Below are 68,895 nucleotides of genomic sequence, written 5' to 3' on the forward strand. Positions count from 1 at the left end.
ACCAGTCTCTGTCTGCAGTTTGTCCCACTGGTCTGCACCCAATGGCTCTTCCAAAGTCCTTCTGACTGTAGCTGTCTAGTGGGTTTCCTCTCCTGACAATTCAGATCTTAGCTGCACAGATAGGACAGTAGAGGGGAGAGAAAGAGGTAGGGAACTGTTAGGTATTAAAGGTGAAACCGCAGCCCCGATGTAAGTGCGGCTGTGCGCGGGCCACTGAGGGAGGTTTGAGGGCAGGCACGCGTTTTGGGGCTGGCACCTTTGGCCTGGGAGCAGGGGCTTGACGTTTACAGCTTGGAGCATGAACTTCTGGGTCAGTAGAAGACTCTTCCAGGTGAGTGCAGGGCACGTTTCATTCCAGGTGTGCAGATACAGAAAAAAAAGAAATTTCAGCCCTGGGTACAAGTTGAGTCTTAACACATATTGCAGTGAAACAAGCTGGGGTTCCTTCCCAGGGCCTCGAATGAGCTGTTTGCTTTGTCCTCTCCCTCCCCTTGCTGTCTCGAAGCCCCGGAACGGGGCTGCACCGCAGACCTTCACGTGCTGTGCATTTTTGGCAGATGCTGGTATGCTGAAAGTAGCTCCCTTTGCTCCTTCAGGGGTTTCTCCGCTATGTGAAGCTTTGCTGGGGAGCAAAGAACATCAGTGGTATCTTTACTGAGAAGAAAACACGTAGAGTGGTGTGGTGGGTTGACCCTGGCTGAGGGCCAGGTGCCCACCAGAGCCGCTCTATCACTCCCCTCTTTCATTAGACAGGGGAGAAAAGGTATAACAGAAAGCTTGTGGGTCGAGATAAGGACAGGGAGAGCTCATTGTCTAATTATCATCACGAGCAAAACAGACCGAACTTAGAGAGGGGATTCATCTTATTTATTACTAAGCAAAACAGAGTAGAGGAATGAGAAATAAAACCAAATCTTAAAAACACCTCCCCCCACCCCTCCCATCTTCCCGGGCTCAACTTCACTCCCGGCTTCAACCTCCACCCCCCTCAGCGGCACAGGGGGATGGGGAGTGGGGGTTACGGTCAGTTCATCACGCGGTGTTTCTGCCCCTTCTTCATCCTCAGGGGGAGGACTCCTCTCATCGTTCCCCTGCTCCAACATGGAGTCTCTCTCACGGGAGACAGTCCTTCATGAACTGCTCCAGCATGGGTCTCTCCCACGGGGTGCAGACCTTCAGGAGCAAACTGCTCCAGCGTGGGTCCCCCACGGGGTCACAAGTCCTGCCAGCAAACCTGCTCTGGCGTGGGCTCCTCTCTCCATGGGGCCACAGGTCCTGCCAGGAGCTTGCTCCAGCGCGGGCTTCCCATGGGGTCAGAGCCCCCTTCAGGTACCTCCACCTGCTCAGGCGTGGGGTCCTCCACGGGCTGCAGGTGGAATCTCTACACCCCCTCATCCTTCCTCCATGGGCTGCAGGGGGACAGCCTGCTTCACCATGGTCTTCACCAGGGGCTGCAGGGGGATCTCTGCTCCGGCGCCTGGAGCACCTCCTGCCCCTCCTTCTGCACTGACCTTGGTGTCTGCAGATGTTCTTACATCTTCTCACTCCTCTCTCTTGTTGCAAAAGCTCTCTCTAACTGTTTTTTTCCTTCTTAAATATGTTATCACAGAGGCGCTGATTGGCTTGGCCTTGGCCAGCGGCGGGTCCGTCTTGGAGCCGGCTGGCATTGGCTCTGTCAGACACAGGGGAAGCTTCTAGCAGCTTCTCAGAGAAGCCACCCCTGTAGCCCCCCCCCGCTACCAAAACCTTGCCACGCAAAACCAACACAATTGGTTTGTATTTTTAAAGGCAACAGTCTCACAATAAATTGGGATTGATTATATAGAATCATAGAATGGTTTGGATTGGAAGGGACCTCAAAGATCATCTAGTTCCAACCCCCCTGCTGCGGGCAGGGACACCCTCCACTAGACCACGTTGCCCAAAGCCTCATCCAGCCTGGTTTTAAACACTTCCAGGGATGGGGCCTCCACAACCTCTCTGGGCAACCTGTTCCGGTACCTCACCACTCTAATAGTAAAGAATTTCTTTCTAACATCTAATCTAAATCGACCTTCCTTCAGCTTAAACCCATTACCCCTTGTCCTGTCACTACACTCCCTGGTCAACAGTCCCTCACCATCTTTCCTGTAGCCCCTTCAGGTACTGGTAAGACGCAATTAGATCTCCCCGGAGCCACCTTTTCTCCAGGCTGAACAACCCCAACTCTCTCAGCCTGTCCTCATAGCAGAGGTGCTCCAGCCCTCCAAGCAGCTTTGTGGCCTCCTCTGGACTCGCTCCAACAGCTCATTTATGAGGTGTGTATTCTGATAGCATGGGTTTGGATCAAGCAAGCCTGGGGATAAAGAGGTTTTGGTGCTGGATCAGGTTTGGGGTTTTTTTTGTGTTCTGATATTAGCTTGCACCCCACAGAGAAAATACACTGGCTCTGTGTCATTACTTTAATTGGGCTGATCCTCTGCAGATGCCATCTGCGGGCTGATGGGAGGTGTGGAAGGGGCTGGTGCTTCCACCCTCTGCTCACACACAATGAGCACGCAGGACACGAGAGGCCGCTGGTGCTGCGGGCTGGCTTTCGGCACCACATCTTCCCCCGGAGTCTTTTACAGAACTTGCAGACCATTAAAAAGCCACATCAAACAGCATTTCTTCCATTTAAGCTTCATGACAGAAGCCAGTCCGTGGTGTTGAAACCCAGCTGGGAACTGCTGGGATATAATGGAAAGAGTTCATTAGAGGAGTCCCCAGCTACCGGCGACTTTCAGGCTTTTCAGATGATAGAAATTCAGCAGGAAACCTAGGTGATGGCATTTGATTGCCGTGCTTCAGGATAGTGTGGCTGATGTAACCACTTACTCAACCAAAGCCAAGCAAACTTGGTATTTTTGAGAGAAGCAGGCTGCGCAGTGTTTTTTTTTTCTTTAACCAAATCACGTTATCAGTCCAGCTCTTTGAATCACCCAGAGACTAACCTTAAAAGAAAACAGCCAATGACCTTAATTTATTTACTTTCACGCAACTTCTATACACAAGGGTGGGGAAATATAGATTTTATTTAAGCAGGCACAGAAAACAGTGTCCTTTTTTTCCTCAAATAACTTTTAAAACCAGAACTGCAATGGATTTGGGGTTTTTCTTGAGGGAACTCTAGGCACCCTGTGCACGTGTCTGCGCAGTGCCGCCGTAGGGATGTGTCCCGAGAGGCTTCCCAGTGCCCAGATTCAGCTCCAGCTCCCTTCATGCTTAGCTCATGAAGCTAAAATTTTGCCTCTCGGTCCTTTCCAGATCCCTTTCTACAAAAAAGTGAAGCTGAAATCTTTGTTTCCTGATGCTTACAGTAGAGAAAAGGCTGATAACTGAGTTTTAAAAGTAGGGCAGTGAGAAATACATGGAGAGGCGACAAGAGGCATGGCAACGGTCTCCCGCTGAAAGAGGAGAGTCAGGCATTCAATTACTTGTGTTGTATGTGTGGTCCGGAGAGCCAACTTTCCTTTTCCCCTCCTTGTATATCACCTTCACAAGCAGGGAGATGCCAAGCAGTTTAACTTTCCCAGTGTATTCAGCGACGCTAAAGGAAGCGAGGTGAAAACTCTGCCTGTGTCAGCGTTCCCGGAAACCTGCCCCCACCGTGCCTCAATGTAGGGGACCTAAGGCAGCCCAGGGAAACCTGCAGACAATGCCTGCTTTGTCTATCTCCCTTCTCCTCAGGCGCCATGAGATGCTGAGTCCAAACATTTAACCACAAAATGCATTAATTACCATCCAGCTCCCTGGGGTAAGGACCATATGCCAGTAAAAAAAAAAAAAAAAAAAAAAAAAAAAAAAAGTATGCTATTGCATGGCAAGTACGTCAATTGTTAAATGACTCCGAGCTGCAATTACTGACACTAAAAGCTCTTGATTAACATTTCCTAGAAACATTCAGTCCCCCAACTTCTGTGCTTGCGGCAGTGTTCACTTGGACCATGCAAAAAAGGAGCGACCCAGAAAGTGTGGGATGAAGTCAACTTCCCACATAATGATACGGGCTGTGTCCTCTGCTCCTGTAATTCTGCCTCATCCCACAGCAGAGGGCTGTTTTCCACTGTATTTTTTACCAGTGTCAGATGTTAACTCTGGGTCCGGTTCCACACAGTGCTGCATGTCCTCAGCTGCTCACTTCAGCGCCCTGTGGGACCAGCTCCGTGAGCCTGTGGTTAATCCTAAAATTTGGCATCTGCCTTGGATGAAAATGAGCCATCTAGGGACAGCTGGCTGGGAGATACAGCAAACTGCAAACAGTCTGACACAAGCAGAAGTTTGATTTCCCCCGCACTCTTTGTAAATCTGGCGGGCTAACACCCTCAGATCAGCTTCAAAAAAACAAACACTGCTCAACAGAGGGGTAATAAAATATGGATGAGCAATATCAGCATAAAAAATATAGTCCATCCTAGCTGGCAGGTGATGGATGGAGCCCATCCAATCTCGCTCGGTGTCTGGAAGGGAGGCTTCAGGAACCTGGAGCTTACGGGGTTACTCTGCTAAAGGGGCACCATCACAGCAGAGCATCTGGGACACGCAGTCTCTAGGCCTGCGGTCACTGCTCTTCCACTTCAAGTCTCCAGGGAAGGACTTTGCAGCATCCCAGCCTGCAGACAAACCCAGGAACCCAAATTAGCATTGGAATGGGAATGCTGGTATTTTTAAACCAGGGTGTGTCATTTCTGCTTTTCTTTTAATAGGTGTCCGTGGGCAGGTTCTGCTCACAGCTTCATCCACCATTGCTTTAAAGAGCTGTAGCAAACCCGACTGCCCAGCCGGACTCTTGCTTCCAGCTACAGTGGGCACTGGATGGTCCAGTGAGCTGCATTCTGCTCTCCAAACCTTCCTCAGCACCCTTTCATCTCAAAGCAGTTTAATTAAGCTTAAAAGCCAGGGATGTTCATGCGGTCCTGCTGAACTGCAACACGACCTGCGTGCTGAGCTCCTCCAGTGCCTGAAAACCTCCCCTTAGAAATAAGGAGCCATTTTTGAACCCTGGGGTCAACACAGCAGGGAATTCCACCGGCTGAACATGCCCAGCAAGGGCTGGGGCAGGAGAGCGCTTGCTTTGATATCTTTAACACCTGATGCCTCCAATTTCAAAAGCACTTGGAAAGTTTGAGATGGAAAATTGCTGCATAAAGGCCAAAAGTGCTAGAGAGGTGAAACAATAATATGCTGTTTTGCTGCTCTGCCAAATGGAAATAAGCCGTCTCAATATGGCATAAAATAATACAGAGGGAGTGACCTACTGATCTAAGCATAGGTGGGGGGGCCAGAATCGCTTTGTTCTGACTCCCTGACTCAGTGCAAATTTAGCTTTGAATAAGTCACTTAACTTTTCTGACTCATTCCTCACAGCTGTAAAAGGTGGGTAATACTCACTTCCCTATGGATTGTTAGGAGGACTAGTTATTTATTTTGTAAAGCTTGGACAAATTAATTCTAAGTATTATTGGGAAAAAACCTCTTCCAGAATAACATAAGCAGCAATTACAGAGCTAGGAAATAATCGAGAGCTTTCAACATTCAAAACCATTCTGAGCATCGTTAGAGAAAGGTTTCATTTGAATGAGATGAGGGGTTTGGTAGGAGGCAGCTGGAAACCAGGAAAATGTTATCTAAAAGTAAAATAACTGAAAAGATATTAAGCAACAGACAAGGCTGGTGCAGCTGGATATAAATTAAATAAGCTAGCTATTAGCTGCTCTGCAATATAACAGCATGCGAACTCTTTTGTTAGAGAAGAAATTCAGTGGTGGTGAGGAAAACATGGCCCCGGCAGCTCCTTTGTACAGCTGGTAAAACAAAAAAGGATAGAGCGCCTCACAGACCTCAAATTTGTTGCTTTACACCCACCTTTAGCGGCTCTGTGGGAGAGCTATTTCTTTGTATTAAAAACACCACCTTTTCAAAAGTAGGTGGTTCTTTGCTTTGGGGAGGCTTAGAAAGCATTTCAAGTTTTAAAATACCCTGTGATTTTGAAACTTTCGGCAGAGGATGATGGTGAAGCACAGAGAGGAAGGCTGATGCTCGTGGAAGGTCTGTGTAAGAATCCCATTTAAGGGAAATGTTTTTCCTCCCATCTATCCCACCCACGTCCTAATGACGGTGTCCTTTGTGGTACATGCTGCAATTAATCTAAGGGTGGTTCCTGGACAGGGCTGAACCACACGGTCCTGCCTTGCTCCCAGATTTGGTTGCAATGACACACCGATGTCCAATTTTGACTGTCCCACCCATGAATCAGCGAGATTCTTTGGACTCTCGGTAACACAAACAAAACTCAATCTTCCACCAACTCCCAGAGAGTCCACTGAGCTGAGGAGGGCTGTATAGAAACTGTAGGAATGGGAATGAAAAGGACTTTGTCACGTCGGTTGCTCAGCCTTATCAGCACCGGGAGAGGGGCTGACAGCAGTTTTTCCTGCTCTAGATGAACAATTCAAGGACATTCAAAGATGAAATTTGCTTAAAGACATCCGGTTATGCAGAACTGAGGGCAGTAAAATGCCTGGAGAGATACAAGGTTTTGTTATTACCAGTGAACGCTCCGTTGGTAACCATTTCATCCGGAGCCATTTCTGGCTGCGTGGATGTATTTGGGTACAAATTACAGGGAGGCTCATCCCAGCACCGGGTCACAGACAGCATTAAAGCAGAAGAGGTGGAGAGCTACGTCTGCAAGTCTCCAAGTCATTCAATGCCACCTCGGGGTATCCCTCAGCCCCAGTGCGTCCTACCTTGGGAACGGCTCTGCCGAGACGTTCAGGTGCGGCTCTGACTATTAAAGAGTCTGAGCTCCTGAAAAACGGAAGGACCGGGAGCAAGGGCGGGTGCTGCCAAAGCATAAAAGCCGCTCTGTTCACAACGGCTTGGACTCCACAGGCATGAAGTCGCATGGGGAAAATGTGATCGCATGCTGTGTGCTGTCTTGTGCTATTTTGGTGAAAAGACTGGGAAAAGGGCAAACGGTTTAATTTCATTCCCATGTTTCACCCAATTCTCCTGTGCATTTTTCTGTCCAGCTCCTCAGTCCCTGACCTTAATAGCGAGGGAAAAACTAGGCTGGAAACACTCCTCCCTGCCTCCCAAAATAGATTTTCCCCCAGCCAGGAAAGCAGCTATTTCTGCTGTTCTGGCCCAGAGGCCTGCGGTGTGGTGGGTCCCCATGAGGGGGAAGTTTCGAGTTTTGAAGCTTTTCCCCACAATGGAGGCAGGCTGCAACTCCGGGGCTGAGGCGATGGCGGGGAGGGGGACGGGACACATACGACACACACACCCGACCCCCCTCCCTGGGCCTCGCAGCGCCCACAGGGCTGCGGCCTCCGCCAAGGCCGGGCCCAAGCAGGCCGCTCCCAGACGTTAGGTCATCGGGCACCGCACCAGGAGCGGGCAGCTCCCGCCGCCGCCGCCCTCCCCCCGGGATGTCCCCCGCCGCCGCGGGAGTGCTCCTCCACGGCCCCGGCGGTGTTCCCCGGCCCTGCCCGCCGGGACCACCCCACCCCACCCCACCCCCCCCCCCCGCCTCAGGCGACACCGCGCCCCGGGCCCCGCCATGGAAACCGTTGCCCCCCTCAGCGCCGGCCCCGCCCCTTCGGCGCCGGCCCCGCCCCCCGCCCGGCCCCAGCGGGCGCCTGAGCCGCTGGGGCGGGGCCGGCCGCAGTCGCGAGCAGGGCGGGCGAGGCGAACGGTGTGGCGTCACCGTCCCGGCTGGCAGCGGTGGGCGAAGGCTGAAGCATGGCGTTGTCCGTGCCGGTGAACGGGCTGAAGGAGGGCGATAAGGAGCCCGTCATCGAGCTTTTCGTCAAGGTAAGGCGGCGGCGGGGTGAGTCCCGTCCCGTCCGGTCCGGTCCCGTCTCGGCGCCGAGCGCGCCTCTCCCCTCAGAGCGCGCCTCTCCGACCGTTGGGCGCCCCCTCCCCCAACCGCCGTTTTCCCGCCCGCTGCCGCCCGGGGGGCTCCAAGTTTCCCTCAGCAACTTGCTCGGGACCGCTCCTCCCCGGCGGACTGAGGGAGGGGGGGGGCGTTTCTGTCCCCCCCTTACCCCCCCCCCGGCCTACTGTCGGGGCTCCCCCCCCCGCCGTGCTGGGCGCGGGGAACCCCTTTCAGCCCCCTCCCAACCTCCCGGGGCGGCGGGAGCGCCGGGCTCTCCTCAGGGCGGGCGGCTCCGGGCCGGGCTGCAGGCAACGCCCCGTCGTTCGCCGCGGTGCGGGGCTGCCGCGCACAAAAGGGCCCTTCGGCGGGGAGAAGAGGGTGTGTGCCCGGTCGGGGAGGGAGTGCGGGGAGCCGGGGCTGAGTCAGTGTGTACAGATGGAGCGAGTGATAATGTGAACCGCAAATAAGTCACTTTTGAAAAGTGTGGCTGCGTGCGTTTGCTGGAAAATTCTTTCCCGAGAGCAAATGGTGCAGCTGGTGCATAGCAGGACTGAGGGCATCGGTAGCAGAGAGGAGTAACTTGCTCTGTGCACCATCACCCTCACGATTCAGCTCTCTGCTTTGTGTGCCCAAGAGTGGCGTGAAAGTAGTAAAAATACGAGTTACTTTTCACTCATTCCCCTGCCTGAGAAGTCTACTGTCGTGGCAGAAACCAAACATGTAAAAGTATCACCATTATTTTTTTTTTTTTTTCCTAACTAGAAGAATGAGCATGTGTCGTACTGCCCTTATCTGGCAAAGATACTGTATGGTATCTCCACATGTTTTGCATTCACGTATTGCAGTATGATGCAATATTTTGCATCCTCCAGGGCTCTCGTGATGCAGCACCTTCCTTTTCCTTCATATCAAAAGTGCAGAGAGTAAATGGTGCAAATCTTTTCTTTCTGTCCTTAAACTTACTTTGAAGAAAGCCTCTGTGGAAACAAAGTATTTTAATTCTTCAGATGAAGTTTCTTTTATTGCAGAGAGAAAATAATGGAAAGCCTTCATCTGAGATCTTGGCTTAGTATAAAAGCCAAGGTGACAAACATGAAAATTTCCAGCAGACTAGGTAGAGCTTTGCAAATAAGCTATTAAATATAGATTTTTGTTTATTAAATGATACTATAAAAATATTGCATTTTCCCCATTTTGGACTTTTTAGTAGCCTCGAGAGGCAGTAACGGGACCCAGGGAAAGTATTGCAGTGGAGGATTCCAGACCTGGTTTTAGTCAGAATATTTAGGTTCTTAGCGTAGGGGTTAGAAATTACTAGTACAGCAATTAAGTTACAGGTTACTTTGAATTATTTATAGCAGTACTTCTTCAAGATAACATGCCAGCTTATCTTCATCTGTCCTAAAGTTCATTGGCTGTTTGTTTTTTTTTTTTTTTTTTAAATATTTTTAAACAAATTAGAGCAGTGATTGATGGCAGAAGGATTTGGGGACAGGGGAAGTAAGCTTTGTGGGTCTGTTTAAAGAGGATATTTTGTGCATGAGGAGTAGCATGGAGGGTGTAAAATTAGTTGTGATAAAGATGTATTGATTCTGATTAAATCACTATCAGACAAATAAAGGTGTTAGACTAGATGAAAGGGGAAAAGCAGGGAATTTTCCTGTCCCTCTCAATTGAAACTTCTTTATTGGCATGGATTTAAGAAGGCTATATTTGGGATTATCACTGAGTAGTATCTCCCTCAAGGAAGCCTTTTCCCAGTGTTATGAATGACTGCTGCAAGCTATATACTGTCTGCCTTTAAGATAGAGTTCAGGTTAAAAAAAGAAGTTATTCTTGTCTGCCTTTATGATCTTCAGGTAAAGGTTATTTCCCTGTAAAATCCTGCAGAGGAAGGACAGACCAAAATAGTTGTTTCACCTGAGTGTTGCTGCCTGTCTCACACTTTATTGAAGCTGTTAAGTAGTATTGGAACAGTGTTTTTGTAAAGGTAATAGAAGTCTTGTTTGCTACCTGTCTCGTTAAGATGGTCACTTCATAAAATGCGAGCAGAATATTTATGGTTATTCAAGAAAAGTAATCATGTCTATCTAGAAGAGTACTTAATTTTGATTTATTAATTTCTTTTTCCCCCTGTAAAAGGGAATCTCAGTTTCTGCTTTTGTCTGTTGCACAGTTTTCACCTGGTTATGGGTGCAATCTAGAAAAAGTCCGTAGTTACCTGAGTGAATGTTAGAACAAGATTTCACAATGTAGTTAATCACGTTTCAAACATTACGCGGGGTCTTGGTTCTACCTGTGCGCTGTTAGTTAGCGAAGCTCTTAAGGTAGAGGTAGTGGAAAGACTTCTTGACCAAAAAAGAAAGCTCTGCCAAATGCCTGCGGCTGAAGGGCGGTGACTGTATGACCTGCATACAAAGGATTGTAGCAGCCAGACTAAGATGAAACAAAGGTATGGATTAAAGCTTGAGAAACAAACCTGTGAAGCAGGAGAAACTGTTTGGCTTCATGCCCAAAATGTTGGATTTGAATCTTATTAAATTGTGATCAGTAACAAACTAGGATGGGCACAGCATAGGGAGGAGTGCATACATGGTTAGGTTTCAGTTATGAATAACTATATAGGGCTGTTTGTCACCAGTAAATTGCTTTGATTTTTTCAAGAAGACAGTGTATCTGTCTGCTGTAACTTGTATTTTCATAGTCTGTGATAATGTATGGGCAGAATTAGAATACTTAGGTAAGAAAATGGGTTACAGTGCTGGAACTGAGGTGAATAATCTGTTTCTTGGTCTCATATAATGAGTAGCTTCAGCAGCTTTTTCATTACAGTGCTGGTGGGCTGCCTGTGGTCTCTTTTAAACTAAGTGTAAATATTTTTCAAGTCTTTTCTCTGAGAGCTTATTAGGAGAAACTAGCAATGTATCTGATTTCGTTTAGTTTCCTCATATGTTCGCATGTTTTATTAATGAGGGAGGCCCACTGCCATTGTTTAACGAGTATTTTGATATGCCCTAGTGGCATTTTAGAGTAGTGAAGACTGCATTGTGATGAACATGCACGCAGAAACTCAAGCGTTGTGATCTAAATACAACTTGTATAGGCCACTTGTAATAACTGCAATTTAGTTGATCGTGTGTGGATTTTTATTGTAAATAAAAAGTGTGGTGGATTGACTCGGTCAAATAGAACCACTCATCTGTGGAAACCACAGGACAGAGCTTAACAAAATTATTTGTCCAGTTTCTTGAAGACAGTCTGCAAAGAAGGCGAGGATGGAAGCTGCCCAAAGCTCAGCCCGTGGTATTCTAGAGGGCTGCTGTTGATTGCATGTTTCTTGTAATAGCGAGGTGAAGACACACATGATCAACTAGTTTGATGTTAAAGAAAAAAAACAAACTCAGCAAACAAGAAATTCATAGTTGTGTATCTGCTGGCATGAGACGGGTTATAGTAGATGTAGTTAACATTAAGGAAGGTGCTCTCCTCTTCAACTGTGTGACATGTGTATACTTGCAAATTAATTAGACCTTGGATTTCTGGCAGCTTTCAAATAAGATGTCATTGCGAAATTGGGCACCTGTTTTGGAAATCAGATAGTGTCTACTATCTGTTTACCTGTGAATTGTGCTGTCAGTAGAAAAAAAAAAACCCCTGTGATTTCACATTTATTAAATACCCTACTCTAAAACACTCCCAGTGATTGTAACAGAAGCTTGTCTACATTTTTGTGTATCTGAATTAAACAGAAATTTGGCAGGTGAACTGTTTATTCTCCGGGATCTAGGTCCATTTTGTTCAGTTAAATGTTGGAGCCCGTGGCAGGAAGGGGCTGTGTGCATCTGCATCTCTAGTAGCAGACTCGATATTAGCTCAGGGCTGGGTGAGAGGAGTGTGGTTTGTCTGAATTGCACACGTTCAGGTCTGCCTTTGTCTTACGGTTGCTTGTTGCCTGTATCCTTATGTAAGCTCTGACATATCATTCTGAAGTAGTATAGCTGCTGTATATTGGTTTATAACAACCAATCCCATGATCTTGTTTGTCATTGTTGGATTTTTTAATTTTATTTTGGTAACTACAATATAGCAGTAAAAAAACCCCACATTGCTATAAGGAAATAACATGACTAGAGACTTCCAACATTGCTTCTCAGAGATAGTCTTGTCAGGGGCAAGCTTGTCAGTTGATAATCTTATTAGATAAGTCTCCTTATGTGCCACATCACCCTTTGGAGGTTTTGATGTAATAACCTCAGCACCTGAGAACTTTCTCAGTCCGCCGTTGACACGTGTTTGGTATAGATAGCAATTATTTCATGTGTGGCTTATTTCTTATGAGCAAATACTGGAGTATTGTAAGAGATCCCTTTATAAACTGAAGTGTAACCATCTTGGCGTATCCTGTGCTTAGTTGTTATAAATCAGGCCCTTTCCTTCTTTGGCCAGCAAACTATATTCCTTCAAATTCTGCTTCAGAAAGTTCTCACAGCTAGAAGCCTCCTTGGTTTTTTTAATTTGAATCTGGTTGCTAATACAGAAACTGGTGCACTTGATACAATATTGTTTAAAAATACAGAGGAGGTCTCAAGTGTAAATGTTACTTTTTTTGCAAAACATTGGAAAGTAAGCTTAACAACTCCTAGCAATCATTTTCAAAGAGATTACACAGATGGGTTAGCTTTTCTTCTCTCAGAAATTGCTTCTGAATACACTTCAGCAGTAATGGTTTTGTTCACTGGCACCTATCCTCCCCTTTCCAATGATTAACGTCTAGGCAGCGCAGTTAGATTGTCAAGAGAACTTGTGTTTTACTTTGCAATTGAAATATGTCTAACACTCATGCACTTTTCCTCCTTTCCCCATAAAGTGGTCCGAGAACTGGCCAAGTTCCTGAATTTCAACTCCTTGCCCTTCACAGCCCGCTAGCCTGCCAGCTGGGATTGTACGGTCATCTGCAGCGATGCTTCTGCATCATTTGCTCCGTGGTGTACACAAGTGCTGTATGCCATAGATGCATTCTTTGACCATAGAAACTACTATAAAAGACAAATCTGTCCTCAGTTTTCCCAGATGGGAAATGTCTCAGGCTGTGCATTGAAGGCTTGAAGAGCAAAAAAGCAGCCTGTGTATCAGAGCATATATTGTGGGACACACTTCAGGGTCTGGAACCTATGGAAAGTCAAGGATAAATGCACATCAAGGGTCTGAACCTTGTTCCTGGTCCTTTTGTATGTCAGACTGTGATTATGTGTGTGTGCAGTAAGGAATTCACGGAGCAGGGAAGAGTGTACTTAACACCAAAGTTCTTGTGAAAATATTTGAAGAGAATGAGAATCCTCTTGAAAGATATGTCTTGTCTGCACATAAAGATAATTGATTGTTGAGAAATGCCATGTAGATATGAGGAATGTTTGTGTAAACTCAGTTTCACTCTTGGGAAGTGAGTGGGAGGGTCTGGTAATCTTTCAGTGGGCAGCACTGTGACAGTATTAGCATCCTAAGAAGTTAGTAATCATTACCCTCACAGCCTGAAGTGACTCAGTGTCACTGTCTAGTCTTTCACTGGTTATCCTGACATAATCTTGTGGAAGGAAACAGTGAGAAAAGAGGGAGTTCTTTATTTGAAGAGTATTACTGTCTGTCTTAATGTGAATGGGGTGAGCAGACGAGTAGTCAGTTCCGTAGCTGAACTTGTAGATTTTTGAAGGCTGTGTTGTCTCTTACAAAAACCTGTGTTTGGAAGAGTCTAGTTGGGGAATTCATTGAACTTCTAGCTAAATAGTATTCTGTGTACTTTGGAAAATGACTTTTGTACTCTGAGATTGCAACTTTGTTTTTTAAAAGTGTACATTAGTTAAAAGGGACAAAAAAAGCCCTGGGCTGTTGTTATTTTCTCACCAGTCAGAGCATGTTCAGATTCTCTTTTAAATGAGACATTTATTGTGATATGACTAACCCAAGGCCTACACACTTTTGTAACAGTGCCTACATCACTTCCAAGTTCTGGCTGGGCTGGATGTACCACTTGGAAATCCACAAACACTACTTTTAAGACTGGATAACTGTGCTTGGCAGTAATGAGATTTGTTGTCTTTTTTTTGGTAGATGTTCTCTTTTACTCTGCAACTGATAATCATCTGAGTGGTGCAATTCTATAAAACCTTAACTGGACAGGAGGAGGGAAACTAAGGTGGCAAGTAAGGTAGTTTTGTCTGCCAGTGTAGACAGTTTGTCTAAGGCAACAAACTTTAAGATGGTGATTGGTTGCAAGTTGACCGTCCATGGAAAATTTGTTTACATCTGTACTTGTTATCCATCTAATGTGATTTTTTATCTTCAAAGTTCTTTGTAAATAACCCATAATGAACAACTTATTGTCCTAATCAAGTTTGTTTTCTTGCACGTTGGAATGATATAGTTTCACTCTTAAAATAGATACTAGGTACTCACTCTGTGCTCATTCGTTGTATTAAGAGTTTGTGAACATTTTAACAGTGAAAACACTCAAACCCAAAATCATTATGTTGCCTTGATATGAGTTTAAACAGAGTTTTGACTTCAGGAGCTTTAAATCCTTTGTTTATATTTTTTTTTCCCTAAAAAAGATAATGGTTGGGGTTTTTTTAAAACTTTTTTTGAGGTGTTTTTTTTTAATTCGGGTCAAACATGTATTTGCGGTACAATCTGATTTTTAGGGCTCTGAATTCTGTTTGTTTATGCTGAAGTGAAAAACATAAGCTAAACTGTTATTAATTACAAATGTCTTTGTGTGCAAGTTCTCTGAGAGTTCAAACTTATTCCTTGTATTGTTGGCTAGACAAAGGGCAAGGAGCTTTACGCGAGGAAAGGAAATTACTTAGTTCTGTACACTGAATATCCATATTAGGTATAAACTAAATATAGGAGTGTAATCCAGGAGTGAAGTCATATCTGTATATTTTCATGAGAAGAACTAATGAGATCAGTCAGTGCTACTGGATCAGCTTCAGAGTTTTTTTGGCTCTGTTAAAGCATTACTATTTTGGCTAGAGTTTGATGGTCTGTACTTTGGAGAGCTGCTTTTTCTTAAAGAAAGGAAATAGTTTTTTACATGGTTTCGTCTAAAAATAAAATCAAAGCAAGAGTAAGTATACTTCTGTAGTCTTTCAAAATGATGTATTAGCTGCCCTAGTGAGACATGCTGTACTGGAGCTTAACGAGATAAGGCAAAATGTCCCAAAGGAGGAAGTTCTACTCTGCAACTGAAGAGCTTGGATACCATCTCCCAAGGGATGTGGAATACAATCGTAGAGGTGCCTTTTAGTGACGAAGTTGCACGTTGCTTGTATTGGAACCAGAAGCAACAGAGCAAGCCTGCGAAACCTTTGTGCTCTAAAATAAAAATTCCAGTGCCATTTTCAGTCTAAGATAATGTTTTTCCTTGCTAGAGCTTTTGAATATGCAGTTAGCAAGGGGTACAGAGTTCCAAACTGCAGCTCTTTCAGTGAGTTTTGAGAATTTGAGCAATTTCTTTGTTCACTGGCACGTTCTTCTGTGGATATTGCTGTTTACATTCGGATTTGGAGGCAGTTGTGGGTTTAGCTGTATTCCTTATTTTATGAGAATTTTGAAGCTCCCAGGTGATTGCTTTTGGCTAGCATCTTGACATGAAACTCATTTGGGCGTTTGGCAGTGGCTTTCCTGTTCCTGGTAGGGCTCAGTCTACGTCAGCCTGGCAACTTGAATGATCTGGCTGTGGGTGGAGAAGGAGCAGCGCACAGGGTGAAGCTGGGGCAGCTCTTCAGTGTTCGTGCCTGCTGATCTGTCCAACTCATTGCTCATTTTAGCCCTGTAAATTAGGTTATAAAATACCATAAACTGAGTCCTTTGTTTTTCTGTCCTGCAGAAGTGATGCATCTTCAAAGGTTTATTTGAGGAACTTTTTAAATGCCAAAGATAAAAAAATTTTACTGGGTCTTCTGAGCCCCAGTGACAAGGTTTGCAGTTCTGAAGTTGTATAGATGCTTCGTTATTTGGTGAGGAGGTTCTGGAAATAGGTTTCTTGGGCTGTGGCCAAAGCACACATTGTACTATGTTAACAAATTTAATAAGTGGGGGGGGAAAGAAACATTGTCATATACAATGCCTATTCCAAGTTTATATGCCAGGTACCCAAAGGCAAGTTTTAAGCACTACAAAAGAAACCCTTAGCATTGTACAGTAAATTACCTACTTCCTTTCCTACTAGAGTGTTGCAAGAATGTGTCAAGCTGTTACAAATTTTAGTCAGTTTGGTCCTGTTATCTGATGGAGGTTTGTTACCACTAAATCACTTTAAGGGTATTGTGACTGGAGTAAGAGGGACAGAAGAAACGAGATGCCAGGCTTCTGCCATTAATGAATAACTTCAATTTTCTTATGTCAGGCTAGGAGGCGATCATGTGTGTGGCTATCTACAATAATCCCAAGGTTTTGTATTCATAGCATTAAACTAGTTTCTTCACTGAAGAAAATAGAGGTTAGTATTTAATGCAGATTTCGATTCTGACTCTTCATCTGATTCTCCCAAAGGGTGAACATGGGATAATTTATTTTCTCTAAAGAACCAGAAGTGCTTAATTAATTTCTACTGAATTGTGAAGTTACTTTAATGCATCATGAAGATCCCATGGCTTTTTCCAAAAGCTTTACATTGAGAATTAGGTATCAATGAACAGGAGTTGCAGGAAAGTGTACAAGACAAGTCTGCTAATTATTTTGTTAGGAATAACATCACAAGGCTAAAAATAGCATCATCCTAAAATGGCCAGTTGATGTTACAGTCAAATGTCTAACACAGTGGTGTCTTATCGGAAGGGTAATGACTTAAGAGGCTACTTGAATGGGTTGATAAACAGTCCTTTCCCTGGTTTAATAGTCACGTCTCAAGTAAATGCAGGAAGTTCAGTTACTTTTTTTTTTTTAAGCCTTTTGGCTTTAGAGGAATTTCAGCTGATGTGGAAGATGGATTGATTATAAATTAAGCAAAGATGATATAGCTTGTCAAGAGGCAGTGGTAACCAAGGTTGCTTTTTCCCTTAGGTGAGTTAGATGTCAGTCACCATATAGAAAATATATACTAATCATCATAAGCGTTTTGTATTTGCAGTTAATTCCAGGTATGGGCTCTGGCCTTATTCTTTTTGTTTTCTGTTTTTCTTATGTTCTTCTTAAAGGACTAGTTATTTTAGTTAGCAGTGATTACCTAAATTGTTCTATAGAACTAAAATGGGGGTGGTGGGGGTGGTTGTGATTTGAGAGTTTAAGTCTAACATGATACAGTGTCACCAAGCTTTTTAAAGTTCCCTTATAAAGGTCAAATAAAGGGGTTACATTGATTAGCGTAGTTCATATGAAGAATGAAGAGAAGACTGTGGTATAGGTGTTGTAAGCTTAATTTGGTGCTTTCTGAGGTCAGCTGTCTTCAGTTTGGAAATGAATGTATGCTCATTTCCTGGAAGTTATTTTCTTATTTTTGTGGCACATAATGAGATCTGTGCTTATCTTGTCACTTCCTGTATGGGGGGGGGGGGGGGGGGGGGAATTACCTTCTGAGTTCAAAAGCAGTTGAAAGTTGTTGGGGAAACTTACAGTGGAGGTTAGTTAATAAAGACACTAGAGATCAAGATTATGTAGAAGAGGCATGATGCAGTGATAGTGCCCTTCTTGCACTGCCCATAGTGCTGTAGGCTCATCTACTGACAACATGAGGAACAAAGGTGAATTTGAAGTAATAGCGATATAAGGCGTCAAACTGCTGACCTTTGAGGTGATGAGAAGGATGTTGGATGTTTTATTTAGAATCTGCTCAGCGCTGTGAAATAATTCTAGGAGTTAGCTTGTCAGAGACATTTAATAGTGTGAATAAATCTTCTTAATGGTTGTTACAAGCTTATTTTGTTCTTAGACTGAATCTTTAGTGACTTTTAAACTTATGTTAGCAGTAAATGAGTAAGGTAGGTTTCAAAATACAGTAGACAGCTTTGTTAAAAAGCTGTACTGTGGTATGAGCTGGAATACACAGAACCTGTGCCTTGATACTTAAGACAGCAAGAGCCTGAAGGTGTCTTGAGACTTGCCTTTGTTCCTTTCTCTTTTTAAGAAGTTGACATGCATCTTTAAATTGGCAACAGTGGTTGTTTGGTTTTGGTTTTTTTTAAAAAATCTATTAAGGAGAGGACACCACACAGAAACAAAAGCTCTCAGGTGTAAGTCGGGGCACTAGCTATATCCACTGTCCTACAGAGGTGAGATAAAAAGTGAACCAACAAGCGGAAGTGTCCCTTTTGTCTTGTCATCCCTTGGATTAAATCTGGTTGAACCAGATTTAGCTAGCATCTGAGTTCAGGGCTTGACTAGCTTGTTCCTGACCTGTTCCTCCCATAAAGACACAAACCAACTCCCTTCTCAAACTAACAAATGTGAGAAGGCGAGAATGAATTGAACATCGTGTATTGTAGACAACACCGTTTCAGTCCTGATCTTTGCAACTTGCTACTTTGTCACCTGTTTTCTTCTTTTGAAAGACTTTTCATTAATATTTGAGGCATTAGGACCCTTTAAGACATGGTTTGGCTTTCAGAGTCAATGCTTACATATAACATCCCTGAAGCTCATCCATTTGCTGGCTGAACAGCACACAAAACAATCGGTGTAGTGGCACCATAAGGAGGAGGCCTTTGGTGTTACGTCAAATACTGCAATAGTCCTTTCATGGACTTAATTCTTTACATCTTATCTGAAAACACTGCCCAGTAAACAGCATGGAATTCTGTTTATTCAGCTTGGCAAGATAAAGGTCTGAGCAGATGCTGCAAGGATTTAGACTGATATTACCAGACCATTTTCAGTATTCATGTGTGGAACATTGAACCACTCCTTCCTGTATTCTTTCATCTTGGGAGTTTTGAGTTGCTGCATGTCTTTCACTTGAATCACTTTGTTAGTTTACCTTAAACCATTTCCTCTCAAAACAGTAATCCATTCAGGATTATTACTAATTTACTCATGAACAGCTAACTGTTCATGAAACATGCAAGAGTGATTGTTACCTGCTGTTTTGAGGTGATCGGTGTGCATCATGCTGTTTTTCTCATGTAGTTTTCCCAGCAGATTTTTTTTTTGTTAGAACTGAGATATATTTCAAGATTGCTGAGTTCAAAATTTGAACATACCCTCTGATTTTTTTTTTTTTGTTCTGTTTCTCCAATCTATTTTTTGGAACATTAATCTTCTAGACTTTGCAGATTTCCTGTTCAGGGGAGTGGAGACTTCCTTGGTGGTATAATCAAATAGCTCCAGTAGTTGTCTTTGGCAAATGGTATTCTGTGAGATATTTCTAAAATGCATTTTTCCCCTCTTCATCCAAACTTTATTTTTTCCTGCTTCTGGTATGTCAAATTTGGGAGAGATTTCCTTAATAGTTTTGGATAAATTAGGAAACGCTCTTTGAGTGTTCTGCTCTTTTGTTTTATTTACGTAGGCAGAGACTGAACTGTATTGCATTTCTCATCAGAGGCACTTTGACTTTACTATTATTTCTGCAGTCATTTGATCCAGTTTGGGAAACTCATGTGCTCCTTTTTACTGGATGCTGTTTGAAACAATTTTGCAGGCCTTTGGGACCAAATATTTCTAGAATTCTGTTTTACTCTTGAGTCTTTCAGATCTATACTATATAATAAGGGCTTTGTGTCCTTTTAAGTGCTGCTTTGCTTGGGGTTTTTTTTTGTTTTTTCTTTTTTTGTTAGTCTTCCAGTAAACATCAGCACTACTTTGGTAAAGTACATACATACAGGTTCTTGTGTTAGGAGTCAAGTTAATTTTTATGCAGCTGTAAAGACAAACATTTCACAATTAAAATGGATTTTTTTTCTTCCCTTAGCTTGTTTGGCTGCTTAAACAGATGTATGATTACTTATACTCTCTGGATTTTTTGGGAAAAACAGTTCATTTGAATGAAATCACTGCTTCAGGGGAAGAGAAAGGGAGGAGGTGGCTTCCGCATTGGCTGGATTAGCTAAGCTAAATCTTCCAGACAGTGGGATAAGTAGAGGGTTTTTTCTTTTTTCCCTTTTTTTTTCTTTTTTTCTGCCAAGTAGTTGGCACTCTTGGATGGGCTGAGCTATTTGGCATTGGGAGTTGCCAGTAGTTTTACTGTGGCTACGATAAACCAGGTTGACTTCTCAGCATTCTGATTTGTTTTACTGCCTTGTAACTCTTTCATTCTTATTTGAACTTAGATTCTTATTTAAGTTTGTTTAAAAAGTAGCCCTGTTTGGTTTTCATGTAATGCTGTAGGGTGAGTGCTGTGGGGTACGTATGTCCAGCTCTTTGTGTCACATCTTACAATTAACAAGGTCCATTTTGCCACCTTTTCAGAAGTTTTTTAATTACAGTCAGTTTGTGGAGGGTGACACAGCTTTGCTCAAGGCAACTGGGTATCTTTAGTTTTTCTTACTGTGAAAAATCCTGCATGGCAGCTGTTAGCTTTTCAGACTGTTTGATGGGGTCTCTAGCGTGGTAGGAGTTGGCCATGGGTCATGCTCAAGTTAAAAACTGTGTTGGGCAGGGTACTTTCCCTGGTGGTTAATTTAAGTCGGACTTTTCAGAGCTAGTTCTTAAACAGTATAATCCTTAAGCAAAATACTCACAAGTGAAAAACACCGTTTTCTTTGTTGTGTGTGGTGTTGCACTTTTTCTGTCTGGTCCTAATCCATACAAGTGAAAACCTGGCATTCAGTGAAACGTAAACATATGATGTTTTTTGAGTACGTGTCCTTCAGTGGATAATGGTAGTTTGATTTCGTAATGATAACTGAAATTTAGTCCTAACTGTGTAGCAAGGTTTGCATTATTCAGTAATAAAGATTTTTAGACTGATTTTGGAAAGAATTTGAAATAAAAGCTTAAAGCCTTCTTGGTATAGAATGAGTATAATCTTGTTGAATTAACAAATAATCCAGGGCGACATTAGTATAGAGAAGTCAACACTAAATATTTTCTTTGCACTGATGGTGATGAGGGTTAGACACTGAAAATATCCTGAATATTATGGCCTGAATTCAAAGACAAGACAATGACAGGTTTCTGGCTTCTAATAGTGGGCTTAAGAAACAATTGTTGTATGATTAACCCCATGCACGACTGGTCATGTAGAATTTCAGAATATTCTTGCAATATTTAAAGGTTTACAATTTACTGCCAGCACACCTCTGTTATAGTGGAAAAAATCAGAGTTGGAACTGACTCGCACAGAAACATCTACCAAACTCATCTTCCTCTGAAAAAAATCCTTCTGTGGTTGAAGGAGGATAACGTATTGTATTGCCAGCATGGTGGTGTACTTGATGACTGGTTGTAACAGATCTGTGCTGTAGTGCTCAGTGCATCAAATACAAGAAGATACAAAACGGGCCTCTCAGGCAAACGGTTACATAGCAGAATTCCTTGGCTCAAGAGCACTGAAACCAAAAGTTTCTTGGCATTCTGACTGCATTCCTTTTCCAGTATGTGCTCAGAATAACTTGGGACTTTTTGGAGCAGAAGTGGGACAAACGTTTGAATGTAGACATAAAAGTCTGTGCTCAGTTTAGCTATTCAGTTGCAGCTTTGAAAGTGCGTTAGGTTTTGTTCAAAACACTGTATGTTAGTGGGCTATAATCCTTTTTTCTGATTCAGATAATCTAAAAAAGCCTCTCTTGCTTAAACAAAAGCAGATGCTATTTGGTAAGTTGTTTGTTCATTCTGAATGTTAGGCTTGTGTTGGGAGAGAAGAAGAGTTTTGGTACAAGTTGGCATTACAGCATAAAGGCATTTGACCTTTTTTTGGTCCTCATTGGTCGCTTTGGTTTTGGCTTAGGAAAATGGACCTTAATGAAAGCCACAGTTCTGTGCTATGCCCTCAGTTTTAAACAATTTTTCATTCAGTCCTATGGCTTAAAAGTGACTTTGCTTTGCATTCCAGACAGGAACCCAAGTTTCATTTGTAGTACAATAAACAAAACTGCTGGCTGAATTTGGTTTATTTCAGTTGCAATTTTTAAATCTTCCATCAGAAATAATAAAGTTCTGTGGTGGAATTGTATCATATGAAAGAAGGCATGGCATTTAATCCAATACACTAACTTTCTTTCAAACTGCATTGTTGTTGCAGCCGATAAAATCCAAAGTCTGTCTGATATAAATATGTTTAACATCTCTCGGTCGTTAACACTAATTTTTTTCCCTGTGCTTTGCTGAGGGAGGGTCACTGCTTTTCCCTATCACATTGACAGGTAGCAAAACCTGGGCAGCCAAAGACTTGGTTGATGTTATAACTAACTTCTAAGTTCAGGAAAAGCCCTGAAATTTTGTAATAACAAATCTTCATATTTGGTTCTGTCTGCAGAAAGGAGTCTATTTTGTGCATAGGGGATCCATTTTGCTTTTTCATGTGATTCTATCACAAAGAGTGTTTTAGTTCTTGGCTTGTGAGTAACTTCTTACTTTCTACATCTGGTGATGGATCATAAATCTTTAAAGTTCTTAATCCTCTGCAGTGAGTTTTTTAAAGTCATGTTTTGCAACTCAAATTAACCAAGTGACTTGTAAAAACTAGTTGTCTTCTAGATGCTTACCTATTGTCCATTAGGACACTATTCATGCGTTTTCAAATATTGGTTTGAAATTAGGGGAGCTGACTAGTGCTTATTTAATTTAATATTCTGCTCAGGAGATGCCTTAATTACATTTGTCAATGTTGTGATACTGAAGCTAAGCCTCTGGACTTCATTTGGTGCTGAGGATTGTCTATACGTTCATGGCAGGCAGTTGCAGCCCAGTGATTCTTCCTTTGGTTACATGCCTTTATTTTTTCTATTCAAAGGTTTCCTTAGTCCATATCAGATGAGATCTCTGGCAATGTATGTCGTATTGCACCAGCTCTGGTCTTTGGTTTTGAGGTCATAAGTGCTAAATAAAAGCTGAACAGTGAGGAGAGCTAATCTGAGTTGGGGTTGTTCAAACTGGAGAAGAGGAAGCTCTGGGGGGACTTTAGAGCACCTTCCAGTACCTAAAGGGGCTACAGGACGGCTGGAGAGGGACTGTTTACAAGGGCATGGAGTGACAGGACCAGGGGGAATGGCCTTAAGCCGAAGGAGGAGAGATTGACATTAGATCTTAGGAAGAAATTCTTCCCTGTGAGGGTGCTGAGGCCCTGGCACAGGGTGCCCAGAGAAGCTGTGGCTGCCCCTGGCTCCCTGGCAGTGTTCAAGGCCAGGTTGGATGGGGCTTTGGGCAACCTGGGCTAGTGGAGGGTGTCCCTGCCCATGGCAGGGGTTGGAACTAGATGGGCTTTGAGGTCCCTTCCAACCCAGGCCACTGAATGATTCTATGCACTGGTTCCTGTAAATGCAGCTCGTGTGAGCAAAACAGGCTGAAGATGCGCCAAGTGTGGCAGATCGAGAGCTGCTTGAGAACGGCAGTGTGAGCAGTTCCTGTGAGGTGCCTCAAGGTATGGCTTTATGCTCTTAGGGTGTTGCACTTTGGTAAATGCTCACGTTCCTCCTTTCACTTTATAGTAAATGGTAGCCTTTCCTTTGGAGAGAGTGAGGTAAAGCTTAATTGTATGGAGGCACGCACACCAATGCTGTTACTGCAGCATAACTTGTGTGCTTTGGTTTAAGTAGCATTGTTGAAATTGCCATAAAACTTGAAGACCGAGATCAGGTCTGAATCAAAGAATTGTTTCTGCTTCAAAGTGTGAATTAGCCTGGGCAGTAAACACTGCAAGGAGCAGGAAAACTCACCTGATCGACACATGGCTCAGAGGCGGGTGTCGCCAGTGGAATTTCGGTTTTTTTGATCCCAGGGTGGTCTATTCAGCACCAGGCCTACTGGCGACAGATGGGGTCCACCTGTCTCAAAGGGGGAAAAGGATTCTAGCCCTGGAGAGGGCTTTAAACTAGATCTGAAGGGGGAAGGGGATGGAACCAGGCTTGCTAGAGATGAGCCTAGGGGCACCATGTCAGAGACAGGTTTAGACCAATAGCCCAGCTGAAGTGTAACTACATCGGCAGTGACGAGCTATGGGAAGGCAGGCCACAATCAGACGGGTTGTGTGCTGGTAAGATTCTTCAGTCTGCTCCACGAGGTGCTGGGTGCGTGGATGCACATCTGGAATGCTTCTATACCAATGCACATAGCATGAGGAACAAGCAAGAAGAGCTAGAAGCCTTGGCTCAGTCCCAGTGCTATGACGTCATTGGCACAAGTGAAACCTGGTGGGAAGAGTCCTGTGACTGGTGTGCTGTGACAGATGGTTACAGGCTCTTCAGAAGAGACAGGCAGGGCAGGAGAGGTGTGGGGGGTGGCACTTTATGTAACAGAGGGGCTGGACTGTAGAGAGCTGTGGGTTGGTGATGACATGGTTGAGAGCCTCTGGGTAACGATTAAGGGACAAGCTAATAAGGGGGATGTCATTGTGGGAGTCTACTATAGACCACCCAGCCAGGACGGCGCCACTGATGAATTATTCTTTAAGGAGCTAAGAGATGCCTCTAAATCAACTGCCCTTGTCCTTATGCAGGACTTCAACTTTCCAGACGTCAACTGGGAACACCACACAGCTGATACCAGCAGGTCCAGGAGTTTCCTGAAACACCTCAATGACAACTTCCTGGTACAGCTATTTGCACTGGTGCAGCCTCACCTCGAGTACTGCGTGCAGTTTTGTGTGCCACAGTACAATAAGGACATAAAACTATTGGAGAGTGTCCAAAGGAGGGCAACAAAGATGGGGAAGGGTCTAGAGGGGAAGACGTATGAGGAGAGGCTGAAGTCCCTTGGTTTGTTCAGCCTCGAGAAGAGGAGACTGAGGGGAGGCCTCATCACGGCCTACAGCTCCCTCACGAGGGGGAGCGAGGGGGCAGGCGCTGATCTCCTCCCTCTGGTGAGCAGTGACAGAACCCGAGGGAACGGCATGAAGCTGCGACGGGGGAGGTTTAGGTTGGATGTCAGGAAAAGGTTCTTCACCGAGAGGGTGGTCGGGCACTGGAACAGGCTCCCCAGGGAAGTGGTCACAGCACCGAGCTTGACTGAGTTCAGGAAGTGTCTGGACAACGCTCTCAGGCATATGCTCTGATTCGGCTGGTCCTGTGTGGAGCCAGGAGTTGGACTCATGATCCTCATGGGTCCCTTCCAACTCAGGATATCCTGTGATCCCATGGTGTAAAAACTTATATTTTCCTTAGATGGGATGAAGTGTTGTCTTTTTCCATACCATTTTTCAAAGGAAGGTAAGATCTTGCACACTGCAGAACAAAAAGGTAGATGAGTATAAATCTACATTGGCATAATTTACTTGCAGGAAATGTCTGTTCCAGTGTAAACACAGTATGTAGCTATAGTGAAAAATTCTGAAATATACAGTGCTATCTGGAGGGATGGGCATTGCGGTTAAATATTAACATGCATAAAAGCATACAGGTATTGGAAATAGTCTGCAGAGTGAAGTCTTTCTTTATGTAAGCATCTTGTGAGGGAGGGACACATTAATCTGTAGAGTAGCTAGAACCCTTACAGCAGTTACATGCATGATAGGAAATTGTGGATTGAGGTAGCATAAAGCAGAATGCCCAGAGTAACCAAACTGACTCTGTTTTATAATTTTTTAGATGCTTTTACAATTTAGTTTCCTGAACACTGAGAAGTCACATGCCAGCTTTTAAGACAATCTAGTATCATTAATCTGCTGTAAGTTTTACTTTCCAAAGATAAAGGAGGCTATTTGTAATTTATGGCAGAAAGACTAACTTCTTTTTTCTTTCAAATCTTCATTTATAATAAAGGTTTGAAGAAAAATGGCTCTATATATTCTGCACAACAAAGGATTCAGAAGGATAGTCAGCTTTGACAGGAGGGATACTTGTAGAAATGAGACCATAAGCTTGAGGCAACATAAATCAGTTTATGAATCCTCCTGCCCTGGTATTTATCAACAACTATTAAAAGAGTCTTAGCCTTATCTGCAAAGGCACCATGAGTTGGTTTTTTAAAAAAAATAAAGTAGCTTTCTGAATTTAAGACAGTTTCACTGAAAAACTTTCTATTTTCCTGACCTTTGAAAATCTTACTGTTACTCTTCTTAACTTGCAAAGTCTTTCTTCATTCTCCCCAATGTGGCCAGTGCATGGCTGGGAACTGGCAGAGAATAGAAGATAAAGCAGTTGCTTTGCCTGAGTGTCTAAACCTTTCTCTAGTTAGTTCTGGTCCTAAAGCATAGTTCTCTTGTGATGACACTTTTTGTTGGTTTTTCTTCTTTTCCCTTTTTTAAAAAGCTGGATCTGCACCAGTCAACGCTCAGGCCTTGCGTTCAACCCTTCCACTTGTGTAGCTCTGTGTCTAAGTACCCTGTGCTTAGTGACCATAATTGTTTTCTGTCATTTTTCTGAGGGGTACAGCCAGCATGTCCTACAGTATGTTATAAAATGGCGTAGGGAACAGGTAATAGTAACGATGAAAGCATTAGCCAGGTTTTGAGAATTGTACTGATTAAATTATTCTTGGAAGTACTCATAATAAGCAAAATCCTTTGAAACTTGTCTAATGTAAAGTACGTGTCAAGATAATCTGACATACGTGGCTGTTTTAACTACTGAACCAGTTTTCCTTTCAGAGGATTGAATTTTATAACAAGAGTCAAGGTTTTGTGCGCCTAATTCTAGCCCACTAAAAACTAAAATTTTCCAACTCAGCAATACATACTTCATTGTCAGAGCAATCATGCGATGCATGCCATCACTGGGTGCCCTGGAGTGACTTACTGTTGCTATGTAATAGACCTTTGTTGTGGTAGGACAAAGACTTATTGATAAATTGCCTATAAAAAGTGGCTTTGGAATATTACTTTATTGTCAGTGAAGTCTCTATGTACTTATGCCTTTCCTTACAACACCTGCAATACAATAAAGATTCATAGTTCCTGGTTGCGTTTGGCTTGCTATAGCACTACACAGTGAGATACAAGCAATAAACTGGAAGATGACTACAATTAATTAGCTATGCCTTGTAGAAGAAAGAAAAAATAATAAAGAACAGAGAACAATATTGACATTGGAAAACTGCCATCAAAAGGTGTGGCTGCTCAGACGAATATGATTAGCTACCCTTTGCTTGACTGTTAAGAGCAGTTGGATCATCTTCAGTGTGAAAGATAACTTAGTTTGTTGTCCGAAATCTTGTTTCGATACGTTTTGTGAGCAGCTGTTAGAGGACATGACAAGTAAATAGGTTAGTTGACTTCATAAATGTGCAAATTTCACTGTAATAAAATCCTCATTATCTCTGTAGCAACAAAAATCATTGAAAGGTGCAAGTATTTTTAAAAAAACCAACAATCGAACAACAAAAACCCACAACCAAAGTGGTGCAGAAGTCCATGCATACCTTCCCAGTATATGAAGCAAATCTAAACATTCTGAGGATGCTCATTTTTGTGCATTATATGGACACACCTTCAGGATATCTGGACTTTGAGAGCAAAGGAGTGTTCCTGCAAGATGACACTAGGTTTGACTGTGAGCTTGTTAGGTCTTTGGAGGAGTTAGTGATGTGAAGACTGCACAGGCAATGAAATCCATGAATTGTTACCGAGTCCTTTCAGTAATTGTGACCATCTGTAGATGGCACAGTCCTACCTTCTAATTAATGATCTGTTCTGTTCTGCAGGCTGGCAGTGATGGTGAAAGCATAGGAAACTGTCCTTTTTCTCAGAGGCTGTTCATGATTCTTTGGCTGAAGGGAGTGGTGTTTAGCGTCACAACAGTTGATCTGAAGAGGTAAGAAGTACGTGGTTTATCTGACAAGCAAGAGCACAGTACGCTTGATGTAACAAATGGTTTTGGGGGGCTTCTAAATCTTGCGTGGCTTATTTTTTGAAATTAAAAATAAAATCTGTCCTCATGAATATTAAAAGACAACCTTGATGTAACTGGTGCATTCGTTGATGGTTATTTATAAGTATCTGTAACCAAAACCAATTTGTCTGATAAATTCTCTTGAATTTGTTAAATGCTCTTCTCCTTTAAAGCTAATAGTTGATATGAAGTTTCTTATAACTGAATACTGAATCTTACTAACTTTACATTGAGACCCCGCAAGTGAAGACTGCTAGGTGGGTATTTTATATCAACCAATCTTTGACCAAATCTCCAATGATTATTGGATAACTGTCACAAATAATGTGCAACCTACTCTTCTTTTTAAAGATTTCAAGATAATATTGCTTATTATGCAATAAAGAATTAAAACAATGTGAAAATAGCTGTCCATGAGGTAAATACGAGTGAAATAGAAGTGAAATGGGTAGGAATAAAATGTAAAATATTCTGCCTTTTTATAGTGTTAGCCAAGTATGTCATGATGCTGCATGTCACCTAAATTGCAACATCTCCATCTATGAAATGAATACCTTAGCGGGTGAGATGTGAACCCAGGAGTCTTAATTTGCTAAGGTTGGGTGTACTTTAGAAGTGGTAATGCTAAATTCAGCAGAGGCCTTGTATTTGTGTTTGGTGTGAAGTAATGTTTTCACAACACTAATGTAATGTTAGTCACTGAACTCTCAGGAGAGAGGAGCCACTGCCAGTGCTTGCAAACCTTATTTTCAGAAATAAAGCCAATAGAAATATACAGTGTTCTCCCACAAATCAAGTGTAAAATGGGTGAGAAAGAAATCACCCTGCTAGACTTAAGCTCTTCTTGGTTTTTTTTTTTTTTTTTTTTAAGAAGGTGGTGACTTGTTTCAGTGCTGGCAACTAGTGTTAAATATTTCCATGTGTAGTAAGGCTGAGGCAGACTACTTGAACAGAGAGGGGGGGAAAAGCAGCTTTTGTCAACTGGGTGTACATTCGTAGCAGCTCAAAGATTTTTCTCTGGCCAGTGTGGGATTTTACTGCAAATATAATTGTTGCTGCCAGCACACATAAACCAAATATATCATGTCTGCCATTTAGCACTGCATGTGGTTTGTGGAAGCCTCAGGAGAAGAGCTTGTGCTTGTGTAGCGTTTGTAGTTTCAGACTTCCTTTACTTTTAATGATGGTGTTATTTAACCTATTGCAGTTACTGGGGTGGGGGGGAGATGAGAAGAAGGTTAAAGAGAGATTTTATAGTTGGATGCGTTTTTACTACTGAACCAGGCTGAGAGATATCATTAAAATGCCAAAGATGCCTGATGAATTGGCTTTATTTGTGTTCCTTTGGCAACTTTGAATTAATTGAATGTAAGACTAACTTTTAGAATATAAATTGGTTGCAGATGTTTAAAATTGTCCTTTCTTACACAAGGAAAGCTTTCTTTCAGTTTTTTTATCTTGGGGAGGGGAAAACACAAAATAAGTGCAAAATTAAAAAGCTGCACGGGAGTAGGTCAAATGGACTCTACTTTTTTATTGCACACTGAACGTATTGTCTGGTAAAGGAAAAGAAGAACCACTGAAGCTAATTCAGATTTTAATAGATGTTGATACAAACTTAATTCCTTTTAGACTTTAAAGCTTCATAAACACAAATGTAACATTCTGGATTGTCTAATACCTAGTTGTAGAGTAGTGTAACTTACAGAATGTCAAATTCAGCAAAGTGCTCAAATGGAAAAGTTTTATACCAGATGGTGGTTTTTCCCCTGTAAGCATTACTGGAGTGGTAATAGGTGCTAGGTGTTGCCTCGATACTTCTAATACTGTCACAAGAAACTGCTTTTACAAGTGTGTTATTCAAGCCAGTTACCCTCTCTTCTTTTTGTTGCTGTTAAAGACACAAACTTGCTGAAGAGTTAGGTAGTAATGGCTTTAAGCATCTGAATTTATTTTGCTAGCAAAAAAAGAAAAGGGGGGGGGTTCTTGCAGCTGATGCTTCTGCCTCAGTGTAATTTCTGCACAACAGCAGTAAGGCAAGCTCTGTTTGTGAGGCTTAAAAGGTCACCGTTGGGTACAAAAGTTCACCAGTAAGGAACTTGGGACACAGGAAAAACTGAGTCTGATTTGACTGACTCATGTCATGTATTTTTCCCCTCCATAATTGCATTGGATATCATACTGTGCTAATGAAAGAACATTTTGCAGTTCTCAGTTCTACTCTTAAGACACAAAAATATGCACATAGGCAAACGAAGTGGGACATACCGCCCTTTCAAAGAAATCATGCCTTTCTTGCTTCTGTTTAGTCAGACAGAGGCTTTATTCTTTCCCTTTTCAGAAGCAGCATTTCAGTGCTCAGAGATTTGACTTGTTCTGGTGACTAGAGCGGAGTTGCAGTACATAAACCATTTGTTGGGCTTGTAACAACATTCAAGGCCAGCTTGCATTCAGTTAAGTTTTGAAATCCTATTTTAAACATCTTGATTGTGTGGTTTTTGCAATTATGTTGACAGGCAAAGATTAAATAAAGAGATTAGTAAATATTAAAGACTGCCCAGAGGTGAATGCAACTTCAGCAGTGTAACATACTGCTTAGGAACTGGAGATGGGGTTTTTTATTGCTGGCTTTTTTTTTTTCCCCCTCATGTTACTCTTCAGACACTCATTGCAGTACTTGCATAATTTCTAAATCACTGTAGAGCATATTACATTTGCGGGCTAGCTTTTGTCTGATCTCCAAGAAATTACTTGAGTGCTAATTGCTATTCTGGTTTGTGGCAAAGCCATGAAATGTTTATACCTTAACGCTGATATTAAAGAGCTTGCCCACTTAATTAGCTGGTGGTGGCCAGATCTTTAAGTATGTGGCCCTACCTCCAAATACCCCCCATAAACTTTGGGGCAGGTACTAGCGCTCATGGAATTGGTTTTGAGTGGTTATAGAAGGTTTTGGGGGCTTCTTTTGTTTGGGGTTTTTTTGGTTTTTTAAGAAGCTGTCCAGTTTTATCTCTGAAGTAGACTTCAGTATAATATTTTTAATTACCTTCTTGTTTGACTATTAAGGGAAGTTGTACTCTTGGCCCTTTAAGGATATTCCTGTGTACTCTTGGTGCTCTAAAGGCTGTGGCTTGTATGTGGTAAACCAGGGTTTGTTTATGACCTACTGGCAAGAGCAGCAAACTGGAAATCAAACCCTGTGTTATGTTTGGGCTTTGGCTGTGGGATGTTAATCTCTGCTTTCTTTTTTTTTTTTTTTTTTTTTTTGAAAGATACAGGTGGTCTGACTGGAGTGGCAAGAGGGGTTAATAAAATGCTCTGGGATCCTTCAGGTGCACTCTTGATTCTTTGGAAAACTTTTTTGGTTAGTTCATTAGACTAGTCTGTGTCTGAAATAAAATCTTTCCTTTGATAGTATTACTGCAAATCCGGTGGTCTTGCCCGTGTTTGTTTTTAAAATAACATTCCTTTTGAGGAATTTTATCTAGCAAACATGCAAAATTGGAAGTGAGCCACAATGACTTCCTGTAATTGTTGCGGGTTACAAAGCTGTATTTAAATGAAGTGTTAAGCTACTTAAAGCATTAACAGATGACAGACTTTAAATCCTAAAAGCAATAGGGTGATGGCAACTACTAGTTAGAAATAACTTCTTGGAAGCTTAAGAATTGAAAATGGTTAAATTCTTATATTAACAAGACTTCTGTCACCTGGCTAAAAGCAGGGTGCTTAATGTTCTTAAGTATAAAAATCAGTTTTCTCATTCAGTTTTACATATCTGTCATAAGTACACTTGAGCACTATACTGCTGCTGCTTGCCCTGCTTAAAAGGTTCAGCAGTGGGCAGGACATGAAATTCTGGCAGGGGTTTTTAATTTTGTAAGAAATGGAAAGCAACATTTCCACAGGACGAACGTGTAAACTGTGCTTATAAGTCTGCGTGCTATCCCTGAAGACACTGCTTTCTGAATGTTTGTGTATATTACTAATCTAGTTTCCCTCTCCAGTACAGTCAGGAGCCTTTCTTGAACTGTAGTTCCAGTATCCAGTAAATCCAGTTCCTGGATGCCTGGTGCTGGCTCAGAAATGCGGCCACGTTGCGCAAAGCACAAATCCAGTTCAAGGGTTAGGGTCCGGTTTGGATTTGTTCAAACAGTAATGAAGGGGCAACTTTGTCTTGGCAAACTTTCTGCTGGATCAGGTATCGTTTGTTGATCCTCGTCCAGCATAATGCTGTCAAAAGGTGGTGGTCATCCTGTAGCGTGTGCTCTGGTCAGCTTGACAGAAATGTAATTGTACAGTCATGCGTCATCTGGATCGTGTGTACTGTCGGATGTTAGTGCACCGGGATGCTCTGAGGAACTAGGAGTTGCAGACTGTCCTCTAAAATGTGGAGAGGGTCTTGGAGAAGTTAGACTGCGTCCTTCTGAACAGTCATCCTGGACTGTAGTCAGTAGCTTCATCAGAGGGAATTTTTAAGTGCTGCTACTGAAGAAGCGCCAAGCAGTACTGTAATTTTATTTCTGCTTGCACTGAGACAGTTGCACTAGCATGGGACTAACTAATACCATGATGATTTACTGGGGAAAAACTGGCTGCAGCTTTTTAGATGATGCTTTGGATTTTATAGCTTGTAATGGATCCACATCTCATTATGGACTTCAGCTTGGCATCTGAATCTGCTGATGAGGCAGAGGTGAGAGCTTTGCATTAAAGAGTAAGTTAGGCATTTTGGGATGAATGAGTGGGTAGGTGTATATGTGCAGCTGACATATAGGCTTCTAAAGAAACGCCTGCAAGTGGTGTTCCTTGTTACTACAGCATCAAGGCACAACTAGAGGAGAGAGAAGCCTATTGCTTATAAAATAAACTGGCTTAGCTTGATAAGGATTAGTATGAAAGGAGCTGGAGTGAACAGCGAGAGGTATTGCCAAAACTGACTTAAGATTTAGAAATGTCTGAGTATTTTAGCTTGATGCTGTTTCTCCAGTGTCTCATCATACTAAGGTCGGGGATTCTCCTCCCTTTGCCCAAGTGTGCTGCTCTTATTTGTAAATAGTTTTTTTACTGGAGGAAGCATTGTTTTAAAACATGATTTTTAAATATTTGTTAACTTGTCCAGAACCAGATTCTGTGTGCACATAATAAATGGTTTATACACACTGCTCTATCTCAGACTTGCTTATTTCTGGAGAAGCTCTGTGTAAAGGGGGAGGATTATTGCTGATCACAGATTACGCTATATATAAACCCTGTACTGCAGATCTTGGGAAAGAGAGTGTTTGTGTGGTGTATGTATATCCCCTCTGCTAGTCAACATTATATTGACTTGAGAAAAAACATAGCCAGAGGTAGGGGGAAGCAGTTGTTTTTAAGTAGTTGAAATTAATTGTTATCAAGTATATATTCAAAATGCTAATCAAGCTGTAAACTCACTTTTTAAAAAGAAAACTGGTGATATCTTTTTAAAACTGCAAGAACGTGAAAACCTCAGGCAGTACTTTTGTGACTGTAGCAAAGAAAGTCAGGGTCACGGATGTCCCATGCTTACTTTTCTATTGGTTTGTATTTCACCCTAGAAAACCAGCAGACCTTCAAAATTTGGCTCCAGGCACTCATCCGCCCTTCATAACTTACAATGGTGAAGTGAAAACAGATGTGAATAAGATTGAAGAGTTCCTGGAAGATGTTTTGGCTCCACCCAAGTAGGTGTTAAAATGATAATTTGTCACCTTAGGTTAGATGGAGTGTTCTCAAAGGGGGTTTCTGCACTAACTAAGATGTTATTGACGTGACATCAATAAACTGAGGATGAGACATTGAAAATAGCTTGGAGTTCTTGCTTGTTGTACCTTTCTTCCCTCCAGCTCCCTCATCTTTATATTAAAAACATAAAAATGTTTTATTTTAAAGATTATTTTTAAATTGTCCTTTGCACAATCCTGTCATTCTTCCTGATTTTTCCTTTTGGTGATTGGGCCAGGCCATTCTGATGATGTGTCCAAATAATGTAAATGAAGATAAGCTTGGTATACAAAACTTAGTCTTGACTCTGTAATAAACTATTGAGGGAATCTGTTTTAAGGAGATGAGTGGTCTCCTTTTGGAGACTTGTATTTGCAGTCATTCTTCTAGAAGTAAGGTGTTATTTAAGTCTTCAAGAATTTGTAATTTCTTGTTCTCACCAGGAATATCAGTGAACTTTGTATTTAATGTTAAATTATTTTCATTATTCCTTCCAGCTTTCTATAAGCAGATGGACAGTTGATAATTGTATAGTGTCAGTGATTACTAAATGCAACTTAAAAATTATTTTTTTAAAAATTAATTCCTTCATACCAGGTGTAAGATGAGTCCTGGAGATTGATTATTTAGTATTTGGAAATTATGGTGGAAATTACTGAACACTTTTAAAAATAATTAGATTACACAGCACAAATACGAGAAATGTGTTCAAGTTTTCTCTAAACTGTTGGCTTTCTTCTCCCTCAACTGGCAGGCAGTGGTAAAATGCAGACACTGCCTTTAGCAGACTGAGCTGTTTTGTCTTTTTAGTGTGGCAAGACTTTACTTTTTTGTTAAAAGATTTGGAGTCCATCTTATTCTGGGACAGCTGATATTAATTTAAATGAAAAAAATAAAAAATGTCCAGTGAGCAGAGAATGGGCAAGAGTATTTAATTTGTTAGCTGTTCGATCCCTAACTATATTCTCGTTTACAGAACTGTGACCTGCCCCCTTGGCAGCACTGCTGTGTGAGGGAGCTTGCTCTGGTGACCCTGGGCTGTGTCAGACATTCTGTGCTTGAAACAAATGCCCAATTCAGAAAGCAGAGATATGTGCTTTGGTATTCCTCTGAAAAGTGATTAAAAATGTTGGGTTTAAAAATCTTAACTTAAATGGAAGTGTGTGGTATTGCACTTAAGCAAATCCTCCACATTAATCTGAAAGTGGATAAATTGGGAAATGTACATGATGTAGAATCTTTTTTTTTTTTGTTTTTTAAAAGGGCCATTTTGTGCTAGTTAATATATGATGAGCATCATTCTGCTAAATGTGCTGTAGATCTACTCCTTTCTACTTTTTAGGTACCTAAAACTTTCACCAAAGCATCCAGAATCAAACACTGCTGGAATGGATATATTTGCCAAATTTTCTGCATTTATCAAAAATTCTAGACCAGAAGCTAATGAAGGTAGGTTCCTTGGGGGCCGGTAGCTGTGCACACATCATTTCATTGTCTTGTGTTTTGCAGAGCAGCTTTATTGTGAAGTGTCTCACTGACAAATTTTGCTGCATGTTGATGGACACTTGAGTCTCATGAATTAAAACCTGTGGTTTAAAGTTAGTGGTCAGAGACAGATTTCAACACTTCCAAAGAGAATTTCAATTAGACAGTGTTCAATTAGCACTTACAGTAGGGTATGCGTGGTTTGTAAATATCCGTGGCATTGAAACTTCTCTACACAACAGTCATTCCAAACTCTTGAACTCAGTAGAAATGATTTTAAACTCCAGAACCACATTTTGTGTGGAGTGTCTGTCACGCCCCACTGGATGAGTTTCCATGTGTTTGCTGTGAGGCCTTTCTGCATCCTTGATTATTTGACCTTTCTAGGATGGAGGGCTCCCATTCAGAGGTCTGAGTTAAGCTTAGTTTGTCACTTTATTTAAAGGATTAAGACCTTTCTGTGTGGAGAGAAGATGAGAGATAAATAAGAGAAAGAATGCACAATTAGACCTTTAAATAGTTTAGTACAAATCTTTTGTCCTCAATGTTCTTGGAGGTAAAACTTGAGTCAGGGAATCAGAATGTCTTTCTGCTGTCTTTCAAATGGAGAGATGCAAAATACTTACAAACAGCTGAGAAATACTTTTCCATTCTGTGGGGCGTGCTGCCCTCTGCTGCTGTGTTCAACACACCTCCTCGGCGGTCTGTTGTGGCTGTTAGCTGAGCATGTGACATTAAACAGATTACATTTAAATGAATATAATAGCTTAATTCTAATTAGTGTAAGCTAGTTAGGAGTAGTCTTAAGAAACTGACATAAGCCACTTTTTAAACCAAAAATAAACATTTGTGTACAGTTCTATTTTAAATTAGTGCAAACTACTAATAAATATAATAAACCAGCTTTTAAATAACCTGCATCTGTGTGATATTTAAAGGGATTCTAGTTCAGTTTCAGTGTTACAAGTGACCACGAAGGCAGCTCCCAGCAGGAGTGTTGCCATAAAAATTGAACGAGGGTTAAAAATCTTCCAGCATATGTTCTGTTCTGGGTAGTACAGTGATGTGGATTATGTTTTTTCAGATCTGCTACTAATACCAATATTCTAACTGATAATTTGCTTTGAAATTTGTGTGCTGTGGTTTGGCTTTCTTTTTTGTTCTTAAAACTGTTCCTTCTGTAGCCTTAGAACGTGGCCTCTTGAAAACCCTCCAGAAACTGGATGAGTATCTGAACTCTCCTCTTCCTGATGAGATAGATGAAAATAGCATGGAGGATATTATGGTTTCTACTCGCAAGTTTTTGGATGGCAATGAGATGACATTAGCAGACTGCAACCTGCTACCCAAACTACACATTGTCAAGGTAAAGGACTTGTATGTTATGTGATATTGAAGGACAAAACGCTTACGGTTTATGACATTCTGGAGTCCAACTCATTTCAACCATGTGTAAGCTCCCATGTAAGTTTAACTACAGTATTAACAGTACATGAAATTGCGTAAGATTTATGTAATTCACAAGGGCTTTAGGGACAGAACAGTTGAAATCAGCGGAGGTGTGAACCAGTAGACAAGCTGGGTGGCAGGTGATGAAGTGGCACAAAACACTGACCCATGTGGTCACAGGAAGTTGCAAGGCTTAAAAGAATGAGGTGGAAGAAGGAAAATGAACATCATGTAACCAGTAAATTTTTGAAATGGATGTCTTCTCACATCTGTAGAGAAAACTGCTCTAAGCAACAAAGTAAATGAGACAATGTTTAATGCAAGGATTGTATTAAAAAAAAAAAAAAGTCTGAAGTCTAGAAAGAGGTAGCCTTGGATAACTACAGGAGTGAGGATGTGCCTATACATCAAATATATATATATTAAACCGTCGTGGTTTGATTTCTTTTCACTGTCTCCGGTGATCTTTGTCAGTTTTGTACTGCAGATGGAGCCACAGATTAAGTTTCTGCCTGGGTGCAGAAGTATTTACTTTGAGGACAGTAGTACAAACCAAGCGAGGCAGTATGCTGCCAGGTCCAGGCACATCCCAGAGGGGCAGGTTCTACAGACTGTAGAAGTGACTCTGTGTTGGCCGGATAGCTTAACAAGAGAGTGACAAGGGATGCGAGCGTGGCTTACGTTGAACGATGTAAATTCATAATCTAATTCTTTTGTTCTAGGTGGTGGCCAAAAAATACCGCAACTTTGAGATTCCCAAGGAAATGACAGGGATTTGGAGATACCTGACGAATGCTTACAGCAGAGATGAATTCACCAATACCTGTCCTGGAGACAAAGAAATTGAAATAGCTTACAGTGATGTAGCCAAGAGACTCACTAAGTAAACAGCACTTGCAAAAGAAATGACTTCTTGCATATTCCATAACAATGCTTCTAACAGACTGCTCTTTTCATATAAGATAGCAATTTTTTTTTGCATGAACTTGCAGTTATTCAAAGTTATGGTGGATAGACCAGGTACAGTAATTACCTAAAGTTTGCAGACTTAATTATAGGCTTGTTTTTCCTTACCTCCTTTCACAGCAAGTTTGAATATCATTAATGCAGTTATGTTAATATTGCACTGGGGTAACTAGATTCTTTCAGTACAAAGGGTTATCTTGCCCCTATTACTTTTCTTTGCGAACATTTGGTCCCTGTCTACGAATTGGTTTAGGATACTGTCTTGCTATATGGTACAAGGAATATTTATGTATTTTGGAATTTATTGCTTTTACAGAAGATCTACACACAGTTGTCGTATCTGTCACATGTTGAACTGTACCTGCTTGTCTATCCTACTTACATCTATATGTAAGGGAACTTATTATCCAAAAGAGCCATTTGCAGAATATTTGGCAACAATTTTTTTTAAAAAATATTCTCTTGGATTTGAAATCACAGTAACGGTTGAGAATGAACTCAGATGTGAAACTTGGATTTGAATGACCTCAGACATCAGGGAAGTTTGAATCTAGCCTTGAGCGCTGTAGCAGGAAGCTCGCAGTTCAGAGTTAGTATTTAGTTGTGTCTTCAAGAGCTTGACGAGATCAAAAAAAACCTTTTTTTTTTTTTTTTTTTTAAATTGGCAACAACCTACACTTGTCCCAAATTCTGAGTTGCAGCAAACAAATAATTGTCAGGATGCTCTTTACCATCGTGAAACCAGAAGAATTGGATGCTTGCCATCTGTTCACCTTAAAAATCGCAAGTGGCTTTCTTTTTGGTAGTTAAGAGCCTTTATTTTGTATAGGTCTTTCTGGTGATATTTACTTACAAAATCTGTGCTCTCGTAAAAAAAGTACATGTAAACATTAGTGTCCTAGTTGATAAATAGCTACTGAATATGGTGAATAGCAGTGCAATGATTAGTGATGCAAGACTGACACTGATAGTTGTTGAAGTGGGAGTCTTTTGGGGAACTTTTTTAAGCTATTTCTTTCCTGAAGAAAGCTAAAGTGACCTTTAACATTTGCCTTAAATTATAGTATGCATTTTTTCCTGAAAGGAAATCTATTAATTACTCTCGTAAAGAAATGGTGTGTGAAATCCCATCCTTTACATTAAATTTATCCTAATTGCTTGTCTGTGCACCAGGACTGCAATTTTGCATGATCATAATCATTGCACTACTATACATAATGTTTTTACAGCAACACTGAGGAATAGCACTACAATTTTTTTAAAAGCAATTTTCAAATATTTCTAAACCAGGGAATAGTTTTCTTGTTTAAAATTAATGACTTTGATGCATGAAGTAAACCGCTAGGTTATTTTTAAAAGACCATCATAAACAACTCCAAAGAATGCTAGACTTATATACCTATTTTTTTTGTAAAGATACTTTTCTATTTAACTGATTTTAGAAGCTGGAAAGTGCTATTCCTGATAGGTTGTTCTTGGAATATTTAACATTCTGCAATAACATGGAAATGCTCACATAAACACTTTTATATACTAATTTTTTTGGTAAGCACTGGCTTTATGAAAACCAGCCTGACTTTTCTAAGCATCCTGCTTTTGCTACTTTATATACCCATGAAGTTAGTTTGACATAGAAGCAGTAGAGTAAAAAAATCCATATTTGTATACATGGCTTGTGGTGCCTTGTCTTGCCTTCCTAGAGCTAGAATTCCAATATAAAGGCAGTTAGCAATCCTGTTACATGTCTTTCGAAGACAACCATAGATACACTTAGACCCTATTATGATTTATTACAGAGGTGTTTAGGGACAGAAAGAAAATTCTGCAGAGCGACCTGGTTAGGAAAAACTTAACTGTAGCCTTTTAATAATTACTGTATTCTAATATCACATTCTCATCCTGAATAAAGTTTCTCAGCCATAATAATCCTCTGTAGGGATTCAGTCTTTGCTACAACGTGACGTCTAGAAAAAGGAATGACTTCCTTTTTTGTTAGAGATCAACATTTTTAATGACACAGGGTAAAAACCCAACAACCCTCATTGGTTTGGTGCTCTTTGCCATCGTATAGTTAACCTTTAAAAACAAAAGTATAGGAAGCAATGTGATTGTGGGCATAGCTTTGTTAAATTTTTAACTCTGCTTTATAACCTAGATCAGGATGGCCCTTGGAAGTTGTCTGAGGTTGTAGCAATTGGGCCATGCTCCTTCTTTTAAAAGCAAATTAGCCAATGCGTGCACACTTCAGTACACCAGGCAACTACATGCATAAGAGCATGAAAACACTTTCATGCAGTTTTCTAGTGCATGCTGCCTGCATATCAATGCACACAAATACTTCACTTGTTAAAATACCAGGCTTCTTGTCTTTTATAGATAATATATTCTCTCTTCTTTTTAGGCAATCTTCAAACAATTGTGATACATTATATTCAGCATTAAGTATTTTAATGATTGGGTCTGAAAGCTTGTAAACAAAGTTAAAGCTCTTGCTGTAACTAATGGATTTCTTATCTCAGTACAATGGAGTATTGAGCGTCGGAGCCTTTCCCTTATAGGTATAATTCAAATGAGGACCAGGTTAGCAATTTCTAAGGCGGTTACCGTATGATAGCTGTTAACTGTCCTGTGTGAAAGGAGTTGGTATCTTTTAGGCTTCCTATTTTGTTGTGTTGTGGCAGGAGCTGGCCAGGCTCTTGCTGGCTTCAGCAGAGGCCAGGAGTCTAATGGAGAGCCAGCAGCTTTCACCTCTGGAGGTGATCCATTCAGAAGAGCAGAGTGTAGCTAGGGTGGTGTGTAAAAGGCTTAACGTCTGGTGTGGGTAGAGCACTTTCATCTGGCCCCAATCACCAGCGCTACATTAATTAAAAAAGCCCTTTCATAACTATGTAAATTCTTGACTTCTGTCAACTTGTTTACAATCTGATCTTTGAATGCATTTTTAATTTCATCAAACAGCAATTAATCTACCCCCTGTTTAAATTTAAAATGATGCTTCTAGCCCCTTCTACAATTTAAAAACAGCAGTTACCCTTTCAAGTAGGCATTCCAGTTTGCAAGTTGGTTGCATGTATTAGCATGCTGAATAACTTACTTTATTCTCAAGCTGAAATATGCTTAAATTCCCATTAAAACAGGTGACTTATGTATTTCCTGAACATAAAGGGAAAATCCATCATCTTCACCCTGGTTTTGTGTGGGAGAACAGATAATAGTATACGCATGATTTTTTTTTTTTTTCCCCCCTTTAACAAAGCTTTCCTTCTTGAAGAGATCCTTATGTGTAAGAGCTGCCTGTTGAACAGGAGGCATGTGAACTTCTGAAATGATTTCATGCGCTCCAGAGCTTTCCTGTCCATCCACTGTTCACTGCTGGTTTGCGTAAATGTCCCACACGGACAGTCACAGCCATGTAGCTCGTACGTTTGCATTTTCCCATAAAATTGATGTTTTTTCCGCAATGGGCATGTCTAAACTGATTGAGAGTTGCAGTTCCATGATAAGAAGAGAGATGTAATCAAGTTTTTATGCTAAAGTAGCAAATTAGCATTTCGTATCAAAGGAACACAGACATGAATAAATTGAAGATGCTTGAGCCAAACCCACTGATGCCTATCTCAATGTAGAACAAAAAGTGGCGAAGTACAGTCAACTTTTTTTTTTTTTACTCTTTGCCACTCAGAGTACTATCTGAGCACATCCAATTAATATTTTTTAGACGAAGGCTTTATCCCAAGTGAAAAATATTTAATCTGCCTCAAAACTTGTGCCACCAACTATTACATTTTGTTTCTGGAGGGAGTGGGAGGGATGGGAGAATAGTGGAGCAGAACAGGATATCAAGACTCCCAAGACAGGACATCAAGAATTGGAGCATTGTTTGTAGAAATACTTGAAGAGTTGATACAATTTATTGTAGTTTGCTTATGTCTTTCACTCTTTGGAACATCTTTTACAGATATACCAGTATACTGCTGGCAGCTATTGTTAAAAATAAAATTATATTTTCACTACCAAGCAGATCTTTCTCTTATTTCTGAAGGCTACAGTTCTCACATGTGTAAGCTACAACTTGAATGTGGTGTGCTACACTACCGAAAAAAACTTTGTAGTAATTATATTCGCAATTTTTGACGACCTGGTTTCTTTTCAGTGGTGGTGAGATTTAGGGCAGAATGAGTTGTTTCTAACATTATAACTAGCTGTTGTGCCCCTTAACAAAGTTAAGAACTTGCTTAAAATTAAGAATGAGTTGAGAAATAATGACTTCTCCTACAGAAATTATGAAAAGGTTTTTTTTTTTCCTTCCAGATTTTAAGTGGAAACTCTTAAGAACATAAATTTTGGTGGCTTGCTTTTCTGTGGAATACTAGGTTTTCATAGCTAAACTGTGAAAATTAATTAAAAATACATAAAAAAATTTCTCATGTTTGGTTCAACTTGTTCACACCTACATAATCCACTAAATAGCCATTTCAAGAGTTGAGACTGAATTGATCCTGTCTACACAATTCATCAGTTTCAGACTCAGTGCTCTTATTCTGAGTTTCAGCCGTGTCTCCTTACTGTCTTTTGCTTTCAAATCTGTCTCAACTAGCTACGGTAAACACCATACACCCTTGCTTTTGCTTTGAGTATGTTAACTAGGTACTAGGTCTTCAGAGCAAAGACCACCAGCCACTAGTGGAAGTTTTCTTCAAAACTTCCTAAGCTTTATCACATCAATCTCTTGTCTGTCTTATGAGTGTTTGAGGTGTATCTGGGGGTTGCTTTTTGTTTTTGAAAGGAAATTTGTGGAATCCAGAAGACATTCCTGGAGCCTGTAATCTGGAGTCTGAGCATCTGCAGGAAAGTGACAGACGTGCTTGTAGTAGTAGCAAATCCAGCAATTAAACCCTTGGTAGGATTACATACTTGTATCACTATATTCCTTGTACTGATGGCAAGGTTTGTGATCAGAGGTGAGTTTTACGGTGAGATTTGCAAAACTTGAGTTTGGTCACGTACTTCCATGAAAAGTAACAGAGTGGACCAGAAGGTAATGCAACACCCTCCTCGTGTGAAGAGCACACCCAAAGAGAAGAGCATTGAGCTGGGAAGGTGATGCTCGTCCTGCATGTCAAAGGCAATAGTCTTAGGATGTGCCATAAGTGTTTTGTGTAATTAGGATTTTCTGCAAGAGCTGCTTTTGACTAGCTAATAACCCTTCTATTTTTTGCTAGATTTTGTTTTTAAGATACTTCAGGTGACTGCCCTGGTGTGGAAGGTTCCTCCTGGATGTCCTAGCAAGGAACAGCTGGATTTTGGTTTCAGTGAAAGCTGTGGAGCCCACTCCCAAACAGTTCCATGTAGCTGCTGACCGCGAGCAATGGAAAGAATTTCAGAGCTTGAGGGGAGCTAGGTGAGGCTGAATGTTTCATACTTGTTTCTGACTGCTGCCTTCTCCCTGTTCTCAGGGACAGCTCTGATCCAAATAATTTTGAACTTGGCTTGAACCCAGGATTCCTAGCTCTGGCTTACCTCTCCAACAATGTTGCCATGTTCCCAAGGAAAACTAGTCTACAGATTTGTAATGAACTCCAGTGGTTTAGGATCTGGACTCCCTAAGCTGTGATAAGTAGTAATTGTGGAAGCAGATAGTATCTGTTCACTTCATCATAAGGACCGAGAGCAGCAGTGGCTGAGAACTGACTATTGTGAAGCGTGTCACCCTTCTCTCTGTCCTGTCCACCCCCCCAACATGAACATTCTTTAGCTAGACCCCAGTTCTATTTAAGTGATTGTTTTCTGTCCGTTTGTACTCTGCCCTGTTCTAAGGGAGCCTAACAATGTACTGGAATTGCCGCCAGTCTCTGGTACCAAGGCAGGGAGAGATCTAGTGATCTTGGAGCACTGGTTCACCTTGAGATGTGTTTTTAATGGCACTAGCCTTGAAGTATTGGCACCTGGCTTGGAAATACCACGTTCGATACTCATCAGCTTATTTTTGTGATGTTTCACTAAGAAGTTCCTAGAAATTAACTAGCATTTTGTTAGCAGTGTTCCATTTTTTACAGTTGCACACATTTCAGAAGGTTGATCTGATTTTCTTGGTTCATTCCTTTAGCAGTTAGCATGCTTTATCAGAGCTCTGTATTTTTTTTTAATTGCAAACAGGCTAAAACATACTATTTGCTAAAAGCTTCACTGTGCTGTGGAAATTCCAGAAACAATTTTCTAATTACTTCCTCAACTCAATTTTCTTATAAACAGCAGCAAAATATAGTAGCTAAAAGGTTGAGGAGACCCTGCAAGTATCTCTGTTCTGTTGAGTACTTGCTGGTGTAGGAATAAACCAATTTGTCAGAGGGTAGTCTGGATCTTTATGGAAGGAAGAAGAAACCTGGACAAACCTTTGTATTCAGTGGGATGGAAAAGGAACTCATTTGACGTGGTTGCCTGAGGGCTTTTGGACACTCATTACAATGAAAGCTGAGTATGAGCTGAATGTCTGAACATTTTTGTTGTCTCTGAAAGTCTCCAGGAGAAAGGGTGGATGGAGTGACTCATTAATCAAGAATATGTTTAACTCTAGTGGTTCCCAAACTCCTCTCAGTGGATCACAGGTGGTCCAGGAGGCCAAGGAGAGCCTTGGATGGGCTTACATGAAGCAGGGGATAGTGTTTACAGGGTGAATGGTCCATGAGAAGTTGACTGGCCTTTAATCACAAACATTTAGGAACCGCTGCTCAAGGGCTTTACTTTCTTCACTGAATTGGTTCTGCAAAAGCAAGATTCACCTTGAACTGGTGAATAGTTCACACCCAAATGCTTGGTTTTGTGGTGGTCTCCTGAAGTCAGTAGGCATAGTGGTGAGACTTAAAGTGGCTTAATATCTAATGAAAAAAATGCAGCAACACTGGCAATAACAAAGCTCTTTAGTCTGGGTTAATATTTTTCCAAGACTGCCAAAAGTGCGTGGTGGCTGAGCAATTTGGGGTCGTGATCACAGTGTTCAAAAGTAACCAGAGATCGGGGGAGGTAAATTAGTCAAGTGTCATGAGATAATTTCTGAAAAGTAATAAACTTAAGGCAACTTAAAGAGTCTGGCTTTTAACTGTGTGTGAGACCTGAAAAGTCTGGAGGTAAGCAACCCTTCTTCCTGCAGATCCTAGTGTACTTGGTCTTGCTAAATTTCTGATGAGCTCTCAAAGCTGATGCTGGATGCTTTCCAGAGCTGGAAAAAGAGAACTCATGATTCTTTGACTTGAGAGAAGAACTGCTGTGTTCTTACCACCGGACAGAGAGATGAAAACAGTTGCTAAACAAAGATCAAACATGTGAACTTTATAAATAAACAAACAAAATTGGTGCTAAGGGATGTCTCAACTCCCTTTGCCTACGGCAAAGGGCTTGGCAGGACCTAGGAGAATGACTTTGTCAGTTTGCACATGGAATTCTTATTTTAGAGAGTCTGATTAAAGCGATACTGCTTCTCTTAATGGGTTTGAAGGTTATGCTGGTTAAAAATGGCTTTCGGTGTCCATGCATCGGTTGAATGCAGGGTAGAGGAGAAAGCATTTACGATGCTGAACTCTAGATGTAGAACATGGCAAAATTTTAAATTACGTGCGATTTTAAAAAGCTGATTGTGAGAAGCTACTGTTAATAGTAAACCACTCAAAGGCAGCAGGTTTGATAGTGTGCTGAAGGGGGAGCTTAGTCAACTGCTAGAGGCGCCTGGAAGGCAGAGCTTAGTGAGGGGGTTCTCTGGTCTGACGTGCATTTCAAGCCTCCTGTTCTAGTTCTTCCCATTAGGAAGATGGGACTGTGGGTCACATAAATGGCTTTGCTGCAGTCTTTGCTGCGTGATGCACGGCTGCAGCTGGCTCCTGTTTTTAACACAGAGCAGCCTGCTCCAGCCTCCTGGCGAGGCAGGCAGGTGGAGTCAGCCCAGTGCCCGGTAGCTACGAGCACAGCCTTCTCCCAGAGACCCAGCTGCTCTGTATATGTCATGCTGTATGTGCACAGCTTTCCAAGAAGAACTTAAACTCCTGGACACTGCCTTTAAACAAAAAAGCAGTGGAGCTGGGCCCTGTGGACGGCCGTCAAGTCAAGCTATTACTCTGTAGCTGGACAATCATTGGAGGTTGTTTCTGGGGTGAAGTTCTTGTTGGGAAGAGTATAGAGGAAGACGGGTGGTCTAGGCAATAGTTCCCTGGACTTAACTCTAGGCTGTGAGTTCATTTCTTGTCTGTTTTGGGCAAGCTGTTTCCATTTGTAGTGTCTCAGTTTTGATTTCTTAAAAGGGGAGGAATTTCCTTTAAAAGATTTTGGAAGTGTGTTCCATCTAGGTACCAACGAAGAAAGTTAAAGATGAAAGTATCATGGAGAATCATCTCCCTTTGAGATCTAAATGAAGACCCTCTGGAGAGCAGAGCTCAGCCTAAGCACGTGTGTAGCTCCAGACAAGTCATGGCACTGCTGTACCTTGCCTGGTGTCAGGAGGCTCGTGGGGTGAAGAGGGGAGCTGAGGTTGCTGCAGCAGAGAGGGGTGCTTGAGGACAAGGGTATGTGCCCTAAGGAAATTGGCTTTTATTAGTTCTGCTGGTCGCAATGACTTCTGTTTATCTGCTTTGCTGGCTCACTGGGAATGAAGTTACATCAGCGTAACAAAGCTGCGTTAGCGTTCATACCAATTCTGTGGCTTGTAGCTGAATTTTTTCGTTTGATCTGGATGGGTTGATCTGTATCCATGGGCTCCTGCTGTGGATTTGTTTGAAACAACACTGAATGATGTAGCTTGTGCTTTTCTTCTTGTCATTCAGGGCACCTGGACAACTTAAACTGCTGTTTGCATGCTGGGTGGCGTTACCTGTGACAAACAAGCATGTGAAGCCAGGATGCACCATGCAAGGACATGGGGCAGGAAAATGCTGAGAGCTTTTACAGCTCCTGCTTTTGTATGTGGGTTTAAGGTGTAGGCAGATATATGCTGCTTCAGCTACTTCTTAGTTTTAATTTCCTCAGGCAATATTTCTTATATAGGGACTGGGAGTTCCTGTAGTTTGTGTTTTGGGTGTTTGGGGGGGTTTTTTTGGTTTTTGTTTTTGGTGTTTTTTTTTTTAAGGCAGCGGTTGGCTCTTTGTCTTGCTGCACCCACTTGCCTAAGAATCAGATATACAACAGCACATGCGCATTTACTGCAGGCATCATGCAAGGGGTTGGCGGATTTGAAGTGTTCAGTGTGAGATTTCTTCAAGGGAGTCTAACTGACTTAAGAATGTTTTCTGGACTTTGAGCCAGAATCAGCTATGCACTAAAACTTGCCATGGGAAGGAGTGTGAAATAATGCTGCTCTGTCCATTGGTGAATTCTCTGCTAGATTCCTTGAGGAGAGAAATTTTGCACACTTGCAGGCAATTCACAGGATGGAGATTGTCCCTGGGCCCAGCTACCTGCCCTCCAGGCATAGAGTGTGACAGACCAGTTCAGTTAGTCTGAGATCCTTTTGTACCAGTGGGCAGTGAAAGATGCACATGAGCAAATGTTCTCACAGCATGACTAGCCCACAGGGCAATGCAATCCATAGATATTAGTGTGCAAAATCCCTTTTCAGGCTTGCTCTGTCCTTCCCCTCCAGACAAGACTTTCTTTATGGCTAGGTACTCATTATGGCAGAACAGGCTCAACTTTCCCATGAAACTTCTTGCTGCAGACTGGATTTTGTAGTGGCTACTGCATTGGTCTGAGCCAGTTGGTGGTTCATAGTGTTTCCGGGAGGGAAGGATTTGGGGAATTCTGGGGTAAGGAGGAGATGTACTGCTGTGTGATGTGTTGTAGGTGATGGGAAACTTGCTGGGAGCAACTGAACGGGGTCTCTCGGGGCAGAGTCCTGCCTGTGAGCCTCAAGAGCTGAGATGCAGGTGCTCAACTGTGGGTCCAAATGGTTAAGCCTGTGCTTAAGAAGGGAGAGGCTCCTGGAAGTGTTGGATGGTTGTAGAAGGATCCTGAGTATCATAATGCGGCTCAATGTATTGGAAGTCTTTGAAGTCTTCTCCTGACATCCATCCCGTACCAGCATCTTTCATCCTTCGCCAGCGCTTCCCCAGCTGAAGCTATTAAAGGGAAACTACAGAAGCCATAAATCCTGGCTGTTAACATCTCCAGTGGTAAGATTTCACAATGAGCCCAAGTTGCTGCAAGAGATAAGAGAAGGCCTTGAAACCAAGGCAAGTCGTGACTGGTTCCCAGGAATAGCTGAGCTTCACAGCTTCGTTGGGGGTCCCTCCAGGTTACTCGCTTTTGGGCGCAGTACCTGGCTTTGCTGCTGACTCTCTGGGTGCCCTTGTGTGAGTCACCCAGTGCATGTCTGCATCATGCAGCACAGCCTGGAGGAGAGATCCCCAGCTCTGACCTGACCCAAGGGGGTGAAGCTGCATCTGGGGTGCTGTATATAGGTTAAACAACCCAGCTGCAGTGCTGTCCTGCTGTGGTTACGCTGCTTCCAAGGATTGATCTTATCACGTCCGCAGGGAGCTGCGCTTAGAAATGCGCCTGTTTCAACGGAGCGTGGCGCGTGTCAGGGCCCCCCTTTGCATCCAGAGGGTGGAGTGCCTCTCCCACAGTTTGCAGAAGGGCCAGGAAGGAATCCAGGAATCCAGATTCCCCAAGATCCCCGCTTTGGCCACACCGTCTGGTTGGAACAGGCAATGAAAGGTGAGGTCTCTTTGTATCTTTACATGGAGATAGTAGCCGGAAGGCTCCCTGTTTTATCAGGAGTGTTGGTTCAACAGAGGAGAAAAACGCAGCTTGAATTGCCAGACAGCAAATAGGAGTGATTCCTGGGAATGTTTCCTTAAGTGAATGGGAACGTTGTTAGTGGGCAAACTGGAATCAATGTTACACTCATAATTTTATTTACACCCTTGCTGTGATCCTGATCTCTGCCCAGCCTAGAGTGCATATCTGTACAGAGTTCACTTCAGTGTAAACACTTGGCTCTGCAGAATGTGTCGGTACATCAAATTGTCTGCCAGGCGCCTTCCTGAATGAGTCTTTTCATGTCTCCTTCCTGGCCTGCTGCTAGAAAAGAAGTGATGGGTCCGCAGGGCAAAAAGTCCAGTTACCCACATGAGAGGGGCGATGGCATCGTGGCAGAACGGTCAGAAGGTCTTTGCCCTCGCTGTGTCAGAGGCTCTGTTTTCCCATCGGTGTTGCTTGTTCCCACTCATAGTGGCAGTGGGGGGAGAGAAAACCTGCCTCTGACAGGCACATGCTGTGCTGTGGATGCAGCTGCTCCAAAGCCCTCCGAAGGGAGGTTGGTACCATCTCAGTGACAGCGCTTTGCATAGCTCTGAGAGAACCTGTCACAGCATGGGTGCTGGAACATAGGGCTCAGCAAGGACCCCAGGGTTTTGGTCAGAGCATGGGCTGGGCTCAGGGAAAGGAGTGGAGTGGGGTGGAGGGACACAGAGCAGCTCATGTCACATCTGGCCAACGTCCTCACATAAATGTCTGGGACCTGGAAACCACTCGCTTGTTCCTGCCGGTTTCGTTGGCTTTGCTCTGCTCGCTCTCCTCCAGGCATTAAAATTAGTCTCTGAATAATCCTCCTTTTGATTTTTCCTGCTCTGAAGTCTTCCCCAGCATCACCAACTTACAACTGCCCTTCTGTGGGGAAATTGCCCGCTGCTCCGGCCATGCACTGCTCCTTGGGGCCGCCCTTTTCTGTTCCCGTCACATGCTGTGCCGTGGGGAAGCTGGTGGCTGCGGGTTGTGTGTGGAGGGCAAAGCAGATCCGCTTGGACGCCAGAGAGCTCTTGGATTTGGCGCTAACACCCAGACAAACCCAAGGCTTTGAGGAGGCAAATGCTGCGTCTAGGAATTCAGATCAGCAGCTGTTAGTGAAAACCTCAGCAAGGCAGGAGGCTTCGGAGCGGCTGTTGCCCTCCAGGGATGACTTTGCTCTTTGTCAGGGCTTACACATTGCTTGCTCAGACCATCTTGGAAAAGGAAGCCTCGATATCAGCTACGCCGATGAAATCTATCCTTTTTTAGCCGAAACCCAAATCCTCAGTGTTTGCTGCCCTACTGATTAACTAGAGATAGGATAAGCCCTTCTGGGCATTGCATTAGTGCAAAGGTGCAAACAGTCCTTGCCTACTCTTGCCTGTTCTGAGCAGATGATGTGGATCTTGGGGAATCAGCACTCCTGGGTCTGCTTCTGGCTCTGAAGTACTGCTTTCTCTTCTGTGTGCTACAGGGGTCCTCAGGGTCCTGGGAAAGCCTCATTAGACCAACAGCATAACGAATTGCTGTGAACCTTCCATTTCTGTAGCATCCATGTCTCTAATAAACTCTTAATTTCTGGAACAAGGGAAGGCAGCGCTAGGGCAGATGCACAGGAAGAAGTCCTGGATGTATGAGGAAGATGAAGAGGAGAAACAAGCCCAGGAGCTCCTGTGTCCTGAGCTGGCAGCTCCCCTACAGAGCTGTCCTTACTGGGACGTGAGGCAGGTGGTCCCAGATCCCGTAGGTGCCCACTGCTTTGGTAACACAGGGTTGGTTTTGGTGGGGAAAGGGCCCTATTTCTGTTTGCATGGTTTGGAAATATTTTCCTGGTGCTCCTGATCCCAAGGAGGAGCACGGGGCTGTTATGATCCAGCTGGCCTGTGGAGGTCAGCCTCGGCTCAGGGAATCTCCCCGGCAGCTCCCCGGGGAGCAGCAGCGTGGCCCAGGTCCTGCCCGAGTTGGGGACCGTCTCTGAGGCTGCTCCTTTGCCCCCCACCCAGGGTTTGGTGGCTCTCGCCGCCCTCCTACAACATCCCGCTGCTTTTTCTTCGTGGTCCAGACGGGAGAATAGAGAAACACTGGGGAACATTTGACTTCTGGAGAGGTAGAGAACGAAGGAAATGCAACAGCCATAATGCTTGGTTCTGACCCCATTTTAACAGTGTGAATGCATTTGGGCTTGACTTAGAGAATGTTTGTCCCCATGTTGTAGGATCCGTGCCACGTCTCCAATGTGCTGACCTGTGTCTCGCACTTCTGAGGATGCAGGTCAGAAATGACCAGAGATGGATGTCAGGACTCTTCTTGGTGTTTTTCTGTGCTTTTGGTGGTTTTGGATCCCTCCTTATCCAACAAGTGAAGAACACTGGACATGGATGAATGTTTGTTTGCTATTGTAGGAGTTATCCAAAATTTGGCATTCTCCAAATGCCACAGACACACTGAGACAGCTCTGCAACCTGGACAAACCGCAGCTCTAGATGCAGCATAGTTTTTGAAGGACCCCAGGGAGCTGAAGGCTGTGTGATGCCTCTCTCCAAACCTACAAAGCAGGCTAGTGGGACAAGTGCCTCTTATTATGGCATTCTAAGACCATCTCTTTCCCGTAAAGTGTGTCCTTGGGTCACGCCAGCGGATCCCCGCTGAGGATCACGAAGCATGTTTGGATATTTGGGTGGTTCCTCTTGCTGTGTGCTGTCTGTGCAGTGGCCAGTGCTAATTAGCAGAGCTGCGTTTGGGCTCCTGAAATGACCTCTGCTGTTGGGCTCCCATCCTGCCCACGGGATGTGGCTTTTATGCCACTTTAGTCATTAATGACAACGATTGTGGTCGTTAAGGAAAATGGGGTTGCTGGAGCTCTGAAGCAAAGACGGTCCCCATTGCAGGTGTGCAGGGAGGCTTTAGGGCCAAAGGAGAACTGATGGAGAAGAAAAGTACCTCCCACTCCTTGATCCTTCCCGTGGCACTTGTCAGCCCCTTCTAGGAAGACTGTAACAGTGAGATCTGAAGGTTTCATGTGCCTGTTTTCCTGGGAATAGATGGGACAGGTATTAAACCCAGCTTCCTGGAGTTGGTGCCTGGTGCTGCACCACAAGCCCTTGCTGCCTCCTCCACCTGACAAGGGCCACGTGGGAGCCTCTTCCATGCAGAAATACCTTTTTTTTTTTTTTTTTTTTTTTTTTTTTTTTTTAATGCTGAATTAGCCCTGTCCATGGGAATACAGAATTATCTGACATGGTGAGTTTGGAAAAAACAAGGCCCAGGAGTCTATCGGGCCTTTCTTTGAATCTGTTCAGCGCTGGACATTGATGGTGCCCTCTAGTGTCACATCATGGGGGATAAAAGCTCAGTTTAGGACAGTGTGGAAGGTCCTTGCCTTCCCAGCCCATGTGGTAGTGGTTGCTGCCAATGCCCTTCACCCTGGCCACGGCAATGGTTTGGGATACCAGGTTTTCCTCTCAGGTGTGTAGGAAATTCCCGTGGTGAAGCTCTAGAAGTTTCCCTGGAGTTTCCCTGGAGCTGGGCACCTTGGGTGTTATCAAAGCAGTAATTCTTCCCATTTCCCATCTAATCAAGCAAGGGGAGCTTAAATGATGTGGATGCCATTGGTAACCACAGCTGCTGCTCAAAGACTCTTGTTCCTGCTCTCCAGCTGGATAGCTGTCCTCACTTTGCACTCCCCGGGCTCCATTGCAGCCATTAATATGCAGAGAAATTGGATTCATGTTTTAGACGAGCTCGTATTCTTTGCTATTAGCAGGTTTCTATAGATGCCACAGAAAGCATGTTATTAAGGCAAGATGAAAGGCCGAGGAATGAGTTTGCTGTGCTTGTGCATGCCCCTGGGCTAAGCTTTCTGCCCCTCCCCCATTTTTTTATGGTATCCATCCTGCATCAAAGTTGCTTCAAGAAGCGAGCGAGCTCCCCAGAACGGCCCTGCCATGGTGGTAATGGTGCAAAACCGCAAAGTGTTTCACTACTTGCAAAGCACCAGACTGATCGCTGGGCTGAGCCAAGCTGACAGGTTGATCTTTTGCTTCCTGCAATCTGTTGTTCTACCAAAAAAAAAAAAAAGGGAGGGGGGCAAAAAGGCAGCCCCCCTTCCTTCCTGGAGACTCCTCCACCTGCCCCGCTCACTCGCTGACTTGTGCATTCCTCCTTCCACATGTTGTAAAGATTAATCGCTCCAGTTGGAGTTTGGTGCGACTGGGCAAGGCGAGACATTCCTCTGTTGACATTGCTGCTTTTGACTAAGGGAGGCTGGAGGTTTTGGGCTCGCCCCGGCCGGTCGATGTGTGGGCAAGTTCCTCGTGGAGTTTAGCCGCTCTTTGTCTTGGCACAAAGGGGAATGAGCCCTCCTGCCACACACGCGGTCCCTGCAGGAGGGATTTCTCTTTGCAAGATGCGCAGCTGCCTGTTGCTGTTGCAGATCCCGTGGTTTTTCTCTGGAGTAGAAAGGGGCAACCAGGTCCTGAGCTGGGTGGCAGTGGTCTGGGAAGGTCGGGAGATAAACACGATTCTTTGCTTCCTTCCTCAGGAATGGGAAAGTGCTGCTGTGCCATAGGGCAGGACCAGCTACATTCGGGTACCAGATAAAGCAACGTCTCTGTAGGACACTGGGGAGCCGTGGTGGAACCACAGTCAAGGGGCCTGGGATTGCTGCGGGGCAGCGGCCTGTCCTCCATGCCGGTTTCTGGCTTTGCAAGTGCTGGAGGCAGCTCTGTCTTTGTGCGTGCTTAGCATTGCTGCTGGAGCTCTCGAGCACCTTAGGTCTGGGAGAGCTTTTGGCTGAACACACGTACCCTCTTTCCAGACCCAAACCCGTCTCACAACCACACCAGATCTTCCTTCAGATCCGTCTGTTACGATCTCCAGCCCTACAGAGAGGAATGTGGCTCCTGCCTTGCCCAGCTCAAACGGAGCACGGGAAGACACGGGAGAGGCTGTGCCGGAGCTTGGGGAGAGCAGAGGCTTTCCTCAGGTGTTTCTGCACCACCTCGTGCTGTCCTGTCCTGTGCACGTCTGCCCCGAGCTGGGAACTCGGGGCTGGAGGCTGCAAGGTCAAACCTCAGAGGTAAGTGGCTACTTCTGGAATTTTATAGAAGGGAGAGACGAGGAGCCTAGAGCAGGATGCACGAAGGGAATCGGTGCATCGTCTAGAGAAACACGGACCGGGAAGAGGCACAAATCTCCCCCCCCCAACCCACCTTGCAGATGGGAGCTGCGGAGGGGAACTGCTGTCCCGGCGAGAGGAAACAAAAGGTGCGTATTCGAGTTAGATGTTCAGAAAAATCTCCTGTCGTCTCGGCAGGCTGGGGAACCGCCACCACTGGGGGTGAAGGACGTGTTAAAGCACTCCAGACAGATGTTTGTCTATGTAAACACCAGCGTGCCTTGGGCGAGGGAACAGGTTCGGCGGCTCCTTGGGCTCCAGCCCTGTTTCTCTGTGATTTGTATGCACATACTCGCTTGTGAGCGCGTTCGCTCACCTATGCGCTTGTCCCACCGTAAACACACGTTTTGGATCTGGAACAAAAGTTGAAATACATATTGCTTTTGTTGCGTTTTGTCATCTATTTCTGGTCTCATTGAGCGCTGCAAAACAGCTTCTGGGTATGAGAAGGATTATACAAATGAAGCTGTTGTAGGACTGTAATTTCAGAGATTTTTTTCTTACCATTAGATTTTTTCTTTTCTTTCCTTTTTCCTTTACTAAAAAATCCCCTTCTTTTGTGCACTTTGGACCAAGCTTGTCATATTTCTTAGAGTCTCCAGTGACTCCTTCATACTACAGACTTTCTGGAGTCCTCCTTGTTAGACCGAGAACTGCATGATTCATTGTGTGCCGGAGATTTAATACTGCACGTAAAACATTCCCGGTTCAAATTTGTTTTCTTACTTTCCCCCCTCCCCTCTTTTTTTTTTTTTCTTGGCTTCTCACTTACATCCTGGAATTTTTTTCATGAGATATAAAATAAATACATTCCCAAATATGTCCAGTAGGAAATGGTCCGCTTGGATTTTTCAGCTGCTGTTTCAAGGCCTTAAAATAATTTGGTGCTGTTCAGCTTTCTCCAGGGATGGCTGTGTGTTGGGAAGACCATCTCCCGTCTCTCGTGGTCCTCTGAAGATGCACATCACTTTGTGAACAGCTCAGTATTGCTTACTGAAGACTTTTGAGGTTGCTTTTCCAATGGTGGGATGTAGATTTTTAGTGCCAAAATGGACCTTTTTGGTTATTTGACCTAGCTGAATACCATCCTTGAAGGTCACCAGCGCTGTGGCATGTCCCATCCTGATTTGATCAGCAGGCGGTTCACTGGGTCTGTCCGACGTCTCCTGTGACTGAACAGCCATTTCAAGAGCAGTGGCCGGGCTGAGCTTCTGAGGACAAAGTCCTTTGATGGGCAGTTGAGTGATGACCTGAACGTGGGAAGAATTAGTCGAACCCTTTAATTACAGGTTGCCTTATGCTCGCCTGTAGCGAGGTGTATCTGTCCTGCCCAGGCTCCTCTTCATCTGCATTTTTTAAATATATGGTAACAAATTCAAGTCCCTCTTAGCCATGACCTGAGAATCAGTTTTTCAAAGGAGCCCAAGGCTGGGTTTCTCGAAACTCGGTCCTGGCAACAGGCTCTTAGGCTCTCAGCCCTTCTCAAAGTACTTGAGAAGTTTGATTTCCAAAGGCACCTCAGCACCCCAGCAGTTTCCATCAGCCTTGTTGTCCAAGGAGCCCATCCCCAGGGTGCAGTGTGCTTGAAGCAGGGTGGTCCTGCTGCCTTTGCTGCCCCAGGACGTGCTGCCTGAAGCGGCACTCGTGGCAGTGATGGAGTCCTATCCCCTGCAGCTAGGGCAGGCTAGCTTGGGTGTAGCAGCACATGAAGACACTCTGACTTCTTGCAGGCCAGGAGCACCTCCTGGTTCTGCACCGTGCCCTGGGGACGCGTTAGCCCACTGGGTGCTAACGACCTGCTGCTGCTTCCGGGTAAGCACTTGCCTCCATCCTACTCGCTTCCCGATGGAGCACTAGTTTGCATTGCAGCGGGACCTCAGGATGCAAATCCCATGACTCTTCTCATTAACGTGGTGATTTGGGCCCATGGCGGAGCTGTTAGCTCTGTGTTCGAGTGACTTGAGCAGCTCCTGTGTGTGGTGTGAAGATATACAGCCAGACAGCGTTCCTGCTTCCACGCCTTGTGTAAACACCTCGGGAGTCTAATGGAATTCCTGGCTGCCATCATTTCTCTGCTCCACTCGAGGAACTGCCTGGAAAAGTGGTGATAATCACATGGGTTTTGCTTGACGGATGTGTGCTGGGACAGGCTCAGCTTGGAAACGATGGCTGTCCAAGGCAGCTCACAGCAGGATCACAGGAGATGCTGCCTCGTATCAGACACCATCCCAGGAGACTCAGCCAGCTGACACCCAAAACTGCCTTTGCAGAGTGGATGGTTTTTGGGAGCTCTGCTCCTGGCTCTCCTTATCCGGCTGACCCCACACAAGACCTTTGCGGTGCCTCAGCCTTGTAGAAGCGGGTTTGCCATTCCTCTCTGAAGGACTTCCAGCCACCCTGTGTGACCCCTGATCCCCCAGTGCTGGCAGACCCCAGCTCCTGGTCCCACACCAGGCTGCAGGCACCCAGGGGAGGGGGGTCCTGCCCCCACAGTGCCATCCAAACCTGCAAAAACCGGGGAAGGGAAGGTGGTGAGTGGGGACGTGGTTTGTAGCAGCTCAGCGATGGACCAGAGGCTGTTGATTCAGTCTCACGGCTTTTTCCTTTACTTTTGTATAGGGTCTCAGCTTCTTGTTGGCTGAGGAAAAAGGGATCAGGGCTGTGACCACCCTTTGTACAGTCAAGAGGTCATTTCCAAGAGCGGTTCTTCTGCAGGTGCATCAGCTGCATCCCCACCGGCCTCCCTGCCTCCTCCCACGCCGGCGGTACCCGGGAGCTGCAAACCCCACCGGCCGCCGGCGCAATCAGCCAGCCATCGCGCCGTGGAGCCTGTGGATCCGGCGGTTCACGGGCTGGCTCGGCGGAGGAACCCAGCGCCGCTTTCATTCACCAGCCTGTAAACATGGTGGTTCAGGCGTTGCTTCAAGTGTGGTTCAGCCATCGCCGCTGTGGGGGCAGCAGCTTCCCGGCCGGGGTGGGGCAGGCAGCTGGGGGCTGTAATTGCTTCAGCCACCCGACTTTAATCCACCTCTGTTCATGAGTCAGTGCCCCCAGGGGCTTAAGTTAAGAGCTTGGGCTCACTATATATAGTCAGTGGGGCTGCTAGGAGGCAATTCAGGCACCTGCCCCTCCCCTTTGGCTCCCTGGGTACCAGAGTAGGGAGAAATACCCCGAGATGGGGAGTTAAGGAAACCTGTTTTACTTAATGCTGGGCCCAGACAAGGAGCCCGGCTGTGGTCAGTTGTTGCACTTCATCAGTGGCTGAGGCAACTTCTCCAACCACTTGAATTTGCTCTTAAGACGGCGTCTGACGGCGCTGTCTTGTGGTGCAGAGCTCGTGGGCAGAGCAGCCCTGGGAGCCAGGGTTTGTCCCCCGCCCCAGAGCTTCACACTCTGCTTCTAATTCTGGGGGGGGGGGTGGGGGGGGGCTGCCTGCGTATCCCCTGTGCCTGCAGCCACGCGGGCTGTTCCCGGGGTCCCTCAGCAGTGCCGTCACCCCACGGCATCTCCCCTGGCATCGCAGCTGCTCTGCCTCCACTTTTGTTTCCACTTGCAGGGGGACAAATATAGAGCTCATCCGCCAGCCGTGTCTCCTGCAGAGCCGTCGCTGCACCGGAGGCTGAAGCTGCCAAGCACCGGCAGAGAGGACCCTAAACCTCCACCCCACCAAGGTGATGGAGAAGGCGGCTTTAAATTTGAGCTTCCTTTGCGCCCAGCTTTGCAGCGTTGGTTAGCACACTTGGCCGATCACAGTGATGTAGCAACTCCCCAGCACACATGTTAGTGGTTTTGAGGGCTAAATTGGACCTTGAGAATTAGCAGCCTTGTAAGTCAATAACAACATGTCCTAATGAATGCAAGATGTCCCTAGGAAACGAAGGCTCCTTCGCTCGCCTGGGATCCTGTGACTGGGAGAGGACCAGTAAACAAGAAGGAATGCTTCAACTGGAGATGAGCAGGAGATACAAAGTCGACATCTAGATATTTCAAACACACCCCAAATGTGGGTGGCGGCGGGGGGGAGCGCGAGCCATTTGCAGTTGTGAAACACGGCAGTGTCTGCCGCCCGGCCGTCCCTTGGGTGGGGTGGGCTCTGAAACCCGGCTGTTCAATGCCGGACTGTCCCTCCTGCCCCTCGCCGTCACCACGTGGGGTGGGATGACTCCTGCGGCCGTCCCGCTGAGCCCCCACAGCCCCCTGCCCTCCTGTGCAATGGGGGGGGGGGCTGCATTTCCTTCTGCCCCCCCTTCAGAAATGCCCACGGCCTCTGTGCCCATCATGGATGCGGCCCGTGCAGCGCGTGGCTCTGCCGTCCGGGAAGGCTGTGAGCGGCCGCCGTGGCAAAGGGGAGGTTCGTGTTTGGGGATGGAGGGGTGGGGGGGCTGGGTGTGCCGGGAGGAGGCAGAAGGGGCTGGTTTGTGGGTGCTGCGATCTCCCCTTAGCCGCCCCGATGGTGGAGGAAGGAGCCGTGGGTGAGCTCTGCAGGGGGGCAGCCTGCAGGTAAGATTTGGGGGCTATTCCTGTGCTGCCTGCCCCGCTCTGCTGCTGCGAGGGGCCAGAGCAGGTGAGCAGGGCAGAGCAGGAGGAGCAGCGGCTCTAGCTCAGCCGTCCCCTTCCTACAACCATTGGGGGCAAGAAGCTGCCAGCCCAGCGTCCCCGTGAGCTCGCCCGGCCGCTCCCTGAACCTTCCCCCCCCCCCCCCCCCAACCCCAACGCCGCTTTCACTGTTTAACCGCTCTGCACAGGAAAGCTCCCACTCGGGGGGCTGCGGACTTGCTGCCGGAGCCTCTCGAGCATTAGCACTGCACTCGATTAGGAGTTTAATCCTCCCACCGCCTCGACGTGTGTTTGATCGTTCCCCTAATTGCACGTGACACGTACATGGGGCTCTGCTGTGTCAAGAAGCAGCAGGAATGTCTGTCTGTCCACGGCTCCGGGCCTTGAAGTGTTGGCTGCCGTGCTGCCTGCCGCTGACACCCCCGCTGTAATGCATCCCAAATGTGTCCCACGTCGGGGCCGGCGTGCGACAACGTCCTCGTGGCGCGATGATTGCTCGCAGGCATGCCAGCTAGCTTGGATTAAAGCCTTGCTTGCAAGTGTGGGTGATGTACAGGACCCAGGGGTCTGGATTCCCCCCCGCCCCAGGGCAGCAGCAGTGAGATTTTGGGGGGTGTGTGGCCTTGAGCTTCTCAGCATCGCTGGGAGCGCTGGGGTTTGCGCTCTGCACGTGCGGCCAGGGCGAGCAGGTTGCGACATCCCGGGCTGCGCTGCCTCTCCGTGCGTCGCCCAGGGTTGACCGCACCATCCTGCCCGTCCAGTCGGCGAAGCGGCGACGTGGGGCTCTGCCGGTAAAACTGCTCCAGGAGAAGATCGAGGAAAAAGCCAGCCCGGTTTCACCGCCATCTCCTCCTCCTGGTTCTTGAAGTCACCGTAGTTTCAGGTAAGCTTCACGGATGATTTATATTCACCACCCATTAAAGGCAGCGCTCGCCACTCTGTCCTGCAGGCTGGCTGCCTCGCGAACCCGCATGGATGACGGCACACCGCAGGGAACTGCTCGTTGACTCCGAGCTTTCCTCTGCCAGATTATCCCAGTTAGCTTGCGGGGAGCCTCCTGAGTGGAGCGTGGAGGGGCTCATCCTCCTATGTTCCCGCCTGCCCTCGTGCTAGAGCGAGTGGCCGGACCTCGGGGTTTTCTCTGCGAGATGGGACCTCTTGGGTCTTTCCCCTCAAACCAACTGTTTTCCCCAAACCTGCAGGAGCCTGACACCTTCCAGACCTCACTCAGCTCCACCAAACCTGAAAAAGGGGTTGAAATTGTCCCATCGCTCTGTGTTTCCCATCCAGACTCCCCGAGATGGACGTGAGGATGAAACCTGGGAGACCAACCCAAGAGCTGGCGGCGGGTTGGGGTGCTGCCACCACGCAGCACGCGTGCCCTCGGCGGGAGCCGGGAAAAGAACATGGGAACGGTGGCGTTGCCCAATCCACGCGCATGGAAATGAACTGCTTTGTGCGCAAAAAAAGTCATCGTTTTGCAGAGGCACTGGGTGTGTGCGCGTGTGGGTGTTCAGACTCTGCAGAAGCAACCTTGGATGCCTGGAAAAATCTTCTTTGTGCATTTAATTAGCGGTAAATCTGATTTACATGCGAGATGCCTCTTGGTCTGAATCTGCTCGTTGATTAGCAACTGCAGCCAATTTATATTGTGTACTTTGTTTGCCTTAGACCACAACAGCACTACCTGAACGTAACAGATCTTTCTGCCTTTGCATTTCAAAGCCGGGCTGGTACCGGGGTGTTATTGCACAATCCGCTCGCGCTGCCCCGGGATGGCCCGTGTGCCCCGGGGAGTTTGGCCCGTGTTCCCTCTCCACTGGCCGAGGCTCTCACCTGTGCTTTTCCCGCGAGTTGGGGACGGTGCAGCCACTCGGTGACTCGGATCACTCTGTCCAAGGAAATCCAGATCGCAGGGCTGAGCTGGGCTGCACGGCTGACGGCAGCGAGGAGTACAGCTGGGGGATGGATGGGGACCACGCTGCTCCCCCAGCCGCTGGCAGACGGATCTGCCCAAGCCAGGCGTGATGCTGCACCACGGCTCTCAAACCACGCTGGCTTTGCTGTGAAACAGCGGCGCTGGGAGGGGGTAGGGGCTTCTCCAAATAGAAAAAGTCTTGATGACTTTTGTTGCACGCGGAGGGGATGCCAAAGCTCTTGGCAGCTTTGCTGCGGTGTTTTTGGAGAGAGGAGGGGAAATGGGGATGCTCCACGGCCGGGTGTACGTGGGCACAGCCAAAGCGGTGGTGCTGGGGTCGGCGCGTCCCTCCTGCCTTCCCCCTGCGCCTTTCCTCGACGGTGCCAACTGTGCCGCGTCCTTGGCCGCGGGCAGGGCTGCGGCCTCAGTGGCTTCTGCCCGTCTCGCCTGCCCAAGCGCCGTCTGCGCCGTGGTCACGGCCCTGCAGAGCCTGGCAGGGAGGGCTGCCCGGACGTGTGTGTTATTTCCTGTGGTCAATACAAACCATGCCAATAAACCAGCAGTGTGTGGTTTTGGTTCAGGTTCCTTTTTTCCTCCTCTCTCCCCTCCAGTGCCTGCGTTAATAAGCCGGGTCCCCTCCCAGGAGAGGGGGGGGAGTGTGTGTGTGTGTGCACGTGTGTGTGTGTGCACGTGTGTGTGTGTGCACGTGTGTGCATGCAGGGCGAGATGGGCAAACCCTCGTGAGATGCTGGGGAGAACCGAGGCCGACCTGGCCGCCCTCCACCCGCCCCATCCACGTCTGGGTGGTGGGATGGATCCTCGTACTGGGAGATGGGGATGGGTGAAGCACGGCTGGTGCAGAGCCGGGGTGCGAGCCCCTGGGAACCGCTCCTGCCCCCGGCTCCTTGTCCTGGTCCCTGATGCAGCCGGGGGGGCTCTGCAATGGCTTCTCCGTCCTCTGGAGATGGAGCAAGGAGGGGGCTGACAGTTAGCAAAGGAGAAAAGGAACTTCCCCTTTGATGCCCAGATTTCCTCTCCCCACTGAAAAGCCAAAGTCAGAATCCTCTCTGTATTTCTACCCTCTTTTAGAGGAAATGGGGGATTTTTAGGCTGTTCCCAGAGCTGTGCAGCGAGTGGGTGTGGCGTGTTGGGATGCCCAAGTCCGGTGGCTACCAGGTGAAACAGGACCTGGGCTCAGCCTTGGCACCGGCCCCATGGAGACCTGGGTGACAGCCCGTGCTCCAGCCTGCTCGCCATCCGAACAAACAAGGAGGAAAGAGGGGAGCGTTTAACCCAGTTTTGCAGAGACGGAGCGAGATGAAAGCAGTTGCCCCAGGTCATTCCATAAATCTGGGGCAGAGCTCAGATCCGAGTGTGTACCTTCCCCGTCCTCACCCCAGCCCCAGCGCGGCTGCTCTGCGGCAGGTTTGCATCTGCTCATCCTCTCCCTTCGTCTTGTCCATCACTCTGAAACGCTCTCGGGCGTTTTCATCTGCACCGTGCCGGCTTTCACCGCTCAGGGCCAGCATCTCCTCTGCTCCCAGGAGCTGGGCTGGTGGGTGCGAGCCCTGCGCATCCTGGGAAGGTCCCACCAGCTTTTTCCAGCCATGGAAGCCCTGAGCTGAATCGCGTGATGCTCTTTTGGAGTAGATGGGAAAGCTGAGTCCTTGTCACCTCAATTAAAGAGGTGCTCGAGGTGGGTGGGATGCAGCCGAGGTCTTTTTGTTGACCTGCAGAGCAACGGGGCTTTCTCTGGCCCCGATGCCCAAGTGCTTTAGGCCCCTCTTGGGGAAACAGGGCAGAGTCAGGAGCCTCCTTTGGCTCCTGTTAATTGTCCCTGCTACGCCGGAGTGGGGTGAGGCTTCTCTGGCAGCATGTGTCCCCTCTGCCCCGTGCCCTTGTCCCTCACAGAGGGGACGGGTGGGCAGTGACGGGAGATGTTGGTGGTGACGCTCAGGGTGAGCTCCGTGTCCCCAACATCAGTGCGGTGCCTGCAACCACATTGCTCGTCCAGCCTCCCATCGCCGTCATCATTCTCACTAGACGTGGATATTGCCGTCATCTTGGAGCTGCCATCGGCTTTGTTCGGTGGAGCTGGTGCTGCCTTGCTGGGAAAGACCCAGCGTGGGCTCATGCACCTTGCAGACCCTTGCCCATCTCAGCAAAGCTCTGTTTGACAGTGATGCTCTGTCGGCTCCTTCTGTGCCAAAGCCATGGGAACCGGCCGCATCCTGCCTGCCTGACTCAGCGAGGTTCCAGCTGGCCTCTGCAAGGCAAAAAACCATCCCTAGTGGGAGGGAAACGAGCCTTCCTCCCCCGGGAGCCGCAAACCCCGTGGAGATGAGTAATGCCCTCCCTCACCAGCTGTCTCTGCACGCTGGGAAATGTCTTCTCTGTGAGGCTGGTGGTCCTGGAGTCAAGGGGACCAGCAAAGCCACCGTGGTCTGGAGAGGGTCCCTGCTCCTGACTCCGCATCCCTGTTGGCTTTGCTCTCGCTCCCGTGGGAGGTTTGGATGCTCCTGCTCCTCTTGGAAGGTTGTTTGGACCTCCACGAGCCACATCCATCCCTCAGCGATGTCCTGGCTGACAGATGCGGTTCTCCAGGCCCTGTCAGTGTTTCTGTCCACGTGTTCAAGCGAGGCCATGGCTGCCGTCTGGGCTTGCGGGGAAAAAATAAAAATACGACAGAAAGGCCGGACCTAGCCCTGCCGTCCTGGCACAGATGGATCTGTCCTGGTCAGACGAGCCTCTGCACAGCACATTTCTTACCGACATCTTTCTGGGCACGTTCAGCATCTTCCTACAGTGACAAATAGCACAGAGGGGCTGGAATTTCCTCCTCCCGCTTGGGCTGGACCCGAGGTCAGATCCTGTACAGGGATCCGCATTGGCTCCCACCAAAGGAACAGCACCGCGACTTTTTTTTTTTTTTTTTTTTTGCTTGTTTCCCCCCCTTTTTCTTCTCTTAAACAGATCTTTATTTCCCTTGTGGTTTTGGCAACCCGAGTGTTATTGTACCGAGCTCGCAGAAGCCTGGCGGACTCGGGAGGGAGCGGCAGAGCCGTAAAGCCGGTATCTCATGGCATCGGACAGCGGCTTTGTGGGGCAGGGGCTGAGCTGGTGCCTTGGTCCATCGACCCGCACGCCGTGGACACGTGGTCCCCAAGCACGGCTTGTAGCCGAATACATCGCAGCGTGTAACGTGGAGAACGAACGCAGCTCTCACGGAGAGCCCTCGGATTGAGTGAAAAGACTCTGATTTCAGGCTGACAGCAGCAGGGTGGGGGCGGGAGTGAGTTTTGACTCTTCAAAGCTCCTTGTGCCAACGCGAGGGTAAAAAGGACCTTCCCGACGTGCGCCAGAGCTGGGCTGTGGCACAGCAAAAAGCTCGTCCTAAAAACCTGCAGCCTAAGCAAATAGGAAGGAGAGGGCTGTGCGCTGCCTTTGCACACCCGGGGAGGGAAAGCCTTGTCCAAGCCCTGCGGGGAGGTGGTTGCAGAGCCAAAGCTTGGCTTCTGCCTTTGCTGAGGAGCCAAGGAGCGCGTCCATCCCCTGCCTGCCCCTGCCCTGCCTGCGCTGCGGGAATCGGGCAGCCACGAGCCCGAATCACGAGGTCTTGGCGCAGAAGAAAACGAGAGACCCCCCCCTCGTCTTTGCAGCTCCTGGGGTCCCCTTTAAGTGAAAGGCTTGCCTGGCACTTTTAATGTGGAGGTGTTTTTTTTTTAAAAAAAATAAATTATTTTTTATTTTATTTGCATCTATTTTACTTTTCAGACAAGCTTTGGCCGGTGGGGTCACTGGCATTTGTAGGCTGCTCTGGTGGAAATTAAACTGGACTTTCAGTGCCTGACTTTTCCTCGCTGAAGCGCTGGCTCCAGGCAGCACCGACCCCCTCCAATGCCTCACCTGGGGCTTCGGGCTGCATTTCCTTCCATCTGCTCATTTTTCATCTCCAGAGCTGAATCTCTTAATACTTTTGTTGGCAAATGAAAAAAAAAAAAATAAAATTTCAATCCTCTCCCATAAAAACAGCTGATTCAGATCCGTAGTATCTTGATGTGGCAGAAAGAAATTAGTTCTTGCATGTGGGCTGAGAAGGGCTGTTTGTCCAGGAGAACGGGGGCGGGGAACAGCTTCCTTGATTCCTTTCTTTTTTTTTTTTTTTTTTTTATTTAAATGATTGAAATCTCCCTGCTCGCTGTATGGGCAGGGGTTGTTTCCTTTAGCAGCGAGACGGTGGTGGGGAAACGTGCCGGCTGACCACACTGGCAGTTCCTGCTTCCCCAAAACATCGCTCACCCCGCCCCCCCCCCCCCACCCCCCACCCTACTCCATCCCCGGGCACCCTTGGGTGGGCTGGGGACCCCCCAACCTCTTCGGTCCAAGAGCCAAGCGGAGCCAACACCAACAGCCCTGATGGTTTTGGAAGAGCACCAGCAGCATCCGAGTGGTGGATGGAGAGGAAATAACTAGGAAATAACAGGATTATTTATAATATATATAATTAATCTAATATAATGGATCTGAGCCTCACTCTCCCAAGGATGCGGGTGCTGGCAGAAGGGGACAAGGTTCCCGGCCAGGCTGCCACCTCGCTGGGCACAACCCGTCTGGGCCACTTGTCACAGCATCACCTTGAATGTGAGCGTCTCGCTGAGAGCAAAGCTCTGCCCCACAGCGAAAGGCGTCGGATGGTTCCTGGGGGAGTTAAGCCTGGTCCAAAAGTTGGACCTGGTCCAGTGCAGCTCTGTGGGCAGGTTGGTCCCGTGGCCACCACGTGCCGTGGGGCTCGGTGGGGATGGGACAGGATGGAGCTGTGCCCACGGAGGACCACCGGCACTGGCAGAAGCCTCCCTATCCTTGGGCTTGGGAGAGGTTCAACCCTGACATCCCATAAATTGTTATTATTATCATCCTTTTTTTTTTTTTTTTTTTTTTAAACTAAGAATAAAAATTCCTTTGCAATTGTGAAGCGAGAGCCTCGCAGGACTTTCTGCAAATGTCCTTTAAACTGGCTCCGGCTGCCGGCGGCGGCAAAAGGCCATTTCACAGATGGGCAAACCGAGCCGCCCAGTGAAGCGGGGACTCTCCGTCCCCCTCCACTTCCCGCTTGTCCTCAGGTTTTCTGCAGCACAGGCAGCAGGAAGCCGGGGTTGAGCCTGATTTCCATCCCTTTGCTTTGGGCCCAATTTCTATTTTTTTCTCTAAGCCCATCCTGAGCATCTCCCCATGCTGCTGGAGCGGAGATTTGGTCCCCAGCCGGGAACGTCGGTCCCTTCCGGAGCAGCCACGAGCTCTGCGTTAAGCAGGCAGCTTTCTGACTGGGAGGGCGAGGTTGGGGAGCGAAGAGTTAAAGTTTATTCCATCCACCTGTATATTTTCACAAGCCTTCAGATAGCAATCAAGAATGCAGGAAACGGTGTATTTAAGGGGTCTGAATTTGCCAAAACTCTGCCACAAGTCAAACTTTTAAAAGCAAAGTTTATTTGTAAAGTTACAGAAGGCCGAAGTATCTCCTGTGAAGGGGTAAGTCTCTTTAAAGCTATCCTTTTTTTTTTTTTTTTTTTTTTTTTTTCCACTTATGCCTTTGAAAATTATTGGGCTCGGGAAGAGGGAGAGGATTCATGAAGAGGGGCTTGGTTTTAATCTAATAAGCTTTTTTTTTTTTTTCTTCTTTCCCCCTGTAGGCAAGTGCTAGAGCTCATCAAGGCACAGATCAACCCTGCGCCGGGTTATAGAGGGGCCTTTGACGTTTGCATTGAATAATTTCAGCTTGTTCGGAGCTGTTGGGGCTCAGAGATGCCCCAGCTGCGACTCCCCAGCACCGGGGGGGGGGCTCAGCACCGCCCAAATCAGCATCTGCCTCCGCCGGCCGGTGGGATGCTGCAATGGCCGGTGGCCGGCACATGTGCAAGGTCTTTGGCTATTAACCCTGCCCACCCCTGCGTGCTAATTAACGGGGATCCTCGAATCCGTAAAGGCTCCGCGAGGGTGTTTTATAACCTCTTTACGCGTGGCGTTGAAGTGACAGCCGCAGAGGTGGTAACTGTACTCCTAGCGCAAGGGTAACACATTAAAGGTTCATTATATATAAAAAAATTAATCATGTTTTGATTTCTTGTGGTAGGTAAGAGCTGGGTAACTTTTATTTGGCCGCTTGTTGCTCGTGGGCTCTCGGGGGCCGGGGAGGGGGTTGTCGGCATTCACATCTTAAAACGAGGACCAGCCCCGTCTCCCTTCGACGGTGCCTTTGGCTCCCGGTCACTGCCCGTCGTGCAAGGGGAAGGCATCCCGTCCTCCCGTGCCGGAGAGGAGGCAGGCGAGGCCGGCGGCACCTCCTGCCTACGTGAGCTCCGGCAGGCAGGCACCCCTGAGCCCCGCTCCCCCCGCACCTCCCGCAGCCTCGGCACCCAGAGCAGGGTGCTGGGACGGGCAGGGGCCATCAGCCCCCTGCGCAGGGAAGGGGGGAGCCCGGGGACACCCCGGGGTGGGGCGAAGGCGAAGCCTTAACTCCGTGATGCTTCCCAGCCCTTTATACGCTGCAGCCCGGCAGCTGCCTGCAGGCAGAGTGGGCTTGTCCCTGCCTGCAGAAGAGCAGGCAGGCGAAGCCCCGTGGCAAGGCACGGAGCCCACGTTGCCAGCCCCCCCGCCCCAGACGCTGCTGCTCAGCCGAACCCCACGGCTGTGCGGGGATGCTCATTTGGGGAGCAGCTACAAAACCAGCCGGCGGCTGCTTTTCCGAAGGTGTCGGGTCAGCGCGGCAGGGCTGGAGCAACAGCATCCTCGGGGTTTGGCACCCATCGCCTCCATGGCGGTGTGTGCACGGCTCCCTCGGGTTTATTCAAATCCCTCGGCTCCCTCTAATCCCTCTGGAAGGAATCGCTGATAAATACGGGCTGGGAGCGCTGCGGGTGATCCCTCAGCACGGGGCAGTGGGGCCGGGCACCCACGGTGGCACCTTGCCACCGCAGACTGGGTGGCCCTTTCTTGGGTGGTGACTAATGACTCTTGTAATTGAGATGAGGCTTTAATATACACCAGCAGGTGAACTGACATAATGGGGGGGGGGAGAAGCAGAGATAGGGATGAGCGCAGCGTGTCTGGGTGCAATGGGTGCTGCTCAGCCAGCCCGACTGGTTGAACCGGCCCGCGCCAGGGTGCTGCATTTCGGCACAAGCCACCCAGGGCTGGGCTTGCACCTCCTCCCCGCCGCCGCGTGCCCTAACGCAGGGCTAAGATGCCAAAGTGCATGAAAGGTTGGTTTGGTTTGGGTTTGTTTTTGGGGGTGGGGGGGGTGTTCCCCGCAAGATAAAGCACAAAGTCACCCGAACTGCCAGTTCGGTCGGGGTTTGCATGGGGAAGGCGAGCGCTGGCTCCCGGCGAGGTGTGGAAGGCGACGCTGGGGTTGCGACACGGCCTGGCTTGGCCGCAGCCAGCGCCGCAGCACGGCCCCGAGGAGCCGGTTGGCTGCACGGCTGGAAAAAAAAACAAAAAAACTCTTTGCAGAGAACAATGAGGGCGGCCAGGCCCCGGGGACAGCCGGTACAATGGGGCTGCGCTCGGCGGGACGAGCCCTGGGACACGTGGCAGCATCACGGGGCTCCTCGGGCATCGCTGGGATCGGCTGGGATTGGCGGTGGGTGCGATGGGAAGGGGCATTTTCCGCCACCCTCAGCTCTCTCCACCTGAGTCCAACCCTTTAAACTTCACCTTCAAAAACGCAAAGGCCAGAAATCTACTTTACAGTCACTAAAAAAAATTAAAATAAAATAAAAGGCTGACGCCACGTAAAAGGGAATTTAGAAAAGCCACCAGCTGGTGCATCCAAGGAGCAGTGATGTAACACAGCAATAAAAATCATCTCTTCAGACCATGACAATGATCTCCACGAAGCTGGCGATGACTTAGAGGGCTGGAAATGCCTCGCTGCTCCTTGACGATGGTGCTCAGGGAGGTACGTGGGTACCACAAGCGCTGAGTGACCCTGCTTTCTCTAAAGGAAAAAAAAAAAACCCAACTAAAAAAATTCCCCTTTAAGAAAATTCCTGCAGCATTTTCCACACATTTCTTTCCCCGCCCCCCCCCCCCAACATGGATTATCTTCTCTCATTCCAAAGCCACAAGAAAATATCATCATATTTTTAAAATGAAACCTCCAGGGAAATAAAGGCAAGGGTTTGCATCTGCATTCAACACTCGCCACTTCTATCGCCCGGGCCGGGGCGGGGGGCGGGAAACACCAGCACGGTTTTCTGCCGATATAAGATAGAAAGGTGGAGAACATTTTTTAAATGTTCTGAAAACATTCCATCATCTATAGGAATCAAAGCCCCATTGAAAGCTACAGAACCCCTCACATTCGAGGTTTTTAATGAAAACCAAATTTTTTTCATGCCCTGTGTTTTTCTTTGCGAGGATTTCCAGGGGAATACAACTGAAGCGGGGGGCAGACTTGGGGAACTTGGCTGGAGTTTCTCCTGGCCCAATAGGGCTTTCACTGTGGGTTTTTGGTTTTTTTTTTTTTTTAATGGTTTAAAGATAATATGGCCCTCATATTTTTGGATTTGTCAAAGTGCTCTCTCTTGCCCTGGATCACTGTGGGGTTATTTTTCACCGGAAAATAAATGATGGAGCCAGGGAGGAGGGGAGATGGGGGGTCTCGGTGGCTTGGTGGGAGAGGAGGGTTCCCGAGGTCGGGCTGCCAGGCTGCGGGCAGGAAAGCAAAGACCAAATTTTGGGCTTAATATTTAATAGTCCGGAGCTGGGCAAATCCTGCTACGGCGAGCGGGGCCGGGTGCCCGGGGGCTGGCCAGAGCCTGTCTTCTGTACCTGGGGAAAAGGTCCCAGGTGCTGCAAACTGCCCGGCCCTGGGACCAGAAACCTCTGCGCACCCTCCCCAGAAAACAGTGGGGCTTTATGTCCTGTAAAAAAGTTTCTGGGTAGAAACCCAGTTGCTTTGGGTCAGCTGAAAGGCTACTGTTAAGAAACATCTTCTTTTTGCTTTGTTTTTTTTTTT

At 45.9% G+C, this 68,895-nt stretch overlaps 1 protein-coding gene across 1 annotated transcript; it reads left to right on the forward strand.

The window, feature by feature from the left end:
* The first annotated feature begins 7,539 nt into the window (after positions 1–7,539).
* Positions 7,540–41,475, forward strand: CLIC4 (chloride intracellular channel 4). Its single transcript, XM_075774037.1, has 6 exons — positions 7,540–7,836; positions 27,626–27,735; positions 33,393–33,518; positions 34,901–35,007; positions 36,228–36,409; positions 37,215–41,475. Exons 1-6 carry the CDS (start codon positions 7,765–7,767, stop codon positions 37,377–37,379), a joined length of 762 nt encoding a protein of 253 aa, XP_075630152.1. The 5' UTR covers positions 7,540–7,764; the 3' UTR covers positions 37,380–41,475.
* Positions 41,476–68,895: the final 27,420 nt, after the last annotated feature.

This window comes from Balearica regulorum, chromosome 22, assembly GCF_011004875.1.
Source record: "Balearica regulorum gibbericeps isolate bBalReg1 chromosome 22, bBalReg1.pri, whole genome shotgun sequence".
Lineage (NCBI taxonomy): Eukaryota > Metazoa > Chordata > Aves > Gruiformes > Gruidae > Balearica > Balearica regulorum.

What these genes read in the sequence shown, in the direction of transcription:
- CLIC4 (XM_075774037.1), top strand. Translation starts at nt 7,765, where the DNA reads ATGGCGTTGTCCGTGCCGGTGAACGGGCTGAAGGAGGGCGATAAGGAG. An exon ending in ACAACAGTTGATCTGAAGAG is followed by an intron (nt 27,736 to 33,392) that starts GTAAGAAGTACG and finishes ATTTCACCCTAG; the next exon opens with AAAACCAGCAGACCTTCAAA. An exon ending in GATGTTTTGGCTCCACCCAA is followed by an intron (nt 33,519 to 34,900) that starts GTAGGTGTTAAA and finishes TCTACTTTTTAG; the next exon opens with GTACCTAAAACTTTCACCAA.